The following is a 72,089-nucleotide window of genomic DNA, read 5'->3' as shown; positions in this document are numbered from 1 at the left end:
TATATTTTTCATCATTAAAAGTACTATTCACCTGAATGAATCTTAACCTTTCTTTAGGGTGGTGCATGTAGTAGAAGAACTTGATGTTACCTTTAGTCAAGTTAATTATCAGTATAGGGCTTTATATATGTTCAAAACACAGAAAAAGAAAATAAAGATATTGATCTTTTAAAATTTATTTTATGTATCATAGTGTTGCATTTAAATAGAACCCTGCTGCTAAAGGTCTAATAGTAGACAAAAATATTTTAGTTAAAAAGCCAATGACAAAAAAAGTAGTAAATGAGGGAGCACTAGCCATTTGGATGGATGAGGGTCTGGGACATTTTTAATTCATTCAGTATTACAGCAGGCTTGGGAACTGAACCCAGAGGTCTTGATTTCAGCTCTCGTGATGAAAACATGTACTTTATTTTGCATCTCTTTATCACTTTTAATAAGTTTTTCCTGTCACCATAATGTTCCTGAGAAATAACAGAAATCACATCTATGTGATGTTGTCCAAGACCTGGAAGTTTCTATGAAATTTTTGGTGCATTGACCTTCAGATTTGTGGTAGATATTATAGTCTGTCATGTTTTCTGTACACCAAGGTGACTGAAAAGCCCAGAGTGTGCGTGGCACCATTTCTCACCCCATCTCCACATGACATAAATTTAGATGAGAGCTTCAGTCTGCTCAACTTTTCTTCACTTTTCCTGCTGCTTTCTTCCTGTGGCTCACTGGGGTATTTTAAAATGAGCCACTCTGTACTGAAATGCAATCATATATGGGCTGGCTGCTATCAGCATGTCTCAGTGAAGTGCAGCAAATTTGCTAGAGCTAACATTTCAAAGACTTCATTTGATCTCAAGCTTGATGCCTGATAAATCAAATAAAACTTTATTTGACTCTGCCAATGCCATTCAGCTACCCATCCAGGACAGGAGTCTGCACCACAGTAACAGCCTTTGACCTTTTTTGGCTGTGCTTTGCCCACTATGATTATCTGTTTTCTTTGAATTACCTTAAGCAGAATCAGCTGACATGGTAAGGATGCTGATGAAAAGAAGGGGTACAGTAGACACATCAATATGTATATTTCAAAAATAGTATTAATAAGTAATCATTTAAAAAACTATATTTTTGGCATTGATAATTAATTTAATTTTCCCTAGTAAAAAAGTAAATTTTTAAATATATATTGCAAAAATGCACTTTTCTGTTCTCCCTAGAATCTATGGCTTTTCTTCATCCATCTAGAACATCACTGAAGAATCTCTGCAAGACCTCCAAATTGGGTCTAATATTTTCATTTACATCTAACAGTTTAAAAACTCCTTGTATATTTGGGCTTTACTCACTGCTAAGTAGCTACATTCATGAAATCCTTGTGGCCTATACTAAATTTTCAAATCTTCCTCTAATTTATACTCTTGACATTTCTCCTAGAAATATTTCTCTCTCCAATACATATTTCTTTGAAACATGTTCTTAAAAACACACTGAATTTCACACATGGCATAAGGGGGTTTTCCATTAAGTTAATTGTGGTGGCGTCAAACTTATACATTAAAGCATTTGGAATGTGTTTTGTTTCCTGGTTTTGTTTTGGTTTTCCAAATGCTACTCATGAAAACCTGGACTGCAGTTTCTCTCTTTTATATAAAATAACTTGAAATAAAGGACTAAAAAATGTTCCTACTTAAATATGTTTCACAGTAGTATTACATTCAATATTTAGTTCATGTGTAAGAGGATATATAATGTAATAAAGATTTTGTTTAACATAGGTTAATGTAAAACAGGTAGAAATTATATCCTCTGCCTATTGTCAAACATTTAAATTGGATGTCTACTTGTTTTTATATTTTAGGGTCTGTGCTCATCAAAAACACATCTCAAGTTTAATGCACTTTATCTTTTCTTCCTGTAGATTTCTTCCTCCTCCCTCCAACCCTCCAGTCTTTTTCTTCTCATCTTCAGCCAATTTTCTCCCGTTCTCGTTCTCTGCAATCTGCCTGCTCTGACTTTAACCCAAGTGAGCAATGAGCTGTTAAATCTCCTCTGCATGCCCTCCTTTTCCAGGAATCTTTTTCTAACCATTCGACTCCCTAGCGTTCCATGTAGTCTTCTTCCTGAAATCTATGCAAAGTTTTGAAGTGCCTTTTGATAGTGAAACCCAAAAATGCTTCTGAAGAGGAACAAATCTGCACAAGATTGGGTCAAAACACTGCAAACATCATACTTGCATTTCCTTTCTCTCTTATCAATAATTCTATTCAAGATATCTATTATATTACACTACAAAAAGGCAATAGACATTGCAATCTGGATAATTATAAACCCATCACCCCTAAAAACTCTATTGAATATCATACCCTTATCTTTCAGAGTATTGTCTGTGCTTGCTATTTTTTTTTTCTTCTGTGAAAATAATTGAATTTTCCTAGCCACAGATTAGGTAAGAGGTGACAATTCCATTTATTTCAAGTTGCAAATTCACTTCTTTTATTGAACTCACAGTGACAGCATAAAATTCTTAAAAAGATTATCCAGTTAAGGTTTTCTTAATAGTGGAATTTTTTTTGGGTAGAAAATGAAATGGAATTAAATGAAAAGTAATTGCTGCCCTATTGAACTTCGCATGGTAAGAGGCAACAAAAATACCAGAAAGGAAAAAATTGGAACATTTGTAATGCATCTGTATATTAAATAAGAGTCTCTGTAGTGACAAGAGTCAGAGTCAAGATGCTTTTGAGAAAACCTAGGATGTAGCAAATGTTTCTCCAGATATGTCAATATCTGTGCTGTGTAGCATGACTTGCCATGTGACCAGGATATTCCAACCCTGTTGTCCAGATTTCAAAGTCCCAGTCTTTATTCGTGCCTGTTTGCTCCATGGAAAGCAGACTTCCAGTAAGCACTTAGCAGTACATGTCACACAGGAAGTTATGAGCACCACATATTTATTTGGTGAAACATTTAACAGACACCACCTTTCACCCTAAAGGTAAATTAACTGGTAAGAGCAAGAGAAGAATAAAGTGAGTGTAAATCAAGACTAAAATAATCTGTTATGTTTTGTGATTTTTTTAATTAAAAAAAAAAAAAAAAAAAAACAAAACAACGGACAAACAGCAACAAAAAAACCCAAAAATAACTCCCAGTCACAAACCAAAACCAACAAACCATCCATCAAAAAAATCCCCAAATGAACCCACAGCAACTGTAAATATATATCATAGCAGTGTATGTGAAATAAGATATTCACAAACTGAGGCAGGGCTGCTCTTGCCTTTCACTGTAAACTCAAAGTGGCTCACTTAATTTCCTAGAAAATTTCTTCACTTATGTGAATATTTCCAAACGCAAATGTACTCATTTTCCAGGGAAAGTTAAAGGATGTGTAATAAAACCCAGACGTATTTCTGAAAGGAAACTGGCTTGTTTATAGACTGAAAATATGCCTTGCATTAGGGAAGTGTGATCACTCTCAAGTTTGTGACTTCCACAAAGCAAAAACTCCAAACTCCCAAATCTTATTTGTAAAATGGAAAGAATGGGACATTCCATTCTGGATGAAACCAGAATCCTGGGTAGCTCAATATCCTGTTTGTCAATATCCAAGAGAGCAGCCTCAAAAGAAAGCAGGAGAACTCCCCCAGGGAGTGTGTTTCACACAATCTATCCACCCTCAGTTAATTTCTAAGGGCAATTCTAACTTCTACAGTTGGAACTTGAAAACAAGCTCTTAAATTATGAGCTTTTGTGTAAGATTCAGAGGTCTTAATAAATTTGCAAGACTTATACTGAAGGTATTTTTTTATACTTCTGCTACCATAAGGCTGTAAGTCACCTTTGTTTAATTTGTTAGTAGTGAAGTGTGTGAAAACACATACATTACTTTAAGTTTTGTAAGAAAAAGTTGCCACAAATTACTCTGATCATCTCGATATCTGCAACCAATTAAAGAATTTCACTCATTTTTACTGATGGCTCTGAAATATTCAGAGAGGGGAAAAGGAAAAAAAGAGAAAAATTTTTAGAAGGTCAGAAAAATGCTACCTTGTCAGCAGTTAAGCAATTAAAACAACCACCATGTGGTGGGGTTGCAGCTTTGTGATGCACAAATGTGTGGGGATGGGGAGCTGTGCCGCAGGGCAGGCACCAAGTGCTGCCTGGTGGGACAGGGAGATGGTTTGTCACTGCCACAGTGACTGAGAGCTGAAAAACATCCCTGACCGGCAGTGAAGCATTAAGAGCCACAGCCTACCTGCAAGTGGCCTGAAGCTAATGTGAAATGGCAGCTGAGAGCAGCTCCATACAACTTTCTCAGCCTCCCTAAGTAATTGGTAACCTCTGAACCCCGCTCAGATGAGTAGCTGGGGGGAACTGCTCCCAGATAGGCAGAGAGGTCAAGCCAAAGCCTGATTGTCTGGACCTTCAAACATGTGACCTTCTTCCTCACAACTTTTTTCTCACACCTCAAGATCATGCCACTGGCCTCCAGAAGTGCACTTTGATCAGGGCTCAGAGTGCTTTGTTTACTTTATGTATTGAGCCCAATCAAATGTCCTTGAACTGTACAGTATCAACTTTTCCCAGGTCCTTTTAATTTGTGCAAAGAGAAACTAGCCCGTCTTAGCAAACTTCTACTTTACTTAGTGCTGATCTTGGACTTTTGCAAAACTGACAGTATCACTAATCTAATCCTGATGTCTGCAATGAGGTTTAACACTTGAAACATCCAAGTGAAGTTTAACCGGAGCTATTTGCTGAGCTTTTAGGTCCAACATTTTTCTGGGGCATATCCAGCTTTTAAATTGAATATGACAGAATGTCCTGATTAGCTCAGTGTTGTGAAAAGTGGAATCAAAGCCTCATTTCAGGCTGCTACCAGGTACTACAGTATTCCTAATCACATGTAGCATTTGATCATGCATGCACTAAAATTTTGCCAGGCCTTTTGAGATGCCAAATGAATTCTTTCATTTATAAAAACAAAAGTGAAAGAATGGATGTCAATAGTCATGTATTTTTTATGAGATTTAAATAATTTTATTTGGACAAATACACAAATACTCTATTTGCAGAACACAATGGTTATTTCTTCTATGTTTCCATTACCAGCATTTTCTGGAAATACACCTCACATTCGGATCCTATTTTCCAGATAAGCCTTTGTTACTTGGTTTTCTCTGCTAGAAACTATTGTTACCTGACATTCCTGACTCTGGATCATGTTAAATATTTCATTTTCCCTTAATAAATAAGATGGTGTCTTGGAGGCAATTAATACTCCAAGAATAGAATTACCTATTCATCTACTGTACTATCAGTTTCTTTTACTGCATTTTGATTTCTGTTTTGGTGGAAATAATTTTCAGAGCATGCTGCTAATAAAACTGGCAAAGGGCCTGCTCACAGTGGTATTAAGAATAACTATTCTGGCATTCTCTGATATTGAATTTCACATAGCAATCACTGGCAAGCCCTAAAATTGTTGCAAGTTTTACCAGTAAGAAAGGACATCCCAGTACTCCAAAAATTTGGTACTCACTTAACCTAGTCAAATTCTTTTATAGTTTAGAAAGCCAGCTGCCTTGCAGTGACCGTCAATTTTATTGTACAAATCAATTTGTCTCCACTGACGGAAAATAATTGCAAAGCAAACAAATTATCCATGCTACATTGAACCCTATTCACTCTGGGGACGCTGAGCTTACAGCTTGAGAAGATTTTCCTCTGCCTGTCTCAGAAGTAGAGCTTGCTATTAAAAAAATCCCAACAAAACATTTAAAAATTGTACTGCTTTTACTCTTAACTGCTGCCAGAGATTTCCAGTATATTAATTTTGCATTTGTCTAGGCATTAAGATGCCATTATGTGGAACTTTTCTGAGAATATTTAAACCCTAGTATATGATATGGTTTATATACTGAATTTTTGGTACAAAGAGCACTGTTGTTGAAAGTGGAGGATTTGGAAGTGCTCGAAGGCTTACAAAGTCACTTAGGATCTTATGTAAAAGCACACTCCAGCAGCTCTCTATATAGGCCAATATCCACAGAGGGATCTAAATCCCTGAATAGACTGGAGGGTTGGAGTGCATTTGCTCAAATTTCACTCTTCAAAACCACCACCCTCTTTTCATCTGCCACTGGAAACATTTACATTCTGTTGGCATGTCTAATGGCCCAAGAGTTCTGCTCCTGCCAACCCCCCAAAGCCTCTCTCCTCAGGGCGAGGCTCTGGCAGTCCTGCTGGGAAGATGGAGAACATGAGCCTGGAGTCTACAGGTGTCATTTCCCAGCAAACACCTACCAGTAGCTGGGCTTCCCCAGTAAAGGTGGACAGCCCCTGGAGCAAGTGCCAGCTTGTCCTTACTTGAGCAATGCCATGTTCCTTATTTCTCCCTCTGGCATAAAAGATATTCAAGTACTTCCATGAAAAGTAGATCAAACTTCACCCTGCCTCAGGAATAAGTTTCATCCACTCCTTCATATCCTTGGAATATCCCTTCATATTCCATATGAAACTTCTCTGGGGACAGGGTAGTGCTCAATGCAGTGGCTTCACTCAGCTCCAGATGGGGTTTAGGTAAGGGCAACACCAAATCCCAGTAAAACAGAAAAAAGAGGGACTGACCTGAAAGGAAAGATCTGCTCGTATGCCATAAGGACAGGGAGGCACTTCATCCACCTGAGAAAATCATGGAGCTGCTGGAAGAAATATCTTGTGCCTTGATCACTTCCTAAGGAGTTGGAAGAGTCCATGATTAAAACTTCATTACTTTTGGCAATTGAGGTCATAGAATCTACAGATCATGAATGCCAGGTCATAGTCCACGTCCAGCTTCAGACAATACAATCCTTACAGGTTCTTGCCCTAAATTCAATGGGTAGAGAGCTCAGTGCCAGGCCTTTTAGAGCCATCAAATATCCACTAGATAAAAAAATGTAGTGGAAAAAAACCCCAATTTTATACATATACTCACACCTTTGTTTTTTTTTTTTGGTTTTTTTTTTTGTTTTTTTTTTTATTCCAACTCTTTGATTTCAAGTGCCAAAGGCAAATTTGAAATACTTCCTCATTTTCTGTTCCATCTCTATGGGGCTATTTATTTATATACAGTATTCATTGGTATGGCAGAAAAAAATCCCTAGATACTTATATTATGTTGTGCTATCAGTAAATTTCGAATGGACAATAGGACAAGGTGACTTGCCTACTTTTAAATAAAAATGAACTCTGTATAGACAAGACTTATATTTCAATTATTCCAGTCTGTCCCAAGGATCACCTGGGCAGTAACTTTTTGTCCTAGTAAACCAACCTTTGAGGCTGCATTTCATTTCAAAGGTAATTATTTCATTTCACTGCCTCAGCATTTCAAAAAGAAGATATGCAGCAATTAAGTTGCACTTTTCCCCAAAGATGACATTGAATGCAGTATTTAATGAAACATACCTCATAAAGCTTCTCTTTTTAAAGATGATGTTTCTAGGAAATGAGTCCTGTCTTTCTAAGTAAATATTACAGCCTTTTGTACTTCCTATTTTTCTTTATCATTTATTGGAAGATTTTAGCAAAATGTATCCACTTGTATTGATGTAAATTTGACAGGGGAAGGTCGGAAGAGCTCTCAAATTTTCTAAATTCTGTGAATAGGCACTCATTATTAGAAAAAATGCATAGCTTTACCTCCACGGAGGAATTAGTTATGGTAAAACCCCTATTTCTTTTTGACTCCATAAAACCTACGTAAAAGACAAGCCTTAGGAAAGCTCTAAATGCACCAAATGAGGCATGGACGGGGTTAGAGCTTCCTCCTTCTTATGTGTCAAAGCCAAAAAACCTTTAGACAAACAGCAGTGAGAAGCCAGACTTCCTCAGTCCCAATGTTCATCCACCACCTTAAGCTACTTACCAGACATGAAAGAAATAAAGAGGCCAAGAAGTCAGTGAAGGGAGTTACAAAATACTTGGTAGCATACAGCCTAAACTCTTTAATGATATTTTTAGTAAATGTTCTTTCTGCCAGATGTAGTTTTCTTCATCATCAGATCTGTCTCCATTAATAATGTATAACGGCACTTCAAAATTATTCTTGTAAAGAACTTTCTTAATATGAGACATCAGCTTTCTTCATTGATACAGAAGTCTGCAGAACTTGTTTTTTTTGTGATGTATGGAGTTCTTTATCTGAATATTTCCAGTTTAAAACATCACTAGGAAATATGAGAATTCCCACCAGAAATCCATCCTGAGAGGCTAAAGTCAAATCACTGGAGACACATTTCCATGATCCCGACCTAGGAAGAACATTGTCCAATCTAGTCTGTGATGAGAAAATATTTGAAACAGGGACAAATTTCTCATTGACCTCCTCTTCCCCCACTAAGCTCACATTCTTCACCTCCACTTCATAACTTTTCATGGACCCAGAAGAACAACAAGCATTTTCTCCATATGTTTCTGCTCAAACTCTAGTTACATTGTGGAAAGGTTAACTTTCCAAATAAGAAGGGGCAAGAGTATAAACTCCACATTTGTATAAGAAATAACGAGCACCAGTATAAGCATTCAGATGCTTGCAGAGTGGAAGGTTTGAAAAAAAAACCAGATATATTTTCTAGAATACACATTTAATGAGATTTCCAGAAGATACTTCAGCTCCCGAAATAAAGTGAAATATTTTTGCCTATATTGAAATGTGTCACTTTATTCTACTTCTGAATGAAATTTTGGGAAGTCTTGGAAATTAACAATTGAGAGGAAAAAAACAATGTGGGAGGGAAAAAAATGCCAAAAATGTTTGCTTCACCCATGCATTAACATCCCATTAAAGGTTCAGAAACTTTACCATAACAGTAAGCTAATTCTAAATATTATCAATGACAAATAATAGATTAAGTATACTAGAATAAATCTGGGCTTCTACTGAGCACTTGAGTAGAATCTCTAAGCATCAGATATTTCTCTTTTTTCATCTCATTTATCTGCTAAATACTGAAAACATTAATTATGTGGTTATCATAACATGATTATGCAAAAGGAACCAAGATGAGCACTACACTCAATCATGTATAAAATAAACAAACCACAACCAGGCAGATGGCACATTTGGGACCTGACGCTGCCCTGTGAAGTCATTTGCTGTTTTGAAACTGAAAAAGCAATGTCTGCATGGTCTTTGTCACTAGTTTAGCACAAACATTTTAAAACTACCTTTTCACTCAAACAGGTACAAGCCTGTTTGTTATGGTCATGCTTCCCGGGCTCTCTAGATAAATTTATGAAGCACGACTTTTAGGTCTGTACTAATTTAATATTCAGGTAATTTCTTCACCTTTAATGTGTTTCCTCCCAGTTCCCACCTACTGCTCTGAGGGATAAGGAATCCCATTCCACTCATTTAGTATTTCATTGATTGCACTTTAAATCTGCAGCATAGCCATGCACTGCTACTGGGAGGACAAAAGGAAACACTGTATTAAGGTAATATTGATTCAGTTAACTAGAATAAAATGAATAAAAGGTCAAATTGGGGCAAAGCTAGTGCAAGGAAATGCATCCCTGGCAGTTAACTGTTGTGATTCAGCTTCTGACAGCTGCAGAAAGGGCATGGAAAGAGACTCTCCAGTGTTCACTAAATGTGCCATTTCTGTGGAGTCATCAAACTGCCTCGAGTTGGGTTTTGTCCCCTAGGCAATCATCACAATTAATTGGGCATGCAATTTATCATAGACTAATTAAATGGCTTCTACTGCATTTATCACTGCTTGTAAAGTGAAGGAGCTCATTCTGACTTTTTTATTTGTAACACTGGCAATGCAGTTTAAAACACATGATTCATCACTTCTAGATGGGTTTGAGATTCCCAGCACTGAGTGTTGCGCCCAGGAGGGAGCAGCACATCATCCCAGTACTCTGGGGCAGATGTGTTTGCATTTCCAAGAGTATTAGGCTGGTTTCTGCAGTAAAAGTCCTTGATATACATGAATTTGTGGGAGTTTGTGTCTGCATATGTGCTCGTGCAAATATCTCTTCTTGCCACTTGACTTTTGGTCAGTTGCAATTAAAATTTGAGAGATGGAGAAAGATCTCTGCTAAGATGCCTGCTGAGAAGGTGACTTCACAATAAGTTTATCCCTGCTTGGACATGGGGGATCTTCTTGGGAATTCTACCTTGAGTCACAAACCAATGGGACACCAGGCATCCTTGGTTCCTATGCTCACAGATTTATGTGTACTCACCACTGTTCCTCTGTGCTGTTACAACTTTCTGCTGCCACCAGGGTATTTGCTTTGCTCATATTGATCTGGGACTCCTTTTACATTTTTCATTGAAATTTACTTAAAGAAGATAGTAATTTCAAAGGAAACCCCATTTGAACCAGACTTCATATTTAGAGCTATGTCACTTTTAAAGACGGGGCAGATCAGAGGTACCTGTGTGGTTATGGTGGGGTATTGTTCCTTCTGAAAGGTGTTTTTTCACCATAGATCTTTTGAGTAGACTCTCTCCTGTGTTATTCCTACTGATGTTGCTACTTAAGCCAAGAGCATTCACATTTGGATGCCTTTCCTGGTGTAACACATCCAACAACATTGAGCCAGGGTAGGCATCCCAGTCTCACCACCACAGCCGAAGGAAATAGGAACTGAGCCAAAATATCTTGGCCCACCACTACAAGGTCAATGTTGATGTAGACAGTAAGATACTTGAAAAGCTCCAGGAATGTGTACAATATATTTTAGTATTCCAGAGTTTATCTATGTGGAATTGTCTACAGAGAAATTAAATGCATAAAGTGATGAAAGATGGAGGAATTTGAATTCAAATGACTACAATAAAAAAATCTGTTCAGCGTTGTTTTTGTAAATGGCATAAGAAACCAATCTATTCTCCAGCAAGACAAGGCAGCTTAGCTACTTTATTTGATTATTAGGGCATCTTAGCAAATACTCCTGAGTCCACATAATGACTACTCCCATATGCTCCTAAGGGTTGTGTGGTCTGTTCTCTCAGTCTGCACACTCCAAGGTTAGCTTTACACAGAGAAAACCGAGATTGCAAAAGCATTCTTCAACAAGGAGACATTTCCCATTTGGTCCTCAGCTCCTCATTGTATTTCCCACCCACTTAACCACAACATTCATTTTTATAAACCAAACTGTCAAGAGCATGCCTGCACCACCCTTTTGCATTTTTAGCATGGATTAAATAGGAGAAAACTGTCTTGTGCTATGCCAGCTTCAAATCTCTGCATTTACATCCCTATTCAAATAGATTATCAGTCATGGTTAAGGGTGGAGGATGTATTTATTGGCATAGCTCTACTCCATGCTACTATGCCAAGTGGTGATGAGTTACCTAAATTACCTTTAAGCCCAAGTACATGTGGACACTGGAAATTGCCTAGTAAAGCTGCACTGTGCTCTTCAAAGTTTTTGCTCCCCTTCACTTTTTGACATGCCACAAGTTTTCAGTTTTGCAGCAGCAGCAGAGCTGAATGGATTAGCAGCAGCAGGAGGAAAGCAGAGGAATCCCTGACCTTTACTCAAGATGCATCTTCAAAGAAATGTAAGACTTACAGTTATCACAGTCTAGTGTAGCCTGAAAACTTTCTCACAGTCTTGGGGCCAAGATGCCATACCTGTTTTGTGTCCACCTTTTGCTAAAATCCAAGTGCCCATCCCTACTCAAGAAAGCATTCAAACTGACATTCAGTGAGGGGCAAATGGCCAGTTCCCACCAGAGAGATTTCTGCATCACAGTGTCTGAAATCTGTCCTTAGACTCAGCAGTGGGACTTAGCTTTATTTAGGTAGTAAATTACAACATCATCTTAAGAAAGCTGAAACCATTAAAATATCTGCAAACTATGAAAATCACTCTCTCAAGGTAGAATTGGAGCAAAGTACTTGACAAGAATTTAACAGGAAAATTGAGATTAAATAACTCATGAAGACATCCACTGATATATAATATCTTTTAGGGGTTATTTTAAAGGAGACACTGGTTTCTGTGCATCAGAACCATATGCCTTTACATAAGATCACAAACTGAGATTCTCACCAGTATCCTTAAAATGCATTTCTTTGCATAATGGAGAATTTCTGAGAAATCCCTGAGCAGACAAGTCTTTCAGAGGAGTGAATGTGTGGTATTATGCTGCTGTTGTTTTCCATCAATGAAGTGGGCAGAATCCAAATAAAAGAAGAGTGGAGAGAGAAGAAGCAATGTGGACTTGCCTGGGAGAATGTGGGGGATGACGTTACTGGAGAGCAACCTTTAAGGAAGTCTATCCTCTTTTTTTCCCCATATTCAAACAGTAGTAAAATACATTGGAGATTGAACTGCTGGATTATGTAAGAAGTTACATAGGTGTTCATGATTGTGCCCACAAACTTAAAGGCTAAGATCTACAGAGCAGATATTCTAGGTCAGATTATTGTCCCTGTATCTAACAGATTCACTTAACTGATTTTTCAGTCTACATTGATCATATTTGTGTGAAGAAAACTAAGCATCTTCAGGATTCTGTCAAAGAAGAGCTGCAAAAACAGCAACCACTGTACCTCTGCTGAAAGAAAACTTGGTTTTGCAAACACTAACAATGCAATGGAAAGGTTGTTTTTTACAGCTCCTTCCCTGTGTCCTTGGAACATTTCTATCTGTCAAATGCTTTTCCAAAGAGTTCTTTAGAGTCTTCATGAGACATTTGAAGACATACTTCCTAATTTGTAAAATTCACGGGATTCAGGCTAAGTGCCAGTCAAAAATTATTGTTGTAAGTCACAGAGACTTAGGTCCATTCTTTTATTCTTTTTTTGATTGAACATAGACCAGATGGAGCTGTGCTCTCTTACATGTGCATGCCAGCTTCATACTGGCAATAGGGTTTTGGCAGAAGTTTTATAAATAAACATATATTTTTACATGATAAAGTGATATGAAAAGGACTTGAAATGGTCCTTGGTAGAATTTGCTAGTACCTTTAAAGGATGAGATCCTCAAAATTCACCTTGGTGTGTGTAAAGACTAGAGATTTATCCATTTTGTCAGTGAATTTCTCCAATTAGTTGCACTCATGTTTCTGTGCGTCCCAAGAATTGTGCCAGAAATTGCGACTATTTTGGAAACTTGGGGCCTGGGTAGAGTTGTTATGAAAATGTTTGCATCTAAGGTAGTGCATCATTATCTGCATTAACTAAAAACTGATCTTAGAGCTAATATCTTGGTCTTGTATATTTATGATAAAGTCTAGTGAGTTGATACTTTCCACAGGTCTCTTCATGTGTTCAGTCTGATAAATGTATTTAATACACTTTAGTAGTGGTGAGAAATCCTTGAATACAAGGAGAATAACTATGGCATATTTTTTTATATTTTTTAATATTTTAACTTTAGAAATGGAAGTGTTCAAGGCCAGGTTGGTTGAGGCTTTGAGGAACCTGTTCTAGCGTCTTTGCGCTTGACAGGGGGGTTGGAACAAGATGAAATTTAAGGTCCTTGCCCAATCCAAACCATTCTAGGATTCTCTGATACTATGATTTATTAAAAAAAGATCAACTTAAGAAATATCAAGTAGCTTACCCAGAAGGGCCTAATCACTAGAAAATAGCTCAGTAAGAGAGAATATGTGGTTCCAAAGCACTTTTTATGGAGAGAAGAGCTGAGGATGCATCAGCTATACTTTAAACAGAGGTATATTGAAGGCCCTGACTTCTCTAGCAGGGTTTCAAATGCAAGTTGACACAGATACTGCAGTCTTCTGGATGAGGAACATGAGTTCTGACTGGACCAAGCCTTTCAGGGGAGGTAGTCAGAGGAAAATCTAATTTGTGAATCCCAGCAGAGAATGAAATAGAAGCTGTACCCCTGAGCAAGCCATGACTGATGATTTTGAGCAAGCTGACAAGTAGACATTTAAGTGAGTGTTATTAACATCAGAAGAAAGGTATCCTGCATTTTTTTGATGCACAAATTGGAGTAGCTGAGCAAAGGCTCTGAGATTTTTAAAATTTGGACTTGTCCAATTCTTTTACCTAAAATGAAATGGCCTTCTAGTGAGAAATGGGTTTCCATGTGTCCTCTACACAAATGTTTTGTTAGTGATTTCAAATGACTGCCATGATTTATTTCCTATAGACAGATGGGTCTGCATTCACTTTTTAAAGTAAGTTTCTCTGTTCTCCATTCATATCTTAGCATTAGTGAAAAAATAAAAGTTTTGTCAAAACAAACGTCTCATTTCCTGGTTACTTACTGGAGGGCAGAAGAGTTGCCTTGATCACCGCATTAGTTACAAAACAATGTTGTTTTACCTGCCATGTGTCTCCATTTGTTTGATTCCTGGTAGTCCTAACCACTATGCTGCTTTAACTTGCTGAGATCTTGCCTTTTATTTCATTAGTAATTCTGTTACTGAAGGCTTGCACCTTGTGAACTGCCTAAGTCTGGTATATCACATTAATAAAAACAAAACTAACTAAATCACTTGCATTAATATACTAGTGCTATTTTTTGGCAGAAAACTTACATATTCATATTTTGGTGACATCAATGTTTGGTTCAGTTTAGCTGATTAAAAATTAATGAAGAAAAATACCTTAGGTTTTGTGACTCATCTGCTTTTAAAGATGAATTTTGAAGACATTATTTGATTTGAAACAATTCATTAAGTCTTCAGAAATAATAACCAAATTAAATAAAGACAATATTACTTTTTTATTCTTAATGGCTTGAATATCTTTCTGATTGCAATGCAAAATAATAAGTAGTATATGACATCATAACTTATAATCCGTTATTGTTTATATGCACACTCTATAAATATATGCCTCCATGTAAGTGCACATGCATATGTGTGTGTATATTTGAATTTTTACACAAGTGAGTGTGTATAAATTAAGAGATGTTCTAAACAAACATTCTAATTTTTGGAGTCCGGGTCGGTGACACTTCAAGTTTCACAAATACAAAACCCCTTTTCCAATATAGAGTTCATTTAGAGGATTGTCTGCATAAGTGATAAAAAAGAGTAAATTGTGCGTTAATAAAGGATCATGGCATGTCTTAAAGACCTAGTAGAAATTGCACCATGGGCACAGGGATGCAGAGACACATGGGGACCTCCCTCAGCACTACCCTAGCCCTGGTACAGGACATGACAACATTGCAGAACTAAACCCTGGCAAGAGGTTATTTCATTTGTTGATAGACATAACCACTGGCTTTATTCTGCTTCCCAAAAAGAACTTGTGATGCACCAGCACTACGTGGAGGTGGCCACTGGTCTGATCCAGACCAGAATTTTCTGCATTCCTCTCTGCTGCTCTGACTGTCTCAGCCAAAGGAGAAATTTGCAGTTAGTCCAGCAGGAATTTACCTGTGAACACAGTCATATCATCTCAGAAGTGCATTATTTTCTTCTTTCCCCAGGGAAATAGTGATGTTAGTACTTGGGCTAGTTTTATCTCTTCCCTTGGGTGGCAGCTGTGCCAGTAAAAGTCCTCAGCACCTTCCTGCCCTCAAAAGACCCCCATGTCCCTATCTCCTGATGACCTGCCCAGACTTCTTATGGTCAGCGTGAGCCAGCCTGGGTAACAAGTCTGTGCCAACTTGGTGCTTGTAAGAAAGGCTGATGAGAAGGGATAATAAATCCATAATACAACTATTCATGTCTGATAATCCTCATTAGATGGATTTACTTTATAAAGTTATGTCATCCCCTCCCTGCAAAACAATCTCTTATCTTTTTCAGCAGTTTTTGCTGATAGGACTGCCAGCAGATCCTTAGGAGATATCTCACACCTGCTTATGAAATAGGTAAAAAAATTTTGTCCTCATCATTACAATATCCTTTTATTGAAAACCCTGATGATTAGGGAAATTCAAACTCCACTTATTGCTGTAGGCAAAGCAGACTTGACTTGGTGAAATTTTTATTGTTTATCAAAAACAGAGTAACACAGTGAGAAAGAATACCCAGCTAAGAAAACCATCCCTACCCCACCCCTTTTTCCAGGCTCTCACACTGATGTAAGCAGACCTGGACCCAGGATCAAAAAGGTCATTAAAGAGCCACCACAAGGAAGTCCTTCTGGTGTCCCCTAAGCATGAGGGGATGGCTGGAGGCAGAGCACCTCCTCACAGAGGTCTGGCTGCCTCACCAAGGAGGTCAATAAGAAGCCCTTTGCCTGCACAATTTGAGACTGCATGATGTCAGAAAAGACAAATGTCAAAGGGGATCTCTCCTCCAAATGCTGTGAAGACAAAGACAGCAGGGGATGTATAGTGCAACTTCCCCATCCACTCCTTTTACTCTGTGGAAGCTTCAAAAGGCACATCTTACAGTGAAGGAAAACAGCATGAGAGTACCTCTGACAGGAGCTTTGTAAAGAGGTGTATCAGCTTCAGCTCACATTTCCATCCAAGGCACTCAAACAGCTCCAATCCCTGTTGCTCCTCTTCTCCTAAAGCACTGAATCTCCAGTGCTCCACTGCTGTAGGGTGAATGCCCACCCATGACAAAGATCTCCCAGCCTGTCTGCAAGCATCACCTCAGAGACACACAGACCTGTCTCATTTTGATGGATGCTTTTGTAACCACTAAAGACATCTCTGGCTTGTTTTTGGATTGCAGTGCAATACTGGAGTGATGGACATGAAGAAATGGCACTGGTTTGGCAAACTCTGATCGACAGCTGGTTCACAGTACTTCAGAACAGACTGCAATATTGTTTTGGAGTGCTTCCCTTTAGCTGCTGAACCAAGGCATGAAAGGGAGAAAAACTTCATAAACATTGTGAAAAATGATAGCAGGAAGAGCTTCTGTTACTCAGTGGTTTTGACACTTAAAAGTTCGGTTTTCAGCAGTTTGCTTAGGACACCTTTCTCTTCTTCCCTGTCCTTAGGAAAACAAAGGTGCTCCTTCCTGTATGTGGGAGGCCCAAGACCGGAAGACAATTTTCTTACAGGAGACAAAGATGTAAACAGCTGCAAATTTTATGCCTTTGTTTATTATTGCTATTTTTGATCTCAAAAGTTTTTATGAACGGGACAAACAGACCCAAATCTTGTATAATTCATGAACACAGCTTGTGATTTAACTGCTGATATTTTTTTTATGTGTTCTTGTTTTTTTTTTCTGGCATGTGAGTGAAAGAGAAATTGCACACATGACATATGCAGAGCTTTCTCTTTGCTCTTTATGCTTGTAATGCTGTTAGCTAGATTTGCATGCTTTGACTTGGGAAGATTCATTGCTGGCAGAGCAATGAGGTCTGGACAGTTGGCAGGTCAAAACATTTATTAGTGTGATTGTGCAGAAAAGTTTGGCTCCATGGTAGGGAAGATTCCTCTGAAATAAATATGGAGACTGGGAAATTAATTATTAAGGAGGATGTTGCAAAAACATACATCAATACTGTTCAATATGTGGTTGGAAGGTAATTGAAAAAAATTATGTAGACTCTGACTTAAAAGGAGAGGGAGTCTGATGAACACACACTATAATTTCTGACAGCACTGTCTGGCTGCTGAACCTGTCACGATCCAAAGTAGCACTGGAAAAAGGCCAAGCCCAGTCTCCAAGGCAGGGTTCAAGTATGACGGAGACTGCCAGACAACTTTGGTTATTTCTCACTTCTTTTCTATGTTACTTTCACTTCACTTGTAGGAGGGCATGTTTCATTAAAGCATTTTAATCCCTCTTTCTATTTAAAAAGAATTTAATATTCTCCTAAATTTATGTTCCATTAAACTCTGTATATGAGCCTCTTACAGAGGTGCATGAGGGAGCTGATCACTGTGTTCATTTCCACATATTAGTTACAGAGTTGCCTACAGCTGCTTAAATTTCATCACCACTTAAAAATCCTTTGAACCGTATTATAGTCATCAAGTGGGTTATTTTGGGTTATGTCTTTTATTTTATTCTTTTTTTTAGCAAAACTGTCTGACATTAAACACACATTGCTTGATTTAAATAAACATTGGAGAAGATTTATGTAATCAAGTTCAGGATACACATCCAAGCCAATATTTTCTCTCACATATATATATAGAACTAAGTCTATATTAATCTCAAATAAAAATAGAATGGTGATACTAATTTTGATTACATTGTTGCTTGGCTGGCTTTGACCAATTCTTTCTTTCCTTTTCTTTCTTTCCCTTCTTTCCTTTCTTCTTTCCTTTTCTTTCTTTCCTTCTTTCTTTCTTTTTCTTCCTCTTTCTTTCCTTTGCTTCTTTTCTTTTCTTTCTGAAAGCACCAATTAATATGTCTTAAATCTCATCTAAAGTAAAATGGATTTTTTGGAACTACTTAGTCATTCTACCAGTTTTTTCCACCTCCAAGGGAACTGAAAACTGAGGAATTCCTCTTATGTAAAAGATTAAATAGCTCCAGAAGACTGAAGCACACATTTTCCCAAGAGCCTCACAGTTACTTCAATGCAGTTTAATACATCCCTTCTATACAGGCTCTTGAGTGTGAACCTGCAGAAGGTTCTGATCTTAACTTTTCTCTGCTGGACACCTCTTTTTATGACTGAGCTGGGGAGAAAGGCTATTCTTGCTCTCTCATACCATTTTCACTACTATACCATAAGTGGTATAATAGTACAGCAAACTACTTTTTCAAACTGTCTCAAGCATAAAATGTCTTTACAATCTACTCAGAAATCATATTTCCCAAGTCTTGACTCTTGTCTACTTTTTCAACTCAGGCCTGCAGGAAAGAAGTGGATTTTCTGCACAGTCATTCTGTTTTGCATTTCAGCAGGCTTGGGTTTACTGTGATCACTTGAAAAAATTTCTAAATAGGTCTGTGAAAATCTAGGAAGTACTTAGAGAAAACATCTTTCTAAGCATGCAATACATTATGTGCTTAATAAGTGCAGCTAATACTTACCAATTTACCATATTGTTCTGATTTTGTTAGCTTTACCACTGTTTTCACAGGAAGCTGGCTTTGAAAAAAATGACCAAAAAAAACAGTAATAATACCTATTACTGGAAATAAAGTCTGGAGGTGTATCTCCTGCTCAATTTTCTTTGGCATATTTAGAGTTCAGAGTTCCTTTAACTTGGCAAGCCTGGGCAAGGAACACTTATCCATGTGCATGCAATACATTCACTCCCATATAATTACTTTTTGTTAATGCTCTGAAATAATTTTCTTTCATTTTAACATAGTCTCCAGTCCTGCAGACATCCAAGCACATGAATAACAGACTCCTAACTTCAATCAGATTACAACTGGGAATAAAGTACTTAGCCATGTGCAGCATCTGGTTGCAGAATTAAGATCATTCATCTCTTGGGTCTTCCTAGGAAGCTACAGTATGAGATATGTGCATGTGGACTGTGGGGTTCATGCAATGGGGCTGCTTTACCGAAGATGAGCAAAAAGGTTTTTAGAATTCATAGGGCAATCCACACAGCTAATCCAGCAGCTCCTGTAGAAAGTACATCAGCTCCAACAATCACACTGTTCACGCACTGTGGCATTTAGAGGGGGAAATACAGTCTGTATAGGGAGTTCATTAACAGTTCAGGCTAAAAGGAGGTGTGGGTCTATGTGTTTCATCAAAATCAAGGACTTTTTTTTTTATATATATCACCTTAAAAAATACATTGCATCTGATATTTGAGAAAGGACAGCACCTTGCAAGACCACTATTCACTAAGCTTTACTCAAGTATCTTGAAAAGAAGTTTGATTTCTTTGATGTCTACAAGTTTCATTAACATGTACATAGGCTCAGAACAGTGCATGATGTTAAAAACTTCAGTGTAATATGTCACTTTTTAACCTAAATTCCTCATGAATTATCTCATGTATTTTTCTATGTCTACACACATTTATAGGTGTGTATTTCCAGCAGTAAAGGCATTTTCCAGTATTTTGCCAAATACATTAAAAGCTTATTTTTAAATTTATAAAAACATTTAAAATTAAAAAAAAGAACCTACATTTTGAGCTGTTATTAGAAGAGGTAATGAACTTAATATGCTAATGTAAAAAGGGAAAATAAAAGAGTTTTCTGAGCATTTCTGAATGTTGTTTTTAGTATGTTATCATTAATGTATTAAAACATGTACAAAAATGCATTAAAGGATCAGGAATATTTTCCTGCAGGTACTTAGAACCTAATAAATAATGAATGTGATGATTAACTACATGGGCAGAAGTACAGAGCATTACCAAGAAAAAAACTGCATAAAATCTGGCCTTTGAATGGATGTGCACCGTTGTTTTTAATACTTAAAAGCCCACTTGAATATACTCAGTTGTGTGTGAAGAGAAAACAAAAGAAGCAAGCATGCTTGAATTAATATTATATTTTCAAATGAAACATTTAAATATTGCCAAGAGCAGTGGGGGTGTCTGGAAGGGCACCGGAGCGAGGCGAGCAGAGCGTGGTGATGTCCCTCAGCGCTGCTTGAGCAGCCACAGAGGTTTGTGCAGGTCTAGAGAGCTGAAGTACGACCACCACCAGGGCTTCTCCCTGCCTGCTGCGGACCCTCCTCGAGCCTCGGGCTGCCCGTGCTGGGCGTGAGGGTCAAAAAGTTCCAGTGGGTCGTAAGGGTCGTAGGCGTCCTCCATGGAGCGCCGGAGGAGCTTGCTGGGCCAGGCCTCCGCGGGCCGCAGCACGAAATCCACTCGCCCAGCCTGCTTCATCCTGGCGGGGATGGTGACCCTCTTCATCACGCGGCTGTAGCCCGGTGCCTGGGCGCTGATGATGAACGTCCCTGGAGGCAGGAGCCGCCAGTAGTCGCCATCGGCAGCTTGGGAAAGGGACAGGCACAACAAAACTGAGCTCAGCTTTTCGCCTCACAGCCCCTGTAGCTGCACACACACCCGTGGGCACACAGATGGCACAAGCAGCTAAGGGGCGGGCCATGGAAGCAGCTCAGATTTTGGAAAATGTTTGAAGGCAAAGTTTAGACGATAAAAAGAGACTTTGCCTGTGAAAACCTGGCCTTGGGAGCTAATGGGGTAAAATTCACATACAAAGTGTCAGTACCTGCTGTTCCTGTATCATAGGGAAGAGATGCTTTCCTTCATGCTGCTTTTCCCAAGGGTACAAGGAATAACTCCCAAAGAAATTAATTTAAAACTATGCAAAACTTAAGAAAATGAAATCAGAATCCAGGCTGCAATATATATACATATATATATATATTTAGAATGCCCGAGGAACTAAGAAATCCCTCTTTTTATTGAATTACATTCAATTCCTTTGCAGACATTCTCACATGTAAGACTATGGAGTTGGAGCTGCAGCTGGTATAAATTGCCATTAGTGTAAAATGGGTGTAAATTTCCTCCAGCTGAAGGTTAGACCCTGCAGGCAAAAGCAGGGAGCTTTAAAACTGAAAAATTTATTCCTCATTTTATATTTCCTTTATTTTGAATGGCAAGTCTCTTAGCTCAGTTAGTGTTGTATTAATACTATTTTCTTATGGAATTTCTTAGTTCTTTTTAACACTAAAATAAAAAAAACTTTTTAACCATATGACATTTTTAACTCCACCTAACTCAGAGCAAATACGCTCTTTCCTGCAGTGTAAACATATTTTTATTTAATTCTTAATCCTTTAAAGATCCACTGCCAATGGGAAGCCATTGTCTGGGAAGAAGTTTGAAAAAGACCCTAATTCATGCCAGTCTCCCACCACCCTCAATAATCTGCATCATCTCCACTATTGTGTCCCCTCTACTGCTAGTATTTTTGAAAGCTGGAAAACATCCACTACATTATAAGCCATTTTGGCTTTCTAAATTGATTCAACAATGCTCATTAGACCAAAATGTAACCATTCATATCTTCTGTTTTGCACTTCTATGGCCTACCCTGTTCTCACTGAAATCAATAATAAAAAGAAAGCATTGATTTCAGTGACAGCCTAAGAGCTCAGAACTTTATGACTGTGAAAAGTAACAGTTGTATATGCCCCAATATGTGTTTATCAGTTGGTGACAGGAATAAAGTGGACATAATTCAATATTCTAATAATAATTGTCCAAAAATTGCACATATTTATGTGTTTCCACATGAACAGGAAAGGCTGTGGATCCTTCAATTTCTGCAATTATTCTAGTTGTGAAAATCAGAGGGGATCCTACTGTGCTACTTACAACATGCTTACAATAGCTCAACTAATTTATTCCATCAAGGCTCCACATCTCCACATGCTGAGTTACAGCCTCTGAGCAGAGCAGTTGCCATATTCCCCTAAACTCTGGCTTTGGTGAACAGCACTGTTCCAGGTGAAATTTTTCACATCAACTCCACCATCCCAGAGACAGGACAGACTTAGCAGTCAGCTTAACATGTCTTTCTCTTGTTATTCTAGAAGGGAACCCCCACCCAAGCCTTCAGTTTTTCATTACGGTGTCATTTCTACCAAACATGACAATACTTTTGCAGGTTAAGCTCTCAGTACTTTCTCTGCCCCAGGAAAAATCCCAAACTAAAAATATTACCTGTAGTGACATCATGCTGAATGCCCCTGACTGAAATACGAGCATTTTTTATTGGGTTGCCAAACTTATCAGACACAATTCCTTTTATCCCCCGATGAACCTGGCAAAGCAAAGCAGAGTTAGATGGGAGTCACTACAATACCACCTCCTTATCACAAGGAAACCTTTGTAGAGAGGAAATAATTGTCAAAAAGTTCAACCCATTTAGAGGCTCTCAGGAGATAATGCCCCTTCAGATCACATTGCCTAATTAGGGAGGTCCAAGGGGACTGAGGGAAAGGGAAAATGGAACCAGAGCTTTTTTGGGATAGGTATGTAGCTCTGCATTGAGAGACCCTTCTCTGCACCTATCACTGGCACCTCATGGTCTGACTACAGCATTTAAGGACTGTTTCTGAATGTCTGCCCTAGACACAGAACTACAAAGAAATGAAAAGTTAAGGCTTTCAAAACCAATCTGATGCTCTGAACACAATGAAAAGGCATCATTTCAGGTACTTGTGACTCATCATCACTCTGCTGCCTACACTTCACTGCTTGTCAGAATGTCATGACAGCAGTGTGTGTGACAGCCATTTCCCCTTCTCTACAAGCACAGAACAGAGCTGTTGAGAAATGTGCTTGGTGACAAACTAAAGAGCAATGTGAATTTTTTCATACAAGGAGGTGCATAAACAGCTATACTGGAAGTTCAATAAAATAAAACAAAGCAGAAAAAAAGTTTAAAGTATTTAAACATTAAGCCTCTTAAGGTTCTCTTTTTACAGTGTTCTAATTTTAAAATATTTTATATCAGGAAATGTATATGACCTTTTTAAATGAAAAATAATTCCATTTTGATTTTTTCTCTGAACAGCTATGACCAACTTGAGTTGTTCTTTACTTCCCCACCTCCTCTTTTCTCTTCCACTCACTTTCCCTTTCCCAGTACCCTTGTCACAAGAGAAGACTAGAAAAAAAAACACAAAGCATCAAAATAATAGGAAAAACACATTTTCTGTTGGAATATAAAGATGTTTTAAAATAACCATTAAATTATCCAACTTTACAGTACTTGATAATACAAAGTTTGAAAAAAAAGTCTGGTCTAGTGAAAGCAGTTTTTAATTTAAGGTGAGACTGTGTTGTCACTGCTCTTGTTAAGCAGCTGTTCCATACTGAGTTAAGCTATTCATTGGAAAGTTTAGGAGCAACTCAATATAAGGATTTGAAAACTATCCCTTATAGTGAAGCACTGCAATTTGCTTTGCAGCATGAACTTGGGGATTTATCATATGGATAGAGAGTAAATATGGTCAGAAGAGTCATCTCAGACTCAAATTCAATTTACAGTGTAGACATACTCAAAGTAGTATGACCTCATCCAGCTTCAATACTAATTTTGCAATTACAACATGACAGGATAAAAATGACAAAACTGAAATTTCTTTCTCAATCCTGCTTTGGTTTGCTTTAGTAAATGTACTAGTTTTCATTTTTCCTCAAATTGGTATCACATGAGTTTGGCAGGGTGTTTTGATATTGCTTCTGATGGGGAGAAGAGATCAGCGTTTAGGAAAATGAATTCTACTTCTGTGTGTTGAGCCAAGTATATTTGTACACACACCAAACAGCCTGGTATATATCAGAATAAGAAAAGTTTGAATTGGTTATGGCAGACTTAATCCTTATCATGGGTAATTCAGTCATCCTTATCTGTAAAGTTGTTTTGCTTACTGTTCTGCGTTTACTCAAAAAGCTTTTCCAGCACAGACTTCTACAGTATCTCACACTATAAAATCTTTACATCTTGAAGACTTCAATTGTAATATATATGGATTTAACCCAGCTCCATTTGGATTCACTAAAACTCATTTTCATCAGACAGCTGTAAAACGAAATGAGTTTGGTGGTCTGTACTGTAGACTTTATTGAATGATCATACTTACCACAAGTAGCAAGAGGTTGCTTAGAAAGGCCATAAAAACACTCCTAACAATTTTAAATTACTGCATGCTCTATCAAAATAAGGCATGACAGAAAGCTAATCTACTAATGGCTGAGAGAAAGATGAGCAACTTCTGTTTCTGTGCTCATTTACTTATTGTCAGTGAGGTATTTGTTTTTGCTGAACTTAAACTTATTATTAAAAATGTCATTTAAGTGGCATGTTTTAATGCTCAGAGACACACAGTTCTTCCTTTAGAAGATTTGTCTTCAGGTACTTAATAACTACTTTCATAAAGAAATCAAGTGTGTAAATGGCATTTCTAGCAAGATTTTAGCTGAATCTAAATTTCTTGCTGTGGGACAGTAGGGTTTGGGACACAAACATGGAATACAGAAAGGAAAATTTCAGGAAGCTCTCTGGAGAGCAGATCTTGTTGCTTTAGTCTTCAAGAGGAAGGTTGATTCATACTTTTCTGAATATCAAGGTTTTCTCTAGTGTTAAATTTTGGACAGTTGATTAATAATGCTGCCCAAAGTATTCACAGATAATCCTCTTTCTCACTATTTTCAAGGCCTTTGCAGTCCTCAATCTCAATCCCTTCTGCAGCATAAACAAAATACCACCTGTGTCTCCTGCTAGATAAACTGAGGCACTGGGGCCCCTGGAGGCGTGTGGTGTTTGATTCAGCATCATCTCAAGAGCTAACCAGGAAAACAGCAAAGAAATTAATTTTAACAATGAATGAAAAAGAAAAACAGAAAGCAAAAAGGTTTCTAAAGGGAGAGCAGTACCATTTCCATGTAATTCAGAAGGGCACCTTTGTTTTCATGCCAGATTGTAAACAGTTCTTCCTCCAAAGGAAACTTTTCACATCCTACCTCCACAGTAACTTCAAAGCAATTTGTGTGAAGGTAATTAAAATCTGCCATACCTACAGGTTTAAAAAGAAAGAGGAGAGCTCATAAATAGCCACGTAGCTTTTAACTGGAGCTTTGCTGCTGCAGTCAGCTGAATGCTGTCCCCATGGGTGTGGGTTATTACACTGTAAAAAGTGCTTGCTAATATATAAAAAGTGTTCAACAAATTCAGAATTCTACAACTTGTTTCAACTATAAATTAACTAATGACAAAGACACTTCTTTCAAGCAAAAGTGCATAATTTTACATTATTATTCACCTGGCCAAGAAGTAGCAATAGAGAAATAAAGATTGGTTAATCACAGTAGTTGTATCAGAGGTGATTGCCAAGGGTCACCAGAACAGAAAAGACCTTTTGCCATTGTTATGTTCAAAACTGTTTCTGTACAAAAGACATTGGATACAATTTAAGGAACAATGTAAGCCAAAGAGATCTAAACCTAATTCTCATGCATTCCCCAAAGCATTCCAAATGTGTAGTTTCAACATAATTATTTGGGGATCCAGCTGAGTCCTGTTGGAAAACACAACTGAAGCACTGTTGAAAATTTATGAACACTGATATTTTATCCATGCCAGTATTGCAGGAATTCTAAAGAAAACAAAATACTATTATTGGGGAAATCAAATTAACAGCAGAAGCACAAATGAATTGGATGTTTGTCTCTGTTGTAGTTCTCCCTGAAAAAAAAGAATTTATTTAAACAGATGAGAAAGCACATGCATTGTCTACAAGATGGATTCAGACTCATAAGGTTAAGGAATGAGAGCATAGCATTAAGCATTTATTTCTACATGTCAGATTTGAAAATGAAAATATTATAAGATATAACAAATTTGACCCTTGCATAACTTGTTAATTTTCCTCAAGTCCCATTGGGGTTGAATGCATCCCATGTTATCTGCATAAAAACATTACCAACATAGATTTTACTACTTAAATCCCCTACAAATTATGTTTTGCATGGGTATGACCTTAACCAAACTGAAATGAATAAAATCATTTTATTCAAACCCTGGTGTCTTATAAAGGTCACATAGAGGTTTTACCTCACTTGATATGATGGTAAAGTGGTTTTACCTCCAGTGAAGCTGTACCACTCAGCACCATTAATAATACCTCCACGTTTCACAAAATTCCCACCACAGCGAAGTTCGGACCGGTCCGAGATGACAGGATGTGCATCTGCATAGGCTTTAGCCAGCATTTTGAACACCTGTAACAGACATGATTGGAATATGTTTGCTTTTACAAACTGAAAACTTTGCCATTGTTATTAACTATTGCTGTTGTGAGTCCAGACAGCGAGCCACCCTGTGTCCTCAAGACTGAAGGAGGTGATGAACTGCTCTAAAAGGAAGTTTTGTTTGTCGCTAAGAAATTTTGGTTTGTCTTCTTCACTAGGGTTCTTCTTTGCAATCCAATATATTTATCCAGGGAAAACATATTAAATACCAGTAGATTTTTTGATACTTGGCCTCAATCTACCACCTGGGGCAGGAGTACAGGACATTTTTGGTTGTACTTCAAGTCCCAGATTTTAAAGTTGAAATTTAGGCCTCCTTTAGGTTTTGGTTTAGCTTTTGATAATTTTTACCCTTCAGCCCAACTAAATCTTCACACTGAATGCTGTTTAAAATAGTCAGTGCCAATTTGCTTTGCACTTATCACTCACACAGGAAAACCTGCCAGTTTGATCTCAGAGAGAGCTCCTTCTGTGTGGGGCAGAAACCATTCCAAAAAGTGAAGGATAGGACATGATGATGTAGGATGTCACCACTGATTTCCAAAGAGTGTTGACACTGATGAAGAGCAGAGCAGTCACCATGCAGAAAAGAACAGTGGCAGAACTTGTAGTGAAGACAGAACAAAGAGCAGTTATCTGAAGAAACAATTTATTTGAATCATGTTCCTGCCCTCTTCTCCAATGGTTATTCCAACCTTGTAGAAAAATCCTTCCCCCTCCTTTTTGTCTATTTGGACCTCATCTGCTAAGGCAAGAGTCTCAGATTTCAGCATTGAAATCACAGCAGTTATCAGATGCTACTTGATGCAACTATTCATCATCATGAGTTTAATTCCATATCGCTTAAGACAATGTGTGAAAGAAGTTCGGCAGCTAAAATCCTAGTTTTAGAAGTGATCCTAAAGCTTTATCCTAGTGTTGTCATCAAGGATAAAGACCCAAATGACCAAGCACACAACATTGATTGATATTTATGATTGGTTCTAATAATCACATGGCTGAGCCAATTATGGGGTCAGGTAAGTGAGCAAGGAAAGGTAGAAAGAGAGTTTAATGTAAGTGTAAAGATACTTTACTAAAATACTTCTGATGACCAGAAACTAAAAATTCAGTTGCAAAAAATGCTTTTGCAACTCCCTTAAGTTTCTGTGTGTCTAAATATTGCTCAGACCAGAAAACTGTGTCCTTCAAATTTTTGCTGAAAAGAAATAGACCTTAATTAAATATGTTAAGAAGAACTTAATTAAATATGTTAAGAAGAACTTTTACTGCCACTAGTTTGGTGCCAGACTCAATATCTTTAATTTCTACAGGAATTTGGGTCCCAGTTCTGAACGTTCTGAAGGTAATTGTTATGAAGTTTAGAAGGTGTCTATGTCAGTTAGGAGTATGATCCTCATCTTTTACAAAGACATCTGCAGATGTTCTATTCCCAGTGACCAAGCCTCCTTGGTCACCAAGAGGCATAAGGGTTTTGCCTGGCCTATAGTTCAAGTGAAAGAAGGCCAGTGGTGGTGAGAAGAGGATAAAAAAAGTTCCTGGATAACAATACATTTTTTATCACTTAGAAGCTAATGTATGACCACGTATGACCAGTCACGGACCTCATGGAAACTTAGATTTTTAGGTATAATATAGAGGAACAAAAAGGGAAAAAACAGAGGAATCTTTGTGACTTTGGTAGTGTGAGGTTTCATTCAGTAAAGTGAGGTCAGTGCTGTTACCTCAGCCAGCACTTTTACCCCACTGACCATCACAGGTTGGGTTTTTCAGGGGGAGGGAAGGGAGTGTTTCAGCTCACCAAGGGGAGTGAACTTGGTGTGGACCTTTCTGCTCTGGTGAGCAGAGTCATCAATTCAGTTTCTTGTTAAAAAAAAAAAGTGTTAAAACATCCATCTCCACAAATCCCAAAATATGGGAAAGTTTTTAGGTAGGCTGAACCAGATTCAAGAATGTGAGTGTAAGGACAATGGTCCAGCCTTGAGACTCCTTGCTCTCAGCCAGTACTGCCCCAGGTTGTGGTGCAGGCCAAAAAGAGACTTGAAATCTGCAGAGTCTTGGAGCAGAGGAGAGGATCCTTGTGCTTCCATGCATGCACCATGACGGACATGGGGAGGCGGAAGCACAGATGCATTTTCAAATGTGGAAACATGGTTTGAATATATTTCTCAAAATTTGATTTTTTAATATCTGGCTATCATCTGTTTTGCCGTATTTCACTCTGGTCTGCAAGTTTCCTCTTGCAGAGCAAATGTAGCAGGTCAGCTTTCAGAACAATGGTATGGCCAATGTATGGCTGATAACCAAACTACTGTATTTTGGGATGCAGCTTTCCTGACAGCAGCAGCTGTAGATCACATTACTTAAATGCAGATCACTTCACTGGTGCAGGTTTTATATATTTCTGTGAAAAATTTCAAGTGATACTGACAGGGCTGTTAAGGTTCCTGTGCTGAGTCATTTGAAAAATCAGTTTTCCACTGAAGACATCCCCAGCCCTGCCCTGCATGTTCTAAACTTCCAGATTTGTAGCCAAATTCCCAGACTTTGCAGTCACTGACTATGCAGCAATCACCTGTATAGGGTTTCCTGTCTTACTGTATTGCAAGCCAGGAGTGCCATTAGGGTTTGTCCAGCTGTGCACTACACAGGGAAGGAGCCCTTTGTCTGTGTGGCTGCATCCTTTCACTCAAAATACACGTGCTGTCCAGGAGTGGAAATGATGGAAGTACTGCTGTACTTCCATTCCAGGGGTGAACTGCTTGATAAAGCACACATGGCAATATTCCTTCACCACCTATGCATAAGATACCTTAGACCAGGCAGTGGGATGTAAAAGCACAATTTTCTGATTTCCCCCAGCCCTCAGCAAGAGGTTCTGCAGCTTGCATTAGTACCCACCAGATATTTCTTACACAGGCTTGTTGCTGGGCAGTGCCTGGTTAATTTTACTGCTAAATAATTTTCATACACACATAGTCAGCAGGCATTATACAGCTCAGAAGAAATGGACTGATACAGAAAATATTTAACAGTCATATATCTTTAAATATTTAATATGTGTTAGTGAGAACTGTCATTTCAGAAGAAGTCAGCCTAGAGATATGCTCAAAGATAAAGGATGCTTCAAGTCAAAGATCAACTTCTAACTATTTTCAACTGTTCTTTGTTTATATAAAGAACCACTTTTCTTAGGAGGCCACAGACATTTTTAGCACACGCTAGAAGGCTGAAAAGCTAGCTGTTCTCCTGGTGGGCATGTCGGCAATGAATACTAGATTGAGGAAACCAAAGGGAAATAGGAAAGATGGCAAAAAATTTCACAGAAGATTTACAGTGAGTCCCAAATGAGGAACTTTCCAGGGACAAGAAGGGGAAACCAATCCCATTCATCTGGTTTGGAATAAGTGTTACAAGGCTGCCACCATATGGCAACAAATCTTTTCCCCCCCCACTCCTTATGGATTCCATGGGAAAATAAAACTGCTGGTCAGGCATGTTCCTTTTCTTCTGGAAACCACTGGTAAAAGTATCACAGCCCACTCCCTTTAAAAATTAAAACCTGGATTTTCTGTACTTTATGAAACCTAATTTGGCCTCACAAAACATAGGTAAATCTTTCCAGACCAAGCTGATAGAGTGTAAACAATCCTGTATTTTAAAGTACATTAAGTAAGTGAATAAATCAGAGTCACATATTCTGAGTTGGAAGGAACACACAAAGATCATCAAGACCAAGTCTTAAGTGAAAGGCCTCTGTGGGAATTGAGCACTTGACTTTGGAATGATTAGCATCAGCTCTACCCAAATAAGCTGATATAATGTTATATATATGTACATAGACTTGCATTATGTATATAAATATGTCATTTAATACATACATGCATACACATACACACATGTACATGATCTAAATTAATCACAGTTTGTTATTTATTAAATGTTTCCATAGTTCTACAAACTGAACCAACATCCTAACTCTGCAAAAATAATATTACCTTCTCATCAGGTGTAGGGGAGAACATTTTTTCTTCCATAGGATGCCTTGAATAGTCATAAGGATAGGTCACAACCAGCTCTCCCCCATGGAGGCTGGCAGAGAGCACAAATGGGATAGACCTCAACCACTTCATGACTGCTTTTGTCTCAGGGGCCACCTGAAATCCAGGAGAAAAAAAAAATAGCTGTGACTAGCCATGCAACTGCAAAGGGATTTGATCCTGTGCAGGATGAAGCCCAATGGAGAAGAGACTGTGTCAAAAAGAGAATGTTGAAGCTCTTTGGCTCTTCCAGCCCAAAAGTTACTAGGGAAGAAAATCAGTTTTCTCCACGGAATGGATGATACACATTGTTCACTGTGGAAAAACTGGAACAAAAAAGGAAAGAAAACATTTGACAGAAGAAGAATTTCATTACAGTGCCATTTTCAGATGATGATGGCAGTACTTTAGGCTGGAAAACATGTGGCATTTCATCATTACTTACCTAACACCCTATCTAATTTCATTTCTGAGTCAGCAGGATTGAGTTTGAATGGATAAACTGGAAGAGGGGGATAAATTTGCAATTCTCATCCCTTGTTGAAAATGCATTTGCTATCCTTAGGTGCAGGTTAATCTGTAAATAAATGAAAACTAATGTGTATAAAGCACAGCATTGCCCACAGTTTGCCTGCAGTGAGCTATGGCAAATAAGTTACCAAATTTAAGGGTTTTTGACAGTCCCCCCTCAGTAACAGCAGCCAAGGGAGAGGGCAGCAGACTCCAAGAGATGCTCAGGCACCCGGCATGCAGGAGGCTCCTTCACCCCGTTTCTGAGGAGTAATTTCTGAGACCTGCTCCTGTGTTAGTTCATTCTTAGGGATAACAGTGGCATCTGGTGGCCGGTCCCTGCAAGCCCAGACTCACGCCAGTGCCCCCGGAGAGCTGAGGTTCCTTTCCTTGCAGCTGGGGGAAGGAAAACCTGAGGAGGGCAGAGGCTGCTCATCTTCACCACTGCAGATCTGCAGGTTTTATAAAAATGAGAAATACCTGTTATGATGAACTTAGTGCAGCATCTATTTAGGGCTGCTTTAGGATTGCTTATCACCCTCTGCTTTGACTCAGCTGTCAGAAAACCAGGCAGCCAGGGCTCCAGAGTGCTAGTGACTAACAGTGTGCAGGGAAAAAACATCCAGAACAAGAAAAAAACTACCAAACCAACCGAATAAAGCCCCTAAAGTCCTACATATTTGTGTTTCAACAATAGTAATTCCTGTTTTCTTTGGATCAGTCCCTAATCTGCTATTGTTAAAAATAACCTTTGGGGATCTACAAACCCAGGAGTGGAGCAGAGAAAAACACTGTGAAGGTGCACCATGCATGCATTACAGTTCCATCAATGAGGAAGGAAGCCAAGGAAAAATACATGTCTAAACACAGTTTTACCTGGAATGATTTAAGAAGATATTGCCCTGTCTGCTCCTGCCCTAAGCAGGAGACTGCCTCCCTATAGATGCCATAGTTTTTAAATTAGTCCTTCTAGTGTTTGGGTTTCCTTAAAATGCCCTTCTGTAGCTATTGAGATAAATGCTACTCTGTAGCTTTCAACTTTGGCATTTTAAAGAGGCAGCTTAAAAAATAGGATGTAGCAACTGATCAACTAAGGAACACAGAATGAATGCACTTTGCACACCAAAAGCCTAATGAAAGTTTTTTTTACATCATAGGGGAGATTAAACACAGAGTTTCCAGGAAGGGCATGACATGAAAAAAAAAATTAAAAAGGCAGATAAAGGGCATTCCAAAAGGAAAGGACTTCTTGCAGTCTCACACACCCTCTCACACAATGCAGAAGTGGGAGAAGAAAGCAGCCCCCAGGCTTCCTGACAAGAAACATGGCAGTGTCCGAAGAATGCTATCTGCATTAAAGTATTTGGTTTTATGGCCTTTGTACAGTGCCCTGGGATGATCTGATCATGATCTTTATCCCAGTAGTGCTTTGGACTGAACCAGCCACTTCCACCTGAACCCTGGAAGTTCATCCTTTGAGCCCATCTCTTCTGAAGAGAAGACCCCAGAGGGCTTGGAAGGGGCTGTCAGAGTCACTGCCTGCCCCATGGATTGGACAGTTTGGGAGTTTCTGCCAAAAATGGGGTGGTTGAGCCCCTGGAACAAGCTCACACCTTCCAAGTCCATAGCACCAGCCCTTCTGAGGAGGTTGCTGCCCCAAAATCCCATCAGCTCCCTGCCTGCTGCAGCTGCCCCAGCTCCTGCTGCCCAGCCAGAGAGGCCATGCCTGACACAGCATCAGCCCTGCTCTCAAACAGCAATCTTAGGCCTTGATAAGATTTTTAAGTTGCTTCTGCAATTCAGTGGACAAGAGTAAAATGAAGTTTTATTTGAGAGCTCCTGATCAGCCTTCATCCTGATCAGCCAACTGGCTAAGCAGATACCTGCATAAGCCCCAAAACAGCGCTGTCTCACAGAGCCAGTGTCTTACTGAAGTGAATGTTGGGAAAAAAACCAGGAGTTTCAATGTTGCTATTTTTATCCTAATAACATTTCAGTGACATAAAATGAGCATATTCTGGTTCAGCTCCACCAGATGATAGCAGATGCTATCTATGCCACTCTGGCCTTTGACTTTTGTATGTGAGTTTTGTAGAGTTTAATTATTTTTTCACCAGGCCTTTTGCTTTTAAGTTAGATGAGATCAATTTTAAAGTATCTATCTCACAAGAACAATTCAGAGCACAACTAGAAAACAGGGAAATTATTTCTGCGTGAGTATGAAGAACGGCCACTACCCTTTTTAAACTCGAATCTCATTTCTTCAATTATACTACAATTAGTCACTGTCTCCATGGCTTTCAAAGATTTTTTTTCTCCCTTTAAAAAACAGCCAGACTAATTTTCTTAAAGAGTATGCCAGCCTCCACTGGCATAGACTTCCAAATTCTGTTTGAACCAAGACAATTGAACTATATTTCATATGTAGCCTGAGGTCTGTCTGTCTCAGCCCTCAGACCACTTATTACAATAATTCATAAAAGTGGGGTAGAAAACACTCTGAATGAAGCCAGGCTTTCAGGGAGCAGGAGCTCTGGCTGAGAGCTCATTTTCTGCTTCCTGATCTTTATACATTGCCCTGCAGCATTCAGGTAATTACTTTAATAAGGCAGGTAACAAACACTGTTAAGTAAATGAAAGGGGAGAGGCTGGTGTTGAAACATTCAACCTAATGCTCCTCCATGCACAAAGCACCACTGTGAGAGCCATGGGCTCATCTGCCTGACAAAACTGAAGGTCATTAAGGGACAGCTGATTTGGCATCCCGTGGTACCATCAACTGAGGAGACACAAAGCTGTGAGACCACTTACTGCCAGGTTTGTGAACCATAGGAAATTACAGTCAGCAAGGGGATTTTGTGGTGCCACTAAGGCCACAGGTCTGGTTCCCTCATATGCTCTGTAAAGCATATGGATTTGGAGATGTTTTGAGTGTTGTTTATGTGAGGACCAGCTTTGGGGCCCAGAGAGCACCTAGAAGTCCCCTAAGCTTTGGCGCTCTGAGGAGTATCTTGGATGGCCATCTTATTTTTTCTTTAAAAACAAGAAAAGGTTTGCAGGAGAAGTGATGTATTTGTAACCCCAGGTCCACATCCACTGAGGCAGAGCTCAGGTGGTTGTGTGCCAAGGTTCTCTGGTCCCTTGTCTGTGACAGACAACCCAGGGCGATGCTGCAGCTGGGGCAAAGCTGGGGTGGTAGCTGTGACAGCAATGTTGGGCTGTCTCCACCCATCCCTCTCTAAGCTGCTGTGATGTTACAGTGTTTAAGAAAGCTAAATACATGGTTGTAAAGATGGCTTCTGCAAGTGGCTGCCTGCCACTACCATCTCTCTTACAGGCCAGCAGAAGAGCCAGGGCAGAAGCAGGACTTGGAGACAGAGGAGGTTAGAGCCAGGAAATCCAGAGTTACTGGAACTCTGGGCTGGACAGTGTGAGACAAGCTCACAGTTTGCACTGGCACTGGCAAAAAAATGGGGGTCAAAGACACGTTTGTCCTTCTTCAGTATTTCCTGGGTCCTCAACCTCTGGACACAGAGAGGGAGGGAGCACATGGCTGAAGCAAGATCTCCATCCTTTCCTTCCCATGCTGGAGTAGGGCAAGGGTCTGAGGAGCCGTTCCACTCAGGTGGAAGGAGCACCATAGATAATGTGGGATGAACTCACCACAGCCCCCATTCCCAGTCCCTCTCCACTACACTGGGGAAGCAGGTATAGAATTCAGGTGCAAAATTAAGCTTGGGAAGAAGGCAGAGATGGGGGAAAGTGTTTTTATGATTTCTCATTACTCTTATTCAATTCATAATAAATAAAATAGATATAAATAATTTTCCTCAAGTCAAGTCTGTTTTGCTTCTGATGTTAATTAGTGACCAATCTCTCCCTGTCTTTATCTCAACCCATGAGCCTTTAGGTATATTTTCTGTTCCCTGTCCAGCTGAGGAAGGGAGTGATAGAGTGGCTTTGGTGGGCACCTGGCATCCAATTCACCACAGAGGTGAATCCAAATCTCTCTGACTTTTCTCTTAAAATCCCTTTTTTTCCCCTCTCCCAGCTATTTTCATTTGGCCTCAAGGTCTGTTCCACAGCTCTCAACCCTTCTTTACAATCTGAGGCTCTGAACTTCACTTGCATTTACCAGCCCGCTGTTATCTGTTATTATTCAGTCAAAAGTTAAAAACTTCTAAGCTCGTGACCTTATAACCCTGCATAAATTCAGTGCCATAAGCTGGGATCTGTGATTACATGCAAAAATAGAATAAACTACTTGAGCTTAATTATGGCAGAAATTAGTGGTCTAATACACTGTGCATTACTGAACCTCTTACAACCTTGGGTCTTCATATGCACATTATCCTGAGGAAGTGAGGTGCTTTTCTCTAGATTTTACTACTGTGAAATGGAGTACCAGAACACTGAGGCAGCATCAGGGATGCCTTTGGGATTTAGACCTGACTTTAGATAAGACTACCTGCAGCAGAGTAGGAACCTGAAGTATGTTCTCTCAAATCTTTTGCTAACACCAGAGGAAACAATACTGTTCCCCACCTGTCTGAGGCATTGTGCCAGCAATAAATATTGAATCAGAATATAATTAGTTTAAAAGTAGAAGAAAAGTAGAGCTCCCAATAGCTGAACTACTGATTTCGCTTCCTGTGATTCTTCTTTCAAGGGCAGCTAAGGTCCACTTAGAGTTGTGCTGGTGGCTGCTGATCTGCCAGCAACACAGGTAGTGCTGAGCTTTGCATTCCTGACATAACATCATATAGAGCTTAGTGATGATGAGTGTGAGGCCCTGTAGTGCTGCCTCCATTCTGCTCTCACCCCACAGCAACTTTCCCTCCCAGCACCTCTGCAGTTCAGCTGGCTGTTTCCACTGCCCTATACAATTACAGTCGTTTATAAACATCCTCTCTTAATGGAAGATGACACCACACAGCTTTACATGCAGCCTTTGTACATTTTCCATGGCAGAAACTCCTATTGCATCAGACCTGTGCAGGGCTTGGTGCAATGACAGACAAATCCATAAAGGCTTTAACAGGCACGACAGTTCAAAGCATTAATGAGGAATTATCACACACTTGTGACCCCCTTGTAACAGTCATTATTCTTAATCTAAACCAGCAAAGTTCAAATTGTCCACAAATTTTCTAAATGATTTGTGACACCTGCCTCTTTGGCCAGACCTACACCATGATTTTCATGCCAATCCTGAGCCTGTCCACTTCAGTCCTACTTATAAAATCTTATTATAAACAAATAAATTCAGAACAAGCAATCTGTTCTGAAGTTCTGTTCTCTTAACTCCTGAGCTGCTCTGTAGTATAAATGATTTATAAAATGTGTAATTCATACCTTACCCCACCAGTAGGACTGTGGAATGGGGATGTGGTCCAGACGGGCCCCACGAATCCCAGCTCTTCTGTAAGCCTCAGATGTCAAATCTGGGAAATTTCTGTTCAGGTCCAAGTTCTGAGCTGTCTGTCGTCCAATGACCCATCCGTTGTAACCAGCCCCCTGTTTTGTCACACAGAAGCCAATTTCAGAATAGCTCCCTGTCTCAAAATAGCACTTTGTGGAAATTGATTAATCAAAGGGAAGTTTTAAGAGAAGTAAACTGAAAATGTCTGTACTGTTAAAAAACCCACGCTTATTAATTAATCACATTTTGTCCCCATGAATGTTAATGCACTAACTAGCATTCAGGAAGTGTTTCACTCACCAGTGATGTGATTCATGAGAGGAACACAGGAGTTTCTTGCTCAGAGCAGCATGCAGAGTGGGTTAGAGGAGAAAAAGAAAATACAGCTGATGCCCCAAGACAGGATGAGGCAGAGTGCAACAACCCCCAGACTCATACAACAGACAGAGTTCACCACATAGCAAAAACAGAGAAAGAAAGGTCTAGTTTCACATTAGCAGTGGCAGAGAAAACAGAGAGGGAGAAATAAGAATGTCAGGTAACAAATAATAGAGTCTTAGTTTTCACAGGTCTCCATCTGACATGAGTTGATCTCTGAAGACTGCCCTCCATGATGAAACTTTGACAGTACAGACAATATTCACATTGCATTATGACTACAGTTTTAAAAGAGGGGGAACATCAGCATGTCGTTAAACTGCATTTCCTTATAAAACAATGTAAGTCATTATAGTGAGTCAGGCATTTTGTTCTAGGACTGATAGCAGAGAGTGCTAACTGTGTGAAAAACTAACACAGTCATTCCCACATCATCACATGCAGGCAGCAAAACTGACAAATATGGCTCTGCTTTCCTCTTAGTTCTGTTCACATCATCTGTGGAAAGCAATGCACCACCACACCTATTTGGGATTCTGGCAGTCAATTATTAGTGTTACACCCTTTACGTGACACTCCCCTGCCAGTTTGTTCTTTTCCATGGAGAATTATAGAAACATGAAGGCCTGAACATCTCCTTATAATAAAACTTTTACCTCTTCTGCAGCCAGTTCATACCCATCAGGATTGAGTGACGGCAGGAGATGAATTCTGGTGTTGTTGATCAAGGTCTGGATGCGAGGGTTCCCAAGAAGATATTCTGAACACAGATACTGTGCGAGGTATATCAGCAGTTCCTTCCCCACAACTTCATTTCCATGCATGTTGCCAATGTACTTAAATTCTGGTTTGACTGTGGAATGTAAAATAGTGAGATGTTTTAATTTGATTATACCTGAGTGGCTTCCAAAATCAGACTAACACAAGTTGCTTACTGATGAGTCAAAGTCTTATTTACACTAAATTCATGCACACGTTCCTACAAATAGCACAGCAGTTCTAGGTGAACTTCTCCCCATTAAACACCAGTTCAGCAACAGTTTAAATAGTGTGAAATAAAGTTAAGTCCAAACTATTAGGATTCCAAACCATAAGAGGTGATCATTGCTCTGAGCTTTTGCTAGAGTCATCATCAATTGTGGTCAAAGGATGCTGAAAACAAAAATATCAAGCCATGGCTGGGAAGGAACAAAACACAACCCTGGCACTCTGACCTACCTTGGGGGGCTTCAATGCCTTATTTTGTCACAGATCCTAGAAACCACTGGCAGATATGTAATATATTACCCCTTTATTTGGAAAAGAAGTTGGGTTATGCATAAAAAGGAGCTTTCAGGCTAAATAGCCCTGGAATAAGCCTATTAGAAACACATAACCTTACAATTCCCTGTAGTTATTCCCTCAATTTCCATCCTTCCTTACAAACTAATGGAAAGTAGAAAATAGGTGCACTTTGGAGACACCCTTTCCTGTCTATCCCTTCATCTTTGCCTTTGATCCTGGCCAGCCTGGAGCACTAGACACTGGAGGGAGCCTGGCACAGAGCTATTATGCCACTTGCTCAGGCTGGCAAAATCTCCAGCTCTGGAGCTATTTCTACCTCCTTTTATGCTGTCCCAAGCAACATGAAGCAATAGATTTAGAGAAAAATGCTAGGAAATGTGTTAAACTACCATCTTTTATCATGCCATATCCCAGTTTTCATTTAAAATCCTGATTCATAGGCTTTGTGTTTTCCTGGCAAATGGAGTACAAGCTTAAAAAGACACCTGCAACTTATTATCTTTGAAAAAGAGAGAAAGGGTGATAGGCCAGGAAAATGTAACGTAGATCTTTGCTCAATTAATGACATCTACTGGGACCTGATTAAGTTTAAAGGCACCTCAAAATACCTCTAGATCATACAAGGCAGCACAGCTGAGAGTAAACAAAGTGACCAGTCTTTGCCTTCCTCTCTGAGTCCCTTTTGTGTGCAGCACAGCACACAGAGGACACAGCAGATCTGACCTGAGATCATAATCTCAATAAAGTATTAGGTCAGATGTAGTTCAGTTCTGCCACGCTGCTGAGACTGTGCTGATGCTGGAGCTCTTCTGATGAGAAGCAATCTGAGGCTCTCAGCAATGGCCATAGCAATCCACCATATCTAGACAAGTATAACTTTTGACCTTGGAGCTAGTAACTGGAAAACAATATCTAATACTGCCCTAGAAAGTTAACTGCTTTGTGAAGAATTCAAAACACTTAAAAATCTGGCCCTTGCTGTCTTAATGATGAAACTACAAAATAGAGATTTGTAGTGTTCCCCTCTACAGAAAATTTGTGAGGACTCATATCCTAATGCATATATTAGCACCTATATATAGTATAATAACATCTGTTCAGGGGCTATGATAACATAAATTCCTGGTATCACCCACCTGTTACTCTGACATGAATAGCACTGACATGAATCTGTTCAGGAGGATTGTTTTCTGTGCTGAATCATCCTTTTTTAGTGTCAATGTCCTTCTCTATCTGAGGCCTCCTCAGAAGACTTGTGTATTTTAGGATGTGAAGGACAGTGAGGAAGTGGTAGATGATAGGGAGAGCAAGTCAGTAACAGAAATGTATCCCACATTTGTACATTGGGCACAAATAAATAACAGTGATATCACTGCAACCAAATACACACAGTGATACAAGGAACAGCATTACCAAACATGGTCACGCACAGAGCCCATAACAGTAAGAAATTGCTGCTGGGTTGTAATTGCTACAAGGAATCATCAACTACCACTGCAAATCAGGAACACAAGGGAGGAGAAATGCTTTGGAACCACTGCTTTTTATAGTTGAGAGATGTCCTAGTAAAAGGACCTGTTTTCACTTGGATAATCTGGTCTCCCCGAAGCAGCCTGATCAGCACTGAAAAAACTCACGCAGTTCGTGGTGTCCAGGCTTGGTTGAAAACTCAATCACAAAAAGATCCTTCCCTTCAAAACTGCGGCCTATGCTGTAAGTTGTGGCAATGTGGGAGCACTTTGAAGCAGTCTTCTTCAGCGTGCTCACCATTTGGGAATATGAATGATGTTTGAACTGAATAAAAGTTGCTGGCAAGTCTGAAGGCAAATCCTCCTCAGCATCTACTTCTCCTGCAATGAAAAGCCGTAACAGTGTTTAAAACCATAGTGCTCAGAGGATTGTATGAAAACTTGCACTTTTTTTCAAATTATCTTTATAAGTAGAAGAATTATAGAAAATAAACCTGCAATCAAAACCGTAAATGTATGTAGTACATCCTACACTTTATTGTGACATGTTTTTTAAAAAATCCTACTAATGCATATGCACACTAACCAATATTTGTGCAATCTAAAGTTAAATTTGACCTTTGACATGCTAGCTCATTTCAGTAACAAATTGTACAGATTTTTCCCTTTAAATTTGGTGAATCATTTTTTATTATGATCTGTCTTCAGCTATCTGGATCTTCATCCAAACAAAAATCTGTGACAATCATTAATGACAATATTTTAATGAGCTGTTAAGCCTGACAGGCAGTGAACGATTTATAAGTGCACTAAAAAAATAAAATATTTCAAATATATAGACAGCTATCACACAGGACAGGGTTTATCTAAATGCATCCAGGTATCTTGCTCTGAGCTGCCTGTCTTGATGCTCTTTTTAAATGAGGGGGAGAAATAGATCTTGAGCACAGTTTAATTAAGTCTTTAAAATAGGTTGAACAAAATTAATGACACATTACAGGTCTCTACAAAGACAACATGCTGAGTTGACAAATGAAGAGGTTCTGTGCCATGGATAAATCAAGCTGAGTGAGATGAGACCCTCCCCATGCAGACAAGGTTTGCCAGTAGAGTGACCTCCCTCCCTCCCTCCCTCCCTCCCTCCCTTCCTCCCTCCCTCCCTCCCTTCCTCCCTTCCTTCCTTCCTTCCTCCCTCCCTCCCTTCCTTCCTTCCTTCCTTCCTTCCTTCCTTCCTTCCTTCCTCCCTCCCTCCCTCCCTTCCTTCCTTCCTTCCTTCCTTCCTTCCTTCCTTCCTTCCTTCCTTCCTTCCTTCCTTCCTTCCTTCCTTCCTTCCTTCCTTCCTTCCTTCCTTCCTTCCTTCCTTCCTTCCTTCCTTCCTTCCTTCCTTCCTTCCTTCCTTCCTTCCTTCCTTCCTTCCTTCCTTCCTTCCTTCCTTCCTTCCTTCCTTCCTTCCTTCCTTCCTTCCTTCCTTCCTTCCTTCCTTCCTTCCTTCCTTCCTTCCTTCCTTCCTTCCTTCCTTCCTTCCTTCCTTCCTTCCTTCCTTCCTTCCTTCCTTCCTTCCTTCCTTCCTTCCTTCCTTCCTTCCTTCCTTCCTTCCTTCCTTCCTTCCTTCCTTCCTTCCTTCCTTCCTTCCTTCCTTCCTTCCTTCCCTTCCTTCCTCCCTTCCTTCCTCCCTTCCTTCCTCCCTTCCTTCCTCCCTTCCTTCCTCCCTTCCTTCCTTCCTCCCTTCCTTCCTCCCTTCCTTCCTTCCTCCCTCCCTCCCTCCCTCCCTCCCTCCTTTCCCCCCTTCCTGCCTCCCTCCCTCACCCCCTTCCTGCCTCCCTCCCTCACCTCTCAGCTTTGCCAGCGGGTCGAAACACCCCTCTTCCTCCCCAACGAAGAAGCGGTCACAGTCTAAGAAGTAGGGCCAGGCCATGTCTATTGCATCAAAGGCAGGGAGACAATTCTTTTTAAGGTTTTCACAGACGTGCCTGCAGGGTTTTATGACTTTGTCCTTTTCACACTGCGGGGCCAGCACTGAGCAGCCCAGGAGCCTCAGGTCGGGGTTGCATTCCCCCTGGAGCAAGTTGTGCAGCACGCTGATGAGCAGGTACTCGGAGCTGTACTCAATCACTTCTCGAGACTTCTGATCCAGAAAGTTAGGATACACCATTTGTGTATAGGCAACATCAGTACAAGAACTCAGGGCAATGTCCACGCATTTTGCTATGAAAAGGAGATGAACATAGGAAAAAATAACTTTCTTCACTGACACTCTGAATAGACAAAGAGAACATAACAAATACCATGTCCAATGAACTTATTTCTTTAGTTTTCGGGTAGTTTGGGAACAGTTTGCAAACTGAATTGCATGTTTAAAACCACTTATAGTAAGATGATGAGAAGCATGCTTGGTTCTGGAGATATAATTTGAGTTTACCAATTTGACCAGAGAATTACTAAGAGAAACATGGGAACCTGCTGGTGATAAAAACTCAGATTCCTGAATAGAAGTGTATTTGTGATATCAGTCTCTCCCCTGTCCTTGAATTGTCATATGGATTCCCTGAGTAGGTGTGAGATAGGTCTTCTTCTTTAGTGGGGAATGTACCACTAAGTTACGTGTTTCCTCTGCTTGGCCCCACAAAATTTGTAGAGTTTAAAATCTGTGAAACTACAAACCCTCCATGAAGTTTGATTGAAATTGCCCAAAGAGATGAAAAGTCTTTCTGGTGCTTAACTCACAGGCAAGCAGACCCATATTATAATTACTTGTATATTCTCATAAACCCAATACATTTTAATAAATCAGGTTAGGCGTTCTTAGGAAAAATAAGTGTTGGTAACACCTTCAGCCCACTTAGAAGTGAAAAAGAGTAATAGAAATACATCTCTTCAAAAAATTACTGGCTGTTATAGTAATGGATCTACATTGAGTGTCCTTCTCTTGGTAATGATTCTGGCTGGCAACAAATACTGTTGTCACAGCAGCAAAATACTGCACCGTGTGAAAGAGCACATTTCTCTTGTAAGAAAACCCACTGCAGCACCAACATGAGTATACTTGTCTGGAAATAATGAAGGAATACTTATGGTTTTGAGGTTCTCCAAGAACAGCAAGGAAAGACACTTCGTACCTTTCTGTACAGTTTGGCATTGGCCTGTAAATAAACAGAAAAATCATTACAGGGTGGGTATCCAGGGTTCCTCCTTTTTGTTAGGAATTGTCTGATCTGCTATGTGCTGCAGCTCAAACTGAGCCATACCAGCCATACCAGGAACAAGCACATATTCCCTGCAAGCACATATTACAGAATCATAGAATAGGCTGAGTTGAGAAACCCCATTCCCTCTCATCCACACACAGTTAGGTGCCTAGGAAATTTCACTAATCAAAAGCTAGATATCATTTAATCTGGTTAGTCTAAAAGTCCATATGAGTCCTTCTGTACATATTAAAGTGTTTTATCAATCTTCTCTAAAAGATCTTTTTGTCCTATATAATGCTGTGGCTACCCTTCCTGTAAAGCAATTTGGTAGATATGAGGGGGCTTTACTGCTTCCTCATCCGACTTCATTGTATCTCTAGCAGTTGTGCTTTATCATACTATTAATAATATCTTAAAGCTAATTATTTCCCTCCCCAACTACTCTCACAGGAAAACTTTTCCAAAAGATCACTCTCCTAATGGCTAGAAATTGCCTTTTAATTTCCTGTTTTAAAGTATTCGTGGCCAGTTTATATCCATTGTTGTTGTGCCAGCATTGTCCTTTAGCTTAAGTAGCTCTCTGCATTCCCTGGTGCATTCCTTCACACTGCATTTGCAATGAGCCAACAGATCTCTGCTTTCTGTTTACTAGGTCAAATAAATGATGCTCTCTTGACTTTGAAGGAACATGGTTTGATGACCCAGGAAATGCTTCTTTTGCTCCTGTAGCCAATAATTCTACACTGTCCTTCTCCAATACTGGCAACTAAAGAAACATTTTTCTGCCAAGGTACTGGAGTTGGTTTCACCAGTGCCTCATAGGAGCTAAATCACTCTGTGCAAGCCTGAACACCACCAGGTTCACCTTTCTTGTGGTGTACTAGGGATCTCTTCTGTTGCTATTTCTTCTTGTTCTCATTGGGGGGACAGGGATCCCAGCTTCTTGCTCAGTAAATTGAGCATTTATCCTCACAAGACCAAATTCATTATGTTATCCTTTTTTCCTGCTAAAGAGTTTAAACTTCTACTCCTGCCATATTCCTTTAAGCATAATCATCTGCATATGTGTTGCTAATGAGTTGATAATTCTTTAGCCAAAATAAAGTCATTGTAATGAGAACAAAATTAACCCTGGGATTTTATCTTGGAGGGAGACATTTAATTTGAAATCAGTCTGGTTTTATATTATGGATTGTAATTGAGCCACATTACCTCATAAAATAAATGAGGCATCAGAACTAGCAGAAGCAGCCCATCCCCAACACCAACAAGTTCTGTTAAGCAGCCAGCTAGAAAAAATCATATCCATACAAACTCCTTTCCCTGCTCAGTACATTATGATAATTGCATTAAATAATACCTGGTTCATCAACAGTGATGAATCCATTATAGGATTTCAGTGTTTCCCCTAGCTAGGCACAATCCCCTCTGTGAGTTAGTTATTAAGGTCAAAGCATTTCTAAAAAAGCTTCATCTCAGCCAAATATTGCATGCAGTGCTACATCTGGGGATAATCAAGCAATAGCATTTTGTACAATGCCAGCTGGGAGAGAGAAAGAAATTATCTCTTTTTAGTGAGAGTTCCAGCAATTAATCCTGCTGATAAAATTGGATGTTACTACCCCTTGAATCTGGATAGTCTTATATACTAACATCATCACACCCACATTTGAGAGACCTTGGACATAAGTCTGGAGTCAGCCAAATATTCCTTACAGAGGGGAAAATGTAGTGTGGAGAGGACTGCCTTGAGTTTAGCCATGTACCAATGAGGAGAATGACTCTATCTCTGTTTATCACCAGGGTCATTAGCAATAAATCCCCTTTGTTACCTTGAGAGGCAGATGAGAAATATTTGCCACCTTTTTTTTTCCCCTCTCCTGAGCAGAAAATTAATGTATTGTAGCTATTATTTTGGATTAGAGGGTTGTATGTGCTGGACACAGTTCTTTGTGGGGTATTTGGCAAGTATGGATGGCCTTTCTACAACTGCTCACATTTCCTCAAAGAGGCATTTCCCCCTCTGCTGGCTCCAGGACGAAGCTACAAATGTCCTTCTAGTTTTTGTCTCTGACATGCAATGATCAGATAATGAAACTGAGGCACACACAGTCTCCCCAAACACTTTTTCTGTGGATGAGTGCTATTAGCCATCAGTCAGTTTGAGATGTGGCACAGGCCTGTTCTCAATGGCATCTCAGAATTCTGCTAATTCAGCTGGAGCAAACAGGCATTATGGCAACGTGCTGGAACAAGCAGAGGCAACCAAAGAGAAAATGTGGGAGGTGGGGTCTGGATGTGGTGCTGCCTCTCCCTGCTCCAGCTCCCTGAGCAGCAGCAGACTTGCTGCCTTTAGCAGGTGCCTCTTTCTGCCCAGCTGGCCAGAAGGAGAGGCATCAGGAAGCGATGGATAGCTGATGGAAGAGATGTGAAATTTCACTGATACACTGTCCTGGGGTTCACCTGAGGACTGGCTACTTTTGTGAGCACGAGGAGATGTTAGCACAGGAGAGGGAAAGACAGCTCTAGTTTCAGACTGTGCATGTCATCCACACTTTGATATTTTTACCATATCTTTATAGGGAGAGGAAATCTATTAATCAACATGTCCAGTGCTCATTAACAAAGATGCTGAGTGAAGAGGATAAATCTATTTTTTAGATGTGGTACCAAATCCATATAAATATTTTCCATTGCAACTGAAATTATTCATCTCAATATGTAATAAGCAGAGGTAATTCTGCAACACCCCTGCTCAGTGGGTAAAGCTTTTCCACTACTTGTGATCCAGGATGCCCCTTACAAACTCAAAGTTACCACAACTCACTCACTGATTAGCAAAAGCAGCTCCGTGCTGCTGGGTCCTAAACCTGGATCTAAACCTAAATCTAGATCTAAGCTGAAATTAGATTTAAGTCTCACACTATTGCAGCATATCGTGGCATTTTCTCTCTGTCTCTCCTTACTAGAGATATCCATGCAACAACTTCTGGCCACCTCTCCCCATCATGCAAGCTGCTGTATGAGCCATGTATCAGCCACAGCTCTGTCTTGCAAACACCCAGGACTGAAACAGCTTGAGATTTCAGGTTATTGGGAGTATACATAAAGTCAAGAGAGAAAAGGTCGGTCTGGTTTGTACCAAACCTTGCTTTATAGCCAGCCTTAAATGTGTATGTGTGCTGATGTGGTGTTTTGACTTTCCCAATGTTTCCTAACACCAATGCTTCCATATGTTTTGGAGAGTGCAGCTCTGCAGGGGCCAAGGATAATTCTGCAGGATGTGTGCTTACATAAATAAGTGTGGATACACGTAGCTGGGCCTGCCTGCCTGCCTGGAGAGCCAGCAGCAGGAAGCTCTCTAAGGCCAACTCCCAGGCTGCAGCTGTACGGTCTGCTCCTGCAACCTTGCACCCAGGCCTGGGTCTCTGCACATAGAAATCACCAGAAAATCCCCATCCATGCTCATGACAGCTTGTTTCTCTAAGCTCTGGCAATGCCAGAAGAGTTCAGCCACTCCCTTCCTCGTTTTCATAAGAGAAATTACAGGGGCTGATATACGAAGAGTTTCTCAGGTCTCCCAATTCACTTGGCAGGCTTCAATTGCTGCTTCTTCTGTGCTTGAAAGAATCTAAAATTTTTCAATTTTTTTGGCGTAAAGGCTTCCCTGGGCTCAAAGGAAGACAGCGTCACCTCCTCTCAAAGTCCCATCCATCGACAGGTTGGTACAGAGGGATCTTTTTCTTCCTGACCCAGAACAGCCTTTTCCATTTTTTATGTTTAGTTTTGTACTCTAACTATTCCACCAGAGCTACAAAAGTCCTTTCAGTAGCACAGCTTCTATTCAAGATTATGGATAAATAACTTATTGAAGAGGAGAAAAGCCATTTCAAGCTTTCTGAGCTCTCTCTATAAAATACGCTTCTGGTTTTAATTTGCAAAGGCAAGCTTGAAAATCTACAATGCAGCACATACATATTTTACTGCCAAGCTTACATTTTTTCCCCTTGATGATTCAGCACCAAAGGAAGCAAGCTGCTGTGATTAACCCTAACCCAGACAACAGAGCTCAACAGCTACTTCTAGTACCATGGGCTGGCCAGTTGCCTTTTCAAGAGCAAAGCCAACAGGTGATTCATGCGATTGATGATCTGGAATAAGCCCAAGGGCAAGTTTTAAATCTGAAATATCTAAGTCATTCAGTGAGGCAGATTGATAGGGGATGTGCTGGTCAGCACAGATCAAAATAGATCAGATAATTTATATTGTAAAGACCAGCATACTCCCTCCCAGCTTTCTGGGCTTCTTACAAAACTTTCTTAAACTAGAAGAACATATGTATCCATCTTAGTCTGTTTATAAGCAAAGCCTCCACTTTTCCAAACAATGCATTTTAGTTCCTTATCACATTACTATTACTCTCCTGACTGTTTCTCATGGTTCATCAAGTCAGTCTTTCAGTGATATTGTCACTAAAGAGACAAAACTTAGTATCAGTAGCAAGGTACAAACACTGGAAAAGCACTTTCGAGTGGCAAAGCACAACCTTTCAGAGCAGCTCCTAGCTACAGCAAAAGCACAAGGGCAGGACAAGATCCATTATATAACACTAAGATGGATCAGAACCATCAGGAGGAGGCTGTGGGAGGAGTGGAGATGTAAGGGAACTAGTGGCAGAGTAATGAGAGAGCTGAGCAGCTCGGGCAGGGGGAGAATGGCTGAGTAGAAAGCCCAGAAGAGAAGGCAGCCACACACCCAGGGTATATATGCAGGGACAGAAGTGGAGAAGATTCCCAGCCACAGAGAAGAAATTCCAGGAAAACTGGAGGAGAGAGGAATGCTTGCAAAAAGCAGCCACGTAGTTAACTCCATTTTCTGGATACATCAAATGTTTTGTGAGAAGAGGACTGAATAGATGTTATTAACCCTCCAGCAACTGCAGTAACTGCCTGGGGAGGGATGTGTTTGAAGCAAGCAGAAAGCAGTGCCCTGCAGCCCTCCTTTAACCCCGCTTCCTCACTTGAAGAAGCCTGAAAGCACCTGAAAGAGATTAATGCCTCCTCTGCCTTTATTTTGCAGAGCAAGATCACAGCAGGAAGACACAAGCCAGTGTTCGTTGCCAATCACCCTTCATTCTAACCCATCTGCTGCCTGGCATTCGGTTAAACATCCATTTTTATTGAATTACTGAAGGAGTTCCCACAGCAATGACACTGCAATCAGCTCTTTTGGGATTGTTTCTCTCTCAGGACTGCCCTGGAGCCAGTGAGAAGGTGCTGAAGATTTTCCATGGGTGATGTAAGGTCACAACCTGCAGACCACAGTTCAAAATCTGTGCAGATGCACACCAAGACCTGTCACATGGCAAAGGCACAAAGACAGCTTTGGTGGGCACCAGTAATCCTCCCTTGTTCCTAGTTGTTCATATGCAACTTAAACATGTCTGCAGTTGTAGGTGGTGCCTAAAAGAACTGATGAAGAATATTTCTATCTGTCTGTCTGTCTCCACCACAGCCTTGGTGCCTCTGGTGACTCTGGTGTCACCCCAGCTGTGTCTCTGGCTGGTAAGTGCTGCTCCAAGGAGTCCTTCAGGAGGTGAAAATCCCGAATATAAACATAATTCCCTAAACAAAACCTACAAAATGCCTTTTTCTGGCCTCAGTTGAGATCTTTTCCAAGTTGCAAGGGAAAAATTATCCATTGGGAGAACAAAATGCAACAAAGATGATGACAACGAAGTGGGCCAGGAGTTGCCAGATTGGCTGAAGGCTTAGTGAGCTTCATGTGTGACAGGGCTGCTGCTGAACAAGCATTTCCTGTGCACTAGGGTGATCTGGAGACATGTGGAGCACTCTCAGGGTCTGGTCAGTAAAGGAAGAAGAAATAAGCTCAAATCTCAGGGATGATGGCATTAAAAACAGCTGGGGTGAGAAGGTGGAATAGGTCAGGAAATCTCTACAACTATCATCTAAAGGATCAATTGTTTTGCCAGATTGCCTGGTGAAGGATGAATACACTTATTAACCAGGTAATCTGATCTGTGATGCCCCCATAGCTTTACTTTGTGACCATGCACTCTTTACAGCTCAGTTCCTATGGTTTAAGGATGTAGTACTCTCCAAGTGCTTTGGCCAACAACCTACCACAGTTAGAAGCTTTTCTTTAAGCGAGCCCAAGTCTGTTGAATGCCATGGGACAGAAGATTATATCTGAAAAATTGAGGATTTAATCTTTTCTGCCACAATTTTTCCAAAACATCTGCCAAAACATCATCCCATCCTCTTTAAACAGTGTGTCCATCCCCCTAGATCAACTCTGTCTTTTCTTTAGTTTAGAAGTATGAGGACTATTATAATTAACATCACATCTGATTCTTCTGTAACTAGAGTTTTAACCAAATATGGTACTTTTATGTTATAAAAGATTGACAGTTAATTTAACAACCTTGACTTAAATCTGTGCCTTAATCTCATATTGTCTCCTAGATAAATGTATCCTATTATAACCCTAAAAATTGGATGTCAATTATATCATTGGAGTTACAAGAGTATACATTAAGGGATTAGTTACAAGAGTATAAATTAAGGGATTGAAATTTCAGTTTTATTTCTGAAGTGGACAAAGTAACCCAAAGTCCTAAACTCCACTGATTTGTGACAGCTGCATCCAACTGGAAGGATGTCCAAACAAGATTCAGCGGTCATAAAAACCCTGGGTCATAAAAGCCCAGCAAAGAGACCAAGACACAGCCCACCAGCCTCAAACACCACGCTCACAACATGATAGGTGACTTCTGCATGGTACCTCCATGCTCAGCCCTGCATCAGGCAATTACACACGACATTTATCCAGCATTTGGTCCAGACTTCAGAAGGGGTTGGCTCTCACATGGCATCAGCAGCCCAAAGGGGACCATGGTAGCTGTCAGCCAGCCAGCATCCTCAAACACTGTGACTCTGTGAAGGGAGAGGTAGTGTCTAGAAATGTTATAGGGGATCAACCATTAGTGTTATTAAGTCTTGCTAAAAGCCTAGCTGTGACTAAGAGCAGTGGGATTTTGTTCAAGTTTTGACTATGTCTGCACACCCCCACATTTTAAATGTCTGTACAAGTATTCTGAAGAAAACTTTGCCTTCAGATTAAAATCATGTATAAATCATTTCAGCAGTATAAGGAGATACCTATGTATTTTATTTTCAGTATAAACTTTCCCCTCATAAGTGACTGTTTCTGATCCCATTTCCCATGTTAAAAGGAGCTGAAGGCCAGTGTTGCTAAAATAATTAATTGTGTAGAAATCCTAGAGCCACTGGCAGGAATTCAGCAGAGCTCACATGATTCAGTGATGACAACTGGCTTCACAAAGAGCAGGAATTTCTCATCTTGTGAGTAGGCATGATGTAGATGCTAGTTGTGCATTTTTTTGTTTTGACATAACTTGGACACATCCATCTCAAGTCCAGCGAGTGAGATTCCTGCAGCCTGGGCTTTCCCACACGTGGCAGCACAGTCCTGTGGCCATGCTCCATGTCAGCACCTACCAGTGCCAGCCACAGCAGGATGAGGGACCACCCCACTGGGGCAGGGAGAAGACCCCAGCCAGGTCTTCTCCAGTGCAATCACAGGAGCACAGGAGCAGCAGCAGCAGAGAGGCTCTGCCTCTGTGTGTGCACAGGTTTCACCAGGAAACCAGCATGAGAAACATCCACCAGGAAACCAGCATGAGAAACATCCACAGCAGGTGAACAAATTTGCTCAGGTCCCATGGAGCCAGGGCCAGTGTGAAGCTCATAGGAGGAAATAACTTTTCCCTTTTTTTGCCTTTTACTTTGCAAAAACTGTGCCACATTGTGGAGTTTGGAGCTGCAAAGAAGAGGGGAAAGGTATAACATCTCTATGTGAACATGCTTTTTCTGTCAGTCTTACTCAATGTTGTAGCTCAGAGAGGAGCCAGTCCCACAAAATCTGTTCTGGGCTCCAGAATAAATACTGTAATTGTCCCCTGCCTCCTGCCCTGGTGGTTTCCCACTCCTCATCTCTCTTCCTTGTACCTCCCCACTCCCTCTCATCTCCACTGGCTAAGGTCAGAGATCATCAGGATGGGACAATGTCTGTCTCAGGAGAAAGCCAAAATGATGAAAACAACAAGGTGCTTGGAAGAGGAGGTGACCCACAAGTGACAGGTGTGCCAACCAGCACTCTGGCTGCTCTCCTACCTCCACAGCTTCAGGTTAAACAGCTCCACTCCTCAGGACTCCTGCCTGGAGAATAGGAGGCTCAGGAGGACCTTCTCCTTCTCTACAACTGCCTAAAGGGGGGTTGTAGTGATGTGGGGGCCCTTCTCCCAGGTAACAAGTAAAAGGACTAGAGGAAACAGCCTCAGGTTGGTCTAGGGGAGGTTTAGGTTGGATATTAGGGAAGATTTCTTCACAGAAAGGTTGTCAGTCTTTGGAAGAGGCTGCCCAGGGAACTGGTTGAGTCAACATCCCTGGAAGGATTTAAAAGATGTGTAGATGTGCTGCCTAGGGCCCTGGTTTGCTGCTGAACCCGGCGGTGCTGGCTCCATGGCTGAACTCGAAGAACTTAGCGGTCGTTTCCAGCCGCAGCAATCCCATGGCTCTGCCATCTGTCAGGCTGTGCCCTTCAGGCGCTGGGGCAGGGATCGGGCGGGCGGCAGAAGGCTCGGGCAGCCCCGCTGGCTCTGAGGCGGGTCAGGTCGGTGTCTCCCCGCAGCCGTGCGGACGAGCGAGGAGCCACACGGTGGCACCACAGACGGCGGCGCGGCCCTGCCCGGCCCGGCCCGGCCGGAGCCGCCCGGGGCCAGGGCGGGCCTGGGGCGTGCCCTCCCCGCGCAGCCTGTGAGGGCCGGGGGTTTGCAGCCCCACTGCAACACCCGGGTACCCCTGCCCCGGAGTTCCCCAGAAAAGCGCTCCCTGAATACAAGCAACAGGAAAGGAAAGGTTTCATTGCTTTTAGCATCACTATTGATGACGATTTTTTTGCTGTTATGCCCCATTCTAGAAGTGTTCAAGGCCGGGCTGGATGGGGGCTGGAGCAACCTGGTCTAGTGGAAGGTGCCCCTGTTCAAGGCAGTGGGGCTGGAACGAGATGACCTTTAAGGTCCCATCCAGCCCAAACCATTCTATGATTCTATAATGCAGCCTTAGCCTGACCCTGGTGGCATCACAATTGTAGAGTTGTCCCCAGCTGCAAGGAAAGTCACCTATTTGAAGACATATCACTTCAGTCTGCCTCTGTGGATTTTTAGTTTTGTTGTCAATATTTACAAAGCACTTCATTTAACTAATTACCTCTGGACTACATCAGTCAGTAGTAGAGATGCACAACTTGGGTAAAGAGGAACCTGTTTTATTATCTCCCTCTGAAAAAGTTTGGGCATCTCTCAGAGGAAACGTGCTAAACTGTACTTTTCTCACCCAAACTATAGGCTAAGAGGCCAGTTAAACTCATAAGGGTCTGACAATGAGACCTCGTAGCATCTTGTCACTGAGAGAGAGCTTCCTGACTGCCCAGGGATACAGGACACGGCTAAGGAGAAGGCATCTGCCCTCTCTTAGTGCCATGGCTCCCAGCTGCTGCCCAAAAAGCTCACCACATAGTGTATGATGCCTGTGACATATTCTGGAGCTGGATGACAATAATAATTTCCTTATTTTTCTTAACAGAAAAGCACAAAGCATTTTCAAAGGATCTTGGTATTGTAAATCATGTTTCATTTTGGCTTCTTATGAAAAAAAAAAAAAAAAGGCAAAATGAGTCACTGCAGAACAAACACCACCAGGAAGCCTGCAGAAAGCAGCTCCAGCCTTGCTGGGAGTCAGACAGTTGTACTGGTTCCTGCTGTTCTTTCCTGCAAGAGCAGCCTCAGGCTGGTCTCCTCTTACAGGGCACTACAGGTCTGGCCACTGGAATACAGCAAGACCTACACAATGGATCCCAAAACAGGAGAGAAAATCCCACTGCTACAGCTGAAGATACAGCCTGTACCCTGAATGCTGAGAGGAGACTCCTGCACGGTCCATTTGTGAACATGTGCATCACTGCAGGCCCCTTTCTTTTCATGTGGCCTGACATGATCTTATCCCCCCTTTAGAAAAGAAAGACCCTGGAGAAACCTGTCAGGTCTCTCAATGTCCAAGCTGCTGCTTTATTGTCTGACCCAACAGCCCTCCAGTGTGCAGTGTGTCCCCTACGTGGCACACAGTGTGGTGCCATTGACAGCTCCCTTTCCCTACCTCTAGCCATCCCTCTAGCAGCATATTCAGCTGCCTTTTTGCAAGCCCTGCCCTAAAGGCACCACAGCTGCCAACACACACAAAACACTCTCAGAGTCACCCCTCAATGATCCATACATTTGTGGTTGCTAGGATTAATATCCCATGGCAAGACTCTGATCAGCTGGAACTGGAGCAGAATCATACCTCACAGAGAAAGGTCATGCTGCAAACCACACAGACTCTTCCTGTAATTGGCTGTAAATAGTCTACAACTCTTCTCTTTGTGCAGCTTTATCCAAAAATAAAATCCCTTTAGGCTGTGGTAGACCTCACTTTGATGTTCATGGGAACAGCACTCTCAAATTATATGCAGTACATGGCACATGGACTGTACTGTGTAGCAGTTCAATGCCAGTGACAGGCTATGGCTTATATTTAAGCACTGAAATATAGTTGAATTTCCTTGGGTAGCATTAAGGTCAGTTTCAGGTTAACTTATCTCTTCCTGTAATCCTATAAAATAAATATTTTTCTGACTCATTTTAAGTTTAGAGTCTCTGAAAATAGTTTTCCTGGAATAGACCTTGTCACTACACTGCAATTCATGTCTCCACTGTCCCCACATAATTAAGCACACTTGATTAAAAAAAATGTATTTTTAAAAGGCACTGTTAATATATTTTATTAGCCAAGTTGTTACTGAATCAAAACTTTCAATTAATTTAGCAGCATGTTCCTGTTTAACCTTTATTGTAAAGGATAAATCTGCTTTTCCAGACTATCAACCCAAACAAATTCCATATTGCTTATAGCAAGCTAAAACACACCCTACAACTGTCAGATCCTAATAAATCTCATACTTTGGACTTGAAATAAATGACCTAAAGCTAAATGTAAGGAAAACTTTTTTTCTTAAGCAGAAAAGTATACAGAAGGTCAAAAGGTCACCTTCTTGCAATCTGACTACCACATTCCTAGAAGGCACGGCCAGAGATGAGGTGAACCTTCTAAATTCCCCATAAGAGTGAGGGGGGTCCTTACAACTGGCAACTCCACAGATTGACAGGAAGACACCTCTGTAACAGCCTTAAAGACAGTGATGAGGAATCTTTATGTTCCCTTACATCACAGCCTTGTTTTTCTGTTGCACAGCCACACACCTCCCACCTTCCCATCCATGCTTCCCAAGCACAGCCCCAGTTTCACCACCAGCAGTATGCAGATTTCCAAAGAGCTGATCCTCCTCATCTCTAGGGGAGAGTGACAGCTCCTGTCTCCCTCTCCTTGGAGCTGGAACTCTTTACTTATCTCCAGGAGAAGGAAGAAAAGAAGAAAGAGGACTTTTGGGGTGGTTAGCCTTACCTAGGGTCTCCTGGCCGGTTTCACAGCGGGGTGCTGGTTTGGTGGCCCTAAGCAGCCCACCAAGGAGAAGCAGGAGCCTCAGGACCATGCTGGAGCCCCTTGCACAGGCAGCACAGTGATGTGGCACTCACTGCCTGATGGAGTGACTCCTCTCCTGAGCCTCAGCGCGGCTCTGGCTCTCCGAGCTGCAGAGGAAATCAGTGCACTGCAAGGGCATGCCCACGTCTCACTGTGTGTGCAGTCCAGGCGTCAGATTTCAGCTGCATTTGAGCTTGGAAAGCAAAAGGCTTTGAGACAGAGAGGGAGGAGGAATGAGCTCCCCCTCCCCTCTGCCTCCAGACCGTCTCCCTCTTGCAGCCCGGTTTACAATTTCATAAACAGTTTGAGCAAAGGGGGTCCCCTCAGGGTTGTGCCCCACCGCGGGTCCCTTTGGTCTTCATGCAGCACTTCTCTTAAGGGACGAGGGACATTCATGAAAGAGTGTCTCCCTGAAGCCAAGAGAACTGTCTGGAGAGAGCAGAGGGAAGAGACAGAGAAAAGCGAACAACTGAAAGCAACTTTCCTCTCAAACTGTGGTATTTCATCACATACTTAACTGCAAGTTTAGAACATAACATGACAGTGAAAGGACTCTGAGCTGCATCCCCTCCAGCACATAGAGAATGGGAACACACAGAATAGCCACCAGGATCCCCCTCTGCGTCCTCCTCCTGGGAATTTTACTTAAGATAAGATCAAGTTGTCTGGAGGGATTTCAGTATTTTCTGTCTATTCTTAAAAAAGAATAATTTCACAAATGTGTAGATAAGACTCCAGAACAGCGTTATAAGGTTTAAACTGGATAGTAAATCTATGTTAAGTTGGTATTAAATTGATCTTTTAATTTTCTTGTTTGGTTTGTTTTGGTGGGGGATTTTTTCAGTGTATTTTAGAGAAATATGTATTGTATATTTTTATAGGCAACAGGTATGGTGGAGAAGTGTACCTTAATTAAGATGCAAATTCCTCATTTCTTACTTACATATCAGAAAACATCCCATATCACAGAAAAAAGGGGAATTTTTCCTCAAAAATCTATACCTAAACACAGCAAAGAATCCTATATTTTTCAGGAAGTGCACGTTCCTTTGAGAACAGATACCTGCTTACACACGAGAGTAGGGAATCTGACCTTGCAGGCAGAGCATGCTGCTCAGTATCTGAGATCAGTAGGGAGTTATGGTGCTGTATGATAATGTAATCAAATGAACCCCCCATAGGGAAACCACTAAAGAGGCTGACAGGGCAGGAAAATGCTGTGTGTGTCTCAAAGAGTAATTGATGTCTCATCTCATTTGAAAGAGATACATTGAGATGCCCAGCAGTCAAGTATGTCCTCTGCTTCCAGGCTCTGCAAGGCAGGTTGGCTTTTTGTCTCCAGGATTTCCTTCTAGATCTGAAGACTGCAGAGTCTGCCCTGTCTAAGCTGACTAAACAGTACCAAAGCATACCAGAGTTCAAAGAACACTCTTCCAAGGACAAGAATACTATTTACCAGCCTTATTTTTTGTCTTGATCACACAGCAGTATGTCTGGACCCTCAAGAAAAAAAAAGTAACAACACAGCGCTGGAAGTGTGGCCTTGAAGGGAAGGAATACTTCACCTTCTGCTTAACTCCCCAACAACTGCTGCTCTGAATACCAATCTGCCACACTCGTACCTGATGTGCTCAGGTACAGCTAAGGGTGTGCCCAAGCCTGAGGCTTGCTGTGTGCCCAGCCTGCGCATTTTGTATTAAAGGGAAAAGAGAAGCTGCTCAGAACTAAACAAAGTGATGTGGCTCAATTTTTTACAACAACAAAAGGGAGAAGGGGTTATATCTACAAACAGAAGCCAACCCTCAGCCCTTGGAAATGCTTGTGCCTTTACTGCAGTTTTCTGCAGCCCTTGATAGTGTGGGGGGAGATTCTGTCACATACATCCCATTGCTTGTGGTGGTGAACTCTGCTGCAGAACTAATCCTCTACTATCTATAGTCCTGTCAGCTTTTCATTTCTTTTTTTGTTGGCATGTTCTTCTGCCTGTATTTTCTCTGTTTCCTACCCTCCAGCCTAGGCACTATGTCCTTGTGAGTGATTTCTCACCTCCACTGCACTTCAGTCACCATTGCCAATGTAGATGCCACATACTTTGGAACCATGTGTTTTAAAATGTGGTCAGTGTCATTATTATTGGGTATTAGAAGTGAATTCAGACCATGTAAAACTTATGATGGGAAGGAGTAAAGGGAAGAACCAGTGTGGATCAGGGAGGCCAAGAGCAGGAAAATCAGAGAAGATTAAAAGGAATGGCTGCATGCAGGTAGGCTGTGGGGCTGTACACTTGTCTGACTGAGTCCTGTTCCTGATCACTGACGTCCAGTCTGTTTTCATATTCAATCCTTAACTTTTGTTTTTCTCCTACTATGCAATCTCTCTCTCTGACCTAGGTATGCAAGCTGAATGATCAAAATGCCAGGAACCTGAGAGACTGAGGTATAAACTGCAAGGTCTAGGTGTCAGCCTCTGGAGAGACCTGGATGTGTTTATATTTCCCAAGTGAACACAATCCTGTGTCCATGTGTGTGCAGGTGTAGTTTGCTAGCAAACTTCAGCAGGCAAGTAGGAGAGGACTTACCTGGAAAGACTCGAGGTGTGGATCAGTGGCTGGGTAAAGGGCCCAGGATGCAGACATGACGTGAGAGCTTGTGGTGATGTTTGAGGAGTCTATGTGAACATACCTGTGAACCCAGAGTGGGAGCATTTGTGTTTTCACCAGTGAGCTTCCAAACTGAACAGCCACAGAGGGACAGCAGGACTGGATTCTGTGCACTTCTGTGAGTGCTGGTGGCAAACCAGCTTGTCTGGAATCACGTGTGTGTGCTTGCCACTGTGGGGCTCACCCTCATTTCTGTCTGAACTTGCACATATCCTCATTGCCTGGATGACACCACAAACATCACATCCTTCACTGCATCAACTAAATAAAGCTGTAAGTAGCTGGTGAGCTCCAAGCTTCTTTGTTCCTCAGCTTTCACAGACTATTTGCATTCAATCAGGATGTCTACTTGATACCAGGATAAAATATGTAGAGCATAAGTAGGATAGATGGGGGCCTAAGAATGACATTCAAGTAATTAAGAACAAAGGTAAATTTATCAGTTTGTCACCACCATCTATAATTTTTTCCATACTTTCATGCCCTAAGGTACAGAAAACAGAAGGTCTGGAAGGGTTATTCAACTTTTAGCTAAGATTGCCTGTTCTTTTCTTTCTTTCCAAGGGATTTGATCCCAGGCTTTACAGTGTGTCTTTCTGTGAAGGTTTGGCATGTTTGTCACCTCTGGGTTCCCCTGTAGAGCTGCACCTTTCTGAGGGGAACAGTAGTTCAGATACTGCTCTTACCACTTATACAATAATTCCAGCCATCCAGCATTTAATGTGTCTGTTTTTTTCAGCCCATTATAAGGAGTTTGTGTATATCACTTGTATTTTTGTGTTGTGTGTATCACTCATATTTTTGTTGTGTGTTTACACTAACTATATCAAATGGGACTAGCAGGAATTGCACAGCTGCATGAGCAAACCTAAAAGCATTAAAAGCATCTAGGGAAGGGGTATTTGGGAATAGAGGTATTCCTCAATCTCCCTATTTTTATTTCTGGGTTTTAGTAAATCTTCTCATCTTCTCAGGAAGTTGACAACAAGATCTGTCTTAGGGTTAAATATGGTATTTTCACTCCAATTCTAAAAGAATCTTAAAAATGAACCAGTGAATCCCAGACTGTTAAGCAGATGTAACAACATCACCTGGGTTCCATCATTTGCATTTGAATTACTGCAATCAATAAAGGTAGATAATTTCACTAGTTGCTATTGCTGACTATGTTTTCCTGATCTGCCCTTTCTGTTAGCCTACGCCACAGTACAGCAGCAACCCAGAAATCCTCAGACTGGACTAAATACCAAAAATGGTTTATGTCCTTGGCAGGTACTCAAAGTGGGATTAAATACAGTACATTTAACTTGCTTGCATTCTCATGATTCTTACTATTGTAAGAGAAATTTAGCAGAGGAATATCTTATATTTAGACAGGGTTTCATTACCTGGTTCTTTTTTATTTTGGCTCTGCTGAGAGGAGGTTGAACATTAAACAGAAGCAGTGTTGTCTAGATAACTTTTCTGAAGGACAAACAGACAGAGACCAGATGAAAATGCTACTTCATGGTTTGTTATTCTCTCCCCTACTAGGTGCTAGTGAAGCTAGCGGAGGGAGTTTGGCAGCATATCACATTGCTCCAGCACAAAGTCAGCAGCTGTGGTTTTAGGACTTTACAGCAGTTTAAATTAATTCAGGAGATATTTTCATTTGCACAGAAGCAACCAATTGCATTCTGTGGGTTTTCTTTATTTTTATTTTTTTTTCCCTCCCTTTTTCAGTTTCTGCAAAACAGGCCAGAGATGTGGAACTAGTCTCAGACAGGGAGTAAATCAGCAACTTCCTACAAAGCAATAGCAATATTTTAAAAAATCCAACCCTGTTCTGCCTGCCTTTGCAAGACCTTATCTCCCTATGAAGGGATTGAGCTTCATGTAAAAGCAGAGAACTGGAAAAGGCCCACAAGGGCTTCTCTTTCAGCTTCTAGATGCTAAGTTAAAAAAGGAAAACAGATTTGTTCTCCAAACAAAGATTTCTAATTCAAATCAACATGCATCTGGATAAGAGAGATGGCTAATTTCCTCTAAAGATACACAGGCTATTCTGAGCTTTGCACTTAAGAGATATTTTGGGATGTTTCTCTGTTCCTTCGGGACCATCTACATTACACTTGGGGAACTTTTAACTTTCTCACTGAGAGTTTTTTCAGTGGTATCTTTTATCTCAACTTTCAATTTGTTCCCCTTATGACCCACAGGATTAAAAACTTTGCTTTAGAAAATGCCGCACATAAATACTGAGTTCTGGAAATTTGATTGAGAGACTGTAAAAAAAAAAAAAGACCACAAGAACAAGTTCTCCTGTTTTCCAACATGCTGTACCCTAAAAATTTAACCTAGAATTGATAATGGACTGCAACTGCCTGCATGTCTCAAGTACTTCAAAATTCTCTGTAGCCTCTACCAGTTATTTTTCATCATTATTGATCAAGTACATATTTGTACCAGCTCACGAGGGGAGAAAGAATAATGCTCCAGTAAACCTCCTGAGTATGAACCAGTTTCATCATACTCAAAAAATTAAATTTCCTGCAAAATTTGTCTTCATTTTATTTTTATTTTTTTTCATTTTGACATATCTTGCCAATTTCTTTCCCCCAGTTTTTCCTCAAAAGCTGGAAACAAAAGCAAGCAATGAGTGGGTGGGTTTACTTCCCTCAATATTATAGTCACAGATACATCTTTCCTTCCTGATTAAATATAATACAAGTTAAAAAATGCAGCTCTTGAAAAACATTCAAATTATTTAAATTCAATACAAGTACTATCAGTGACAATTAAATTCTGTTTTAATCTTCTGACTTGTCACAGATTAACTAAGTCACTGACCCACAAAATTAGTTGTTTATACCACATCCAGGTGATTCGCTGAGCTGATCCTATCATAATGCAGAACATAATTAAAACTGGAGAAGGCCCTACCATCCCCAAAAGATTCAGAGGCTACATGCCTTTCTTTTAGCCTGCCCTTCATGTGGTCTCCGTGCTTGTTTGAGTTAATCAGTAAGAAATGAAGCCACTCAGAAAGTTTCTTTTGATGACAGGAGAAAATGATATCTAGTTAAAATTCATCCATGATCAAAGGCACAAAAGATACAAAAGACTGGAAGGAAACCTGGCACCAGATGGTAGAATGAGACCACAAAGGGACAACAGTAATAAATATGATTCTATATCCAGCAGAACATGTGCAAAATAGCATGCACTGATCACCAGATCCTGCTATAAGCACACAATATTATTTAAATTTAATCATTAAAAAAGATAGGGCTGGCATAAGGACCTTGTTATCCTCTCAAAGGCTGCCTTTTATTACTCCCGCATGTAAAGTAGCAAAGCAGGATTACTGCTGAGGGGTTACTGGTGATGCATTTTGCTGTTTTTGTTCAAGATGAGGCCCAAAGGTGACTCTGCCTGACTCCCATAAAGCAAGAAAAATAATACAAATATGCTCGTGAATCACAGAACTGAATATCTAACAGCTACAAGGAAAAATGTGTGCTTAAAAAAGATCTGTGCTGAGAACTAAAGATCTTTCTTTTCTTCTGATCACAGATGGAGTATTAAAAATTAATGTAAGTTCTACCAGAAAAGAACTTGACAGTCCTATTTTGAGACTCATTTCACTTCATCTCTTCTCCCTGTCTCACAGAACATTAATGCCAAAACATTCAAAAGAAGTTCTCTGGGGCTTGCTTTTCACATTCACATAGGTGCTGTGATTTTGAAAAAGTGATTTGGAGTGCTGTAGTTTGTAGATACCCGATGGGGGAAATACTTAAGAGATCCTGATGCTTTTAAAGCAGATCCTTGGCACTTTCCAAAGAAAAATAAGGCCCTCCAATGTTGGCATTCCCCAGAAAACTGGGGTTCATCTCAGATAGCAAGAACCAGTAGCCATTTCAGATAATACTAGCACGACAGCTCTGAGGATTTTAACTTCATTTTCAGAAATACGCTTCTGAGACACAGGTCTGACTTAACACCAGGAGAAAAATGGTGTTAAATTAGTCAATATAAAATGTTTAAAAATATATTTAAGCAGTTTAAAATTACATAGCATATACTGAGAATCTATACCATGCTATAGATCTGTGCCTTGATAATATAATATTAATATTTGGGTTTTTTTATATCAAGATTCCAACTCTTCAGAGTGGCACAGCCTATAAAATATAAACAGAGAACCTTTTAAAAAGATAAGGGGGTTTAGTTCAAATTTTATTTTCTGCATTTATTAAAAGAATTTACAAAACATCTATCAGTGTATTATCAAAACATCTACCAGCAGGAACTTCAGACCAAATATAAAACCATCGTTTTTTTTTTTTCCTGGACAATCCTTGGAAGACAATATCGCTAGCCTGTGGTATTCAGGCATGCTCCACTCATCATATTCAGATTAAAGACGTGCTGAATTGCCCACAGGCACCAAAGATACTGGATAGAGATAGCAAAGGGGCAGAGACCAGGTTGGAGGCTGTACTGGAGGTCTTGCAGGATCCCATGCTGCCAGGATTTTCAGCAGCACGACCCCCAGCCCCACAGAACCATAACAAACAGCCTGCTGACCCCAGTGCTGTTCTCTCAGCCTCATCAACACCTACAAGGGCATAACTCATGCCAGACCCACATGGAGCATCCTGGCTCTCCAAGCCATTTATAAGAAACGCTTTGGTTTCTAGATTTCTATTTCAAATGTAGGTTGCACAAAGTCCTGTGTGGGGAGGGCAGGGTGGTGGTGCTGTGTCACTTTCAGGGCTGCCTCCTGGCTTGTCCCAGGGTCCACTAGAGACCTACAGAGTCCTGCAAGCACTGCTATGTGCCATCCTTCAGTCAGCCTATTGTGCATTCAATGACATGAGAAGCATGAGTGCTCCCATTTCGGGAAAAGCATTAACAAATTGGAAAGGATTTGCAGAGAGGTAACAAATTGGATGGGGGTTTAAACATTGACTCATCATGAGAAATAATTTGAGCTGTTGAATTTGTTTTTTTATTGGCCAAATTATGACTAGTTTGATAGTCAAGGGTCTGAAAAAATAACTTGAATAAAGCAGGACAAGACACAGTTATGAAAGGTCAAGAGAATCAGCATAGGGCAGTAGGGAGAGTAAAAGAACAGCTATAAAGTCTTAATTACTAGCCACAGGCTAAGCTGTGAGAACAATACCAGTCATGGGCTAAATTCTGGGAACAGCTCCATCAATTAGTCAAATACTCCTCTCTGCTTTTCTAAAAACCCAGCATTCTGGAGTAAAACCTCTGCCAGTGTAAAGTTATCCGGTGCTACTGATATCCTCATTTTCCCTGGCTAAAGAGCTGATCCAGAACTGCTAAATTTTGAACAGGTATGAGAAATGCCTTTTTATCCACATATCAAACTGAACTCTATGGGAGAGATTTCTTCAGTCTACAAGGCTTCAGGACAAGATCTTTAGTAGCTCCAAGGCTGTCATTGGCCATTCTAGTCAATGGCCATTAACAACCTGAGCTACTGCAATGCGGAGATCCCTATGAAAACTGGGAATCTGCATTTTTCTAACTTCCCTCAACCGTTTATATCACTGAGTTATCTTTTACTACATTAGGGAACAAAAAAGAAATAGTGTCTCATCAAAAAAATTAATTTTACTGGTCAAAATTTTTATTAGTCAGGACCTGCCTTTAAAGCACTGCTAAGCAGGACAAATTTGGAGAGCAAATATCCTGAGAAATTCCTGAGTTTTTCCATCTCCTTAGTGATTACTGTGCTACACAGAGCTCGAATCACACCTTCTTTCTCCCTAGAGTAAACTGCATGGTACCAGAAGGCAAATCCAGCCTCTGTGAGGAAGCCAGGGTGTCAGAGTAAACTATTTACATACTCCACCTTATGTTGGTCCTATTCTGCTTCCAGTTGCCAAACAACAGCCACCTTCAGGGCTTGTCAAATCAATGTCATGGCAGTGGGGGAAATTACAAAGCTGAAGGTCCTGGGATCCATTTATCTGGGCTTTTTGTACATTCATATCGTGATATGAAAATCAACTGAAAATCAAAAGGTGGCTGACACTCAAGGGCTGGACCTGATTTGGACATAGAGGCTCTGAAGTGCCAGGGCAATTACAGACATTCAGTCATTGCAGAAAGAGCCTGGAGAAACCCACTATGTATCCACATGGGGTAGGTTGCATTTCCATCCAATCTTCCCTTCATTATGCTTATTAGGACAGTAGGTGGGAAGATTTATGGAAGCTCTAACAATAAGAATTTTATTTTTATGAGGAATTCATGCTGAATACCTTGATTTAGCCATAAATGGATATCTGGTAATTTTATCTGAAAGTGAGAATGTGACAATAGTCATATTATTACTCTCTATGTACCACTGACTGCAGAAATGGGTAGGCTGTAATCCCAAGGGACAAAGTAGATTCAGTAAGATTCTTGGGTTTATTCCTTTATCAGCTTGCTTTCTTGAGCACAAAAAAGTGAGGGGCACAGCTTTCTTCCTAGTTTGTTTAATTTGCATTTTTAATCCCACTCAGCTGCACAAAATTAAAAACTGAAAAGGCTGTCAGTGGAAAACTGATTAAAGACAACAAAGAAACCCCATAGAAAACCAAAATCACAGGGAAAAAAAAGAAAAGAAAAAGTGAGAGTATCATCATAATAGCCTGAGGGAATGCATCAAGGAAAAAATGGTCTGAACAGCCTGCCTTTCAGCTGATATGAGAAATCAGAGGGCAGGTAGAAATTTTACAAGCTGATGAAGGTGGAGGAAGCATGGGAATTGACTGAACTTCCAGCAGTAGATAAGGGAAGACAGGCTGCCAGAGATGCAAAGAGCAAATGCTGTTCATGTCTCTGTTCAGTTCTAAGGCCAGAGATTAAAATAATTGAGTAGGAGGTAATTTAGGAATAAGAAGAATAAACAGTTTAAGAAGGGGTTTAAGAAGGAAGGAACCTACCCTGGGTTTGAATTACTTTTCAGAACCTTGTGTTCCTCTGGGTCTGGAAGAAAGGAGCTTACAATTGCCCCATTCGGTTGGCTGGATCCCTCCAGATGCTCAGCATCTGCAGATGCTCAGCAAGGCACAGGTGCTCATCAGAGAGAGCACAGCAGGAGTGTGCACAGCAGCCTGAGAAAGCTCAGGGAGAAAAGAGCTCAGGGGTGTAAGAGACTGTCAGAGCACTGGAGTGCAGGCTCCTCGACAGCCACACCATCTGCCTTTTCAGTCTGCTGGACATCTTTTTTGTCACTTTTAGAAAAACCTACACCTTAAATTACATTTCCATTCAGTGCTGTTAAGGTGGTTCACTAGGGTGTACAAGAATCAAACTTTATTTTTTTCCTTAATGTGATTCCTTCAGTGAGCAGACTTCATAACTGAGGTGTGAAATGAACAGAGCTAATGCCTTTATTAATATTCAGCTCTTTATTAAAAAGATCAGCTGGGCAGGGGGCTCGACATGGAGCTCGCCCCCACGGTTGTAGCTTTCCCAGGTGGCCAAAAGGAAGGAGGCATGCAGAGTCTGTCACCGGAGTCCCGAGCAGCAGCTGTCCCTTCTTTCCTTGTAGCACACCGGTGGCCAGAGGGTGAGGAGGCATGGCATGCAGAATCTGTTGCTGAAGTCCAGAACAGCTGTCCCCGCTCCTTCCGTGGTGGCAGTACCAGGGCTCGCTCTGTCTGTCTCTCTGCTTCTCAAAGCCTAACCTAGTCTAGTCTTTCCTAGGTGATGGTGACGGGTAAAAGTCAATCAGGGGATGTGTTTCCCTCTTCCTCAGCTGGGGCATTTGTCTAGACTCCTCTACTGTGTTCAGTTTTTGATTTATGGTCCTTTTTATCTCCTAAAAATACTCCCATGATCCTAAGGGGTTTTTATTTGCATGTTAGTCCCGAAATGGCAGCGTGGAGGGGTGAGAGGCCAGTTATCTCCAGGTAGTTTAGAGAAAACAAACAGAGCAATTAGCCAATTAGCATTTCAATATCGGTACTTAGCTAGAGTTAGCATTTTTTTTTTAGTGTTGCCGTGGGAACTAAGAAGGCCCTGCCCGCGTCTCTGGGGAACACGTGGAAACTGTTCATTACAAGGTGGTCTTAGACAACTTTCTTAAAAGATTTCTGTAAATTTAGATTTGGAGTCTACTGATGAAAACCCTCAAGAAAAATCTTGGTTTACCTCCACTGGAACTCAGTAAAGCCAGGAGTTTTCCCTGAACTTATTTTCTGATCCAGGAAACTTATTTTCTGCTCACCAACAAAAATGAGTGGGATGTAATACACAGACGGGATATAAGCAGCCCTCAGAAGAGAGGCAGAGGCATCCTCCCTCCTTTATGGTAAATGCCCTACCCACTGAACTTCACCAACCTGGACGTGGAGTCTGCTCTCTCTCATACACAGCATCTCAAATTTCTACCAAAATTCCAGCCTGGCCATGGTGGTGTTCTCCAAGAAGAGAGATCCCAGCCTGAACTGTCACACCCAGAGAAGAACACTGAAGCTCCATCTAGAAAAGTTCAAAAGGGAGCTGTAACTTCAACACATGCAGCTGAGTAAGGGGTGTCTGTCACTCCCTTTTTCGTATGGTGCTGGCACAGCAAGCTCCTCAGGATGAGAGGAGGAGGAACATCCTATTCTGGTATCCCAAATATCTTTCTCCCAAAAATTCAGCTCCACTGTCAACTCTGAGGTATGCTTAACCATTATGAGGAGCACATTTTTAAGAAACTTTGACCAAAAGATCAACAGACAGATTCAGGATGACCTTATTTGTCTTTCATTCCTAGGTATCTTCTAAACCACATTTCATGCAATTTGATCCTTTCCTGGCTGTGTGGTCTTTCATCTGTCTTTGCCTCAGGTGTCCTGAGATTAGCAGTTCTAGTACTTATCTGGCTTCCAGCAAGGTATTAAGAATAAAAGGATAATGAAGTATTCAGACTTCTATGTGCGAAGCCCAAAAGATATTTAAAATGCCTAAAGCGGGCTTCATTAACAATGGTAACAATAAGGGTCTGATTAGCTGAAAAGCCAGATTTCAAGCTGAAAGCCAGTCTGAGCTAAGAACTGCAAGGAGTGATCAGCAGCCTTTTGTAGCACAAAGGTCACATGTCACCAATCAACATTTTGTTTTCCCATTATAAGAGACAAATATGAAACATAAGACCTAAAACATGTTTAAATATTTCCATGCATGCACACACACAAACCCAATTTCCAGTTCCATGCCAAGGACCAAGGGCCCGGAGCAATTAAATGGGTTTCAGAAAACATTCTGAAAATGTGCATCAGGGCTGACAGCTGCAAGCAAAGAGAACAGAGGGTTTGGATATGTAATGACAGGAATTATAAAAGTGAAAAGAAGGTGGTAATGAGTCTGCCACTTATGGTCAGGCTTCACTGAAGTACAATTTGAGTGCTACGCCTTAGTTGGAAAAAAAATCAAATTGGGAAAGTGGGTTAAGTAAAACCACTCTCATGTTAGGCACTCTAGTCTTTTTGGAAAGCATTTGAAGATTTTAATCCATTTGGTAAAGGAAAGGAAACTTGGAAACTTAAAGATATGTTGCATTTTCTTCCAAATTTGCTGGATACAAACGTGTACATGACACAGTAGGATGCAGTGAGATGGATGAAAGATGCACTACAAAACTTAGGTTCTGTCCCAGAGAAAATGTTTTTGGGGTTTTTTTGGCATCTTTACTATCCACAGTGGACTGCTCAACAATTTATACTCTTGTAATAATGGATTGGACACTGAAATGGAGGTGCTTCATTTATGCCTAAAGGCATCTAGTTAAAAAGTGATGTCAGTGGACTGGAATGATTTGTAGTTCTCAACACTCAAACCTGCCTTTAGAACCATATGGACCCTATGACATCTAACATACCTGCTTTTCAATATGCTTCATTTGCATAGAGAATGTATGAGAAGCCTGGCTGGGAGCAGCTCGTGGCTCATGCATTGCTCACTTACAGAAAAGAGCAGAAGCACCAAGTTTGCATCATACACCCTCCTGTCCTGGCAAGGAAAATCTGACATTAAAGGGAAAAGAATCAGGAATATACAGAAATGGGACCAGTCGTTTGGCCTGTTTCCCTTTCATAAGCCTCAGGGGAAAGCAGCTCCAGCTCAGAGAAGGAGCTGGCTGCATATACTGTGCCAGGTGACATTTTGCTCCCCCAGGCTTCTGCTACTGAAAGATATTCATATATTTACAACCTTTCTTAAGGTCATCTCTGCTGTGTCTCCAGCTGAGCCATTAAATATTAATTGGACTACTTTCCAAAAATAAAACGCAGAACCTCTGATTTACTTGTGTAATTAACACTTCCCACAAACCAGGTGTCCTCCTGAACCAGACTGAACAAGCCATTTGCTCTTCACAATACTTCACAATTGAAATATGCAATGTGCTTTTGAGACAGACACACAGTTGCTTGTTCATTCCATCTGCACAAGTGCAGGTAATTATTTGGGGGGAAAATGCACCTCAAATACAACAGAAAATATTCCCTCTAAGTGACGTAATCAAACTTTCACACTAGATAATTCTCTTCAGTTTCTGTTTTGTGTTTGATATTTTTTTAAGCATTTCACATAGAAGGGCTTGAATATCTTGTTATAGGTTTTTTTTTTTGTTTTGTTTTGTTTTGTTTTTTTTTTTTTTTGTTTTTGTTTTTTTTTTTCAGTAAGGCTCAATGCTGCTAAATTTATCAAAGAGCTTGGATTTTAACCTGCAGTTGTAAAGAGTATGATCAATCTCTGGCTGTATCCAAGCATATGCATTAAGAAACTTGGATTGTAACTTAAAATCATAGAGTCATTTAAGTTGGAAATTACTTTTCAGCTCATGGCCTCCAGCTGTAAACAGATTTAACTATGTAACAAGCCTAACATTGCAATTAGCTCTGAAATTTAAGTTCAATACCAGCATTACTCACGTTGAGACAAGGTAAATATGTATTCAGTAATCACTGAGCTGCACAGATTATTTGCAGAATTTTTTTAGATGCTGATTTACCCAGATGAATAGCATGTCTGCTCTTCAGTGAAGCTAAAGAATTTGTGGAGAGAAAATTCACAGAATTCGAGGTCCTCAATGCACAGCTGCCATCTAAGCTCAGAGATACTAAAGTTCTCATCCAAGAAAACGAGTTTTGTAGTGAAGCACATCCATCCTGTCAGGATTTAGCAGGCTGGGAGCCATCTCATACCTAAACCTCTTGGGAATCTGTAGTCTAAGCAATATTTCAACTTTATTGCCTCAGAAACTCAGTCTTGTCAGTCTCAGAGCTTGCATGAAAAAAAAAAAAAACAAACCAGCTCTATTTTCTTTTTGAAGAGGTGACCCTCTTTTTCATAAATTAATATCAGAGCACTCACCTATGAAAATGAGGCACACAGACTCCATTTCTTCCTCTGAAAATGAAGATTCAAAATGCCATCCTGGATCTCACCTGAGAATATCCAAATCATCAGCCTTGGAAATATTTTGGTGAATGTGTGTTAAGAATTAAAGTCCAGTGTCTCCTCAGTTGCATGGACTAATTAAAGGTTTGTTGTGCTGTAGAGTTTATACCCTGCCTGCCATTCACTGGAGGATGTCCTTCAGGGGAGGTTCAGTTCTCAGCTCCAGTCTTTGCAGACAAAACAGACATTTGGAGGAGAGGACTTTGTGATTTTGATTTGCAACCAGGAGCTGAAAAACCACAGCCCAGGAAATTTTGGGGGGCCCTATTGCTCTGAGAAATTTTCTTGTGCACACTCTTTTGACAACTTGCCATCCTTTCCCCTCAGCCACAGGTGGATGAGACAGCACCTCCTGCTAAGGAAATCACAGTTTCAGACAGTCCCTTCTCACCCCTGTGGCATTTCCACCTCCACAACACACCTGCTGAGTATTTGCCAGTCTCTTGTCTCTTAGTAAAGGCACCCCAGGCCCTTGGGCAGGAAATCCCCAAGAAGATGAAGTTTCCAAGACTACTACCTTTGAGTTGGCAAGAGGCCATTTTGGATATCACACTTCAGCTTTGTTGGAAATCTTCTGATCCAAACTAAACCCTGCAGTCAGGACTGTGAACCCCCTGTTTTACCTAAAATGTCAATATGTCAGTAAGAGGGAAATCACAACCTCTGCTGAATGTTCCCATCATGTAAGATAAATGTAGCACTAAATCCTTGGATACTTTTTGGTGGTGTTCCAGAGCAATGGGGGCAGAGTGTGGTTTCCCCCAGCTCCTCCTGTCCCTGAATAACCCACAGCATGGAGAATGGTGCACAAACCTCATGAGTTCTGCCTGTGTCAGGAAGCCAAAGGAATAAAAGCAAGACCTCTCACTGAATGTTTCCTGCTTTGTTAGAGTAGAGCAAGACCTTCTCCGGTGGGGAGTGGGTGGTGAGAAGAAGAGAGAAAGGACAAATTTACCTGTATGCTGAGCAGGGGAGATGCCTTTTGGTAATGCTAAACAAGGCTGTTAAACTTCATTGCAAATCAGGACTGAGAGCACTACAGCTCTCCTTGCCCTTTGTTAGTTTCTGGTCTGCAGCACTGCAGATCTTGGCTTCCTAATTCCATATGGAAATTAAATCTAAAATATGTTCTGCAACACCTAGTGCAGGCTCAAATATAATTTTTTTCCCCATCTAGACCTGAGCACCTCCAGAGATACTCAATGTTTAGTGAGATTGAGAGTATTGTAAAGTGTACACCCTCAGCTGGCATATATAAGCATCATTAATTAACCTAATAGCAGAGGTAGCATTTTAACTAGGTTCACCTTTAAAATGTACCTTATAGCTTATTAGCTTTAGAAGTTTTTTACTGTAATAGGTTTAAAGGTTTTTTTTTTTCCTCCTCTACCATTTTCTCTAATAATAATGCTTTATTTCATTTGTATGTCTTGAAGGTGACAATCTAATACACTTAACTGTATGTAACATATTCCTTTCCCAAAGTGAGGGCCATTTTGTTTAGGAAACCAAGGGTAAGCTAACAACTGTAGGTATCATTAAGCTCATGTTTATTCATGGACAGCTACTGTAGTCTATCAAAACTTTTTGGCACAAAACTGACTAAAAAATTATTGAAAATTTAGCATCCCTCCCACTCCCCACAGAGTTATCAGGTCCTTATGTTGCAGCTGAAATGAGAGACTGAAACATCAGGTTTTTCTAGCAGCATGGAAGAGGGGGAGGCATGGGGAGACAGGAAGACATTTAAACTGAAAAGATTCCACAGACAGTTTTTTTTTTTTTTTTCTGAAATACTGTATTTACACAAAATTGAAGAGAGTACAAATACTTTACTAAGAAGACAAAACCATTATAGTACATTCAATTTATACACAGGCAGAACTATAGATGCAAAGCACAGAGGCCTAAGGTACTTGCATGGGGGAAAGAAAGAAAAAAAAAAGAGCATCATAAAGGCCTCAGAGATTAAAAGCAGGAGGTAAGAGAACACTGTATTTCTTAGGCAGCATCATCTTTCCTTGACTTCAGTGGGATTGAACAAGACACTCTCCTTCCTCACTGTGGATGGTGGGAAAAACCCTCTCAATGTGCTGACAGCTCAACACTGATTTTGCAAAACAGTTGAGTGTGTACTTAATTTTCAGCATAGAAATAGAACTGTTAGCTTCAAAGAAAATCATATTTGTGCCTAATCACATGCTTATATTCTTAGTTAGACCAGAAATAGCCTTCTCAATGCTTTATAGGGTCAAGTGCATTGTTACATAAAAAATAAGAGTACTTTACTGTCATCTTTCTTTTTATTTTTCTTAAAATATACTTTAGAATTGCTTTACTTTTTCCCTTATGTACTCAATTAGAAAATAGTACTTTATTGAATGCCATAGAATTCCTAAATTTTAATAAATGTCTTACATAATCAAAGGAATATTGTTCAAAAATAATTCCCACATTTTTCCAAAGCCTGTTTAAATTTAAAAAGAAATAAAAGAGAAAAATACATATGATAACAAAGCAGCTTTATATTTCTGGGCATTTGGCAGCAGGTCTGTTATAATATTTCTGACATCTCTTGTTTTCAGTTAAAATCACCAGATTAATTGATCATTATTAAATAAAAGATTGTACAGTATTATGACAATCCACTATCTATAGCCAATGCATGAAATATTTTACACATTATATATCCCTTAAAAAGAATTAATATATTTTAGCCTTTCCTTTGAAAACAGATAGCTTCTGAAGTAATATATATTAAACACAATGGTATCTGTCACTTCTACTGATTTTTTTCTGAATAAAAAGCTTGCTTGAATAGGACTACTAGCTCAGTGGTGGAACTACAGTGCTATTTAACTAAATTCTGTACACGTCTTCGTAACTGTTGCTGCAATTATTGTAATCATATACCACTGAAGTGCTATATATTAGTAACTCAGATATGTGGACTTTGGTTATGCTTGATAGAATACTGGCATATCAAATATATATATATATATATATATGTACCACTTCCTAAAGGCTATGTTACAATCATGATGCCTAGTAATAAATAATAATAATAATCATAACAATCTCAGATTCAAAGTGCTGACTCACTTGAGGCACCAATACAATAAATCAATCAATTAAAATATCTATTTTTAATGTTCAAAACCAACAGCAGATCCTGGGCTGCCAAGCTGTGCAGCACGGAGGACTCTGAACCTGTCCTTCCAGTGTGGGGATTCCTGTGCTCCCAGAAGACACTGGAATGTCATGTCTGATATGGAACGCTCCAAGACATACAAAGTCTTCACACATGAAACATTAAGAGCTGTCTAAGCTCCTCTAAAGCCTTGAAAGGCTCTCTTAAAACCCCTCAAGCCAACTCTGTTCGCTCGGGGCCAAGGCTTTGCCATGAATTGTG

General features: G+C 40.5%; 2 protein-coding genes and 1 long non-coding RNA gene across 4 annotated transcripts in view; 1 reads left to right on the top strand and 2 right to left on the bottom strand.

Annotated features, from left to right (window-relative positions):
* Window positions 1-20,324: 20,324 nt before the first annotated feature.
* CPZ (carboxypeptidase Z) lies at window positions 20,325-55,129 on the bottom strand. Of its 2 annotated transcripts, none has more exons than XM_053941377.1 (11): window positions 54,478-55,129; window positions 42,806-42,829; window positions 41,520-41,894; window positions 39,858-40,070; window positions 37,593-37,789; window positions 36,492-36,653; window positions 30,585-30,743; window positions 26,421-26,556; window positions 25,213-25,352; window positions 22,492-22,591; window positions 20,325-20,789 (listed from the first exon to the last, which is right to left on the bottom strand). In XM_053941377.1, exons 1-11 carry the CDS (start codon window positions 54,563-54,565, stop codon window positions 20,434-20,436), a joined length of 1,950 nt encoding a protein of 649 aa, XP_053797352.1. In that variant the 5' UTR covers window positions 54,566-55,129; the 3' UTR covers window positions 20,325-20,433. The 2 variants fall into 2 exon arrangements, with proteins under 2 accessions (XP_053797352.1, XP_053797353.1); XM_053941378.1 differs by lacking the exon at window positions 54,478-55,129 and adding an exon at window positions 51,094-51,669.
* Window positions 51,771-53,440, top strand: LOC128787321 (uncharacterized). The gene is made up of 2 exons (XR_008430663.1): window positions 51,771-52,229; window positions 52,326-53,440. It is a non-coding gene; the product is annotated as an uncharacterized LOC128787321 (long non-coding RNA).
* Window positions 55,130-70,464: 15,335 nt separating the features above from the next.
* The window catches only part of GPR78 (G protein-coupled receptor 78), a 7,578-nt gene continuing 5,953 nt past the window's right edge, over window positions 70,465-72,089 (bottom strand). Inside the window, exon 3 of the mRNA XM_053940968.1 lies at window positions 70,465-72,089. This exon is cut by the window's right edge and continues 413 nt beyond it. The gene's annotated coding sequence lies outside the window, so the exon portion shown is untranslated.

The sequence above is a fragment of the Vidua chalybeata genome, chromosome 4, assembly GCF_026979565.1.
Source record: "Vidua chalybeata isolate OUT-0048 chromosome 4, bVidCha1 merged haplotype, whole genome shotgun sequence".
NCBI classification, from domain to species: Eukaryota; Metazoa; Chordata; class Aves; order Passeriformes; family Viduidae; genus Vidua; species Vidua chalybeata.
The sequence above is the reverse complement of the archived record's forward strand: the minus strand, read 5'-3'. Positions and strand labels throughout refer to the sequence as shown.

What these genes read in the sequence shown, in the direction of transcription:
- CPZ (XM_053941377.1), bottom strand. Translation starts at nt 54,565, where the DNA reads ATGGTCCTGAGGCTCCTGCTTCTCCTTGGTGGGCTGCTTAGGGCCACC. An exon ending in ATGCCAAACTGTACAGAAAG is followed by an intron (nt 41,895 to 42,805) that starts GTACGAAGTGTC and finishes TCCTTTTCATAG; the next exon opens with CAAAATGCGTGGACATTGCC. An exon ending in AGTCCTACTGGTGGGGTAAG is followed by an intron (nt 30,744 to 36,491) that starts GTATGAATTACA and finishes CCTGGATTTCAG; the next exon opens with GTGGCCCCTGAGACAAAAGC.